The following is a 72,089-nucleotide window of genomic DNA, read 5'->3' on the forward strand; positions in this document are numbered from 1 at the left end:
GTGTTTATTCTTGAGAGACAGAGAGAGAGAAACAGAGCGTGAGCAGGGGAGGGGCAGAGAGACAGGGAGACACAGAATCCCAAGCAGGCTCCAGGCTCTGAGCTGTCAGCATAGAGCCCGATGCAGGCCTTGAACTCACGAACCATGAGAGATCATGACCTGAGCTGAAGCTGGATGCCTGACTGAGCCATCCAGATACCCCTATATTTTCTTTTTAAAAAATCAGCATAAAATTCATGTAAGATTAATCATTTTAAAGCGTACAATTCGGTGACATTTAGTACATTCACAGTGTTGTGCAACCATCACTTTTATCTAGTTCAAAAACATTTCCATCACCCCAAAAGGAGCCTCATATCCATTAAGCAGCCACTCTTCGTTTTCTCCTTCTTCCAGCCCCTTGCAACTGCTCATCTGCTTTCTCTCTGTGGACTTACCTACCCTTTTATTTTATATAAACTTTACTTATATATTGTATATAAATTAAATCTGTGTGATCTCTTGTGTCTGGCTTCTCTCACTTAGATTCAGTTCCATATTTTATGGTCATTTTCAACAGACCATCATCTCAAGTATTGATTTTGCATTAGCTATTACTTTTTGGAAGCAAGTAATGAAACACATTTGAACCCATCCCTAGATCAGCAGAACAAAGTCTCATTATGGTGGACTCAGAGTTCCGGGAGGAACACTCTTCAGATATTCCCATTATTTTGTACAACACGCTTTGTCTACAAAATGCTGATGCAACGTGCCATAGTGTTTCTTACGCCTCAGAGAACGTGAAGAGCTCCTTCAACTTTTGCTTGCAGACAGGCACACACCCTGTATTACTTGGTGTGTACAAACTGTTGCAATGTGAATGATGTCTTTCCACAAGATGTTCTCAATATTGCTTCGGTCTATTTCAAATGTGGTGGCTTGGGATTTCTAGATTTGCAATTTCCTATTTCACCCTTTCTAACACTCCTTGTCAATGGTGACCTAACGCAAGCCCACAAAACTAACCAAAGAAATGGTTCATTGTTAGCCTTTCCCTGAGTGTGTTTTTCAGAATGTTCTTCAGACACTAAGGGGAAAACCAGAGTACCACTGTTGATAATGCTGGCCTAAGTTAAAGGATGGTGTCTTTATTGCAGGTTTTCTCAGACTCCTTAATATAAGTATGCGTACTGTAATTCTCTAAGAATGAGTCAGAGTTTTGGGGAGACTTGGTGACTCAGTCAGTTGAGCGTCCGACATGACCTGATCGTGATCAGGTCATGATCTCAGGGTTCATGAGTTTGAGCCCTGCCTGCATCAGGCTCTGCTGTCAGCACAGAACCTACTTTTGGATCCTCTGTCCACACACCCCCGCCCCCCTGCCACCCCGCTCTCTCTGCCCCTCTTCTGCTTGTGTTCTCTCTCAAAAATAAATATTTTTTTTAAAAAGAACAAGTTAGAGTTTTAAGATTTTCTCAAATGTAACTGGCTGTAAAATCCTTTACTGACCAACTGCATCATAGCACCAACATCCCACAGAACATTTGGGGAAATACTTGTGCAATGTGGTGGATTGTCTGCTGTCAACTGAGGACCTTTTCCTTCAACTTTTTTTTTTTTTAACGTTTATTTATTTTTGAGACAGAGAGAGACAGAGCATGAACGGGGGAGGGTCAGAGAGAGGGAGACACAGAATCCGAAACAGGCTCCAGGCTCTGAGCCGTCAGCACAGAGCCCGACGTGGGGCTCGAACTCACGGACCGCGAGATCATGACCTGAGCCGAAGTCGGCCGCTTAACCGACTGAGCCACCCAGGCGCCCTTCCTTCAATTTTTTATGTTGTCAGCCAAAAGGTCTCTTTCAGCATGTTTTAGAAGCTTCCTTCTTATCGTTGATTCTAATATCCCCTAGCAGTTGGATGTGCCTTATTGATGGAGGAATCACCACTCTTCCTGCCAAATTTGGAAGCATATTCGTTACATTCCTGAAGATCTCTTTCTGGGGGCGGGGCGGGGGTAGATTTGGCCAATACAAGGCACTCGTAGGACACCTGAAGAACAGGTGAGGAAGCCGTTATTTACACCAGAAACTGGCACGTGGACTTGTGGGCAGATAGAAGGTTTGTAGTAGCTTCCAGGAGCCCTTTTGTGAATTTCCTGTGTCAGGACTATAGGTAGCTAACATTATCTATGGCAGCTTCCCGTGATTCTATGGTCTTTACTTTTCTGGAACCCTGACCTTTACTCCACCCAGATCTTCCTGTAATTTTTCAGGTATCTAAATACATGTATTAAATCCCTTCTTGTCAAATATCTGTTTTCTGATTTCCTGTCTGAATCCTAACTAATAACTAGTTTGATGTCGGTATTGGTTCCAAGAAACAGATCCTTAAGAATTGATCATATAGAATTAGTTTTCTTTCCTGATTATACATGTAATCAGGGATGACCTTCCTAGTAGAAATGACACTAGTAATCCATGGAATTCAGTGAGAAGTAACTATTAAAAATCATTACTGGGGCACCTGGGTGGCTCAGTCGGTTAAGTATCCAACCTCAGCTCAGGTCATGATCTCACGGTTCATGGGTTTGGGCCCTGCATTGGGCTCTGTACTAACAGCTCAGAGGCTGGAGCCTGCCTCAGATTCTCCCTCTCTCTCTCTGCCCCTCCACTACTCGTGTTTCCTCTCTCTCTCTCTCTCTCTCTCTCTCTCTCTCCCCCCCTCTCCCCTTCTCTCTCAAAAGTAAATAAACATTAAAAAAATCATCACTTATAGTTGAAACAACAGGACCTTCAGGTGGAAATGAGGACTGTAATAACTACAAGGGTGGGCTAGATGCTTCGGACTAAACATCCCACAGAAGCAAAAGGACAAGCTCACTTCTTTAAAATCTTGGGTCAAAGCACTCTTAGAGCACCAAAGAACATCCAAGAGCCCCTTGGAAAAGTCTCCTATCCCTTGTAGTCTTGGGGGTTGATATTTCCAAAAAAAAAAAAAAAAAAAAAAAACCCAAAACAAAACATAACCAGATTTAAATTGATACTTATTGCAAAATTACAATACAGACTGTGGTCACAGCCTTGTCAAGTCTCTTACATCAAATTTTGGGTGTTAATTGAAAAAAATGGGATCTTGAATGAAATGATGACATCTGTATGCACTTCAATGACTGAGACACTTGAATATCTGTATACTTCCCTTCCAGTAGAATTAGCCCGTTTTCCCGTCACAGGTTAGCCTCTCAGGCTTGAAGATCCCATAATTTTCTCACTTAAGGCAGATTCGGGCTCTCCTCAAATGCACCCCCGCCATCTCTCATTGCATTTAGACATATAATTAGAGTCAAAGCCCATCACAATCTAGGACAGAGGTTGGCTTTTTTTTTTTTCTTTTCTTAAAAAGCCACATTGTATTTTTTTAATTTTTTTAATGTTTATTTATTTTTGAGAGAGACAGAGCATGAGTGGGGGAGGGGGAGAGAAAGAGGGAGACACAGAATCTGAAGCAGGCTCCAGGTTCCGAGCTGTCAGCACAGAGCCTGTCGTGGGGCTCAAACCCACAAGCAGTGAGATCATGACCTGAGCTGAAATCTGATGCTCAAACAACTGAGCCACCCACGCACCCCTTAGAAAGTCACATTGTAAATATTTTAGGCTTGCAGGCCACATAGTCTGTGTCACCACTATTCAACATTGCTGTTGTAGGGCAAAAGCAGATATAAACAATATGTTAAAAAAAATGGGCATGGTTGTACTCTGATAAAACTTTATTTACAGTAACAAGTAATTCACAAAGCAGAATTTCCTAATTCCCCGTCCTACAGGGATATGTACAAGGATGGACCTGGGAAGAGAGAACTTCTACTTATTTGTAGGTTTTTACCTGTGCATATGCTATATGTTAATAACAGTTTACTTAAAACAATGATAAGTATGCTGGACTTTCAAGGAAGATGGCAGAGTAGGAAGACCCAAGGCTCACCTTGTCCCATGAGTACACCCAGATAACACCCACATCAGTGTAAATGACCCAGAAAACAACCCAAAGACTGGCAGAACAGACTCTCTGCAGCCAAATGTAGAGAAGAGACCACATCAAAGAAGGTAGGAAGGGCGGACACTTGCTCCAGAGCCAAACGAACCCATCGAACTGTCTGTAGGAGGGAGGGAAGCCAAGAGTATGGAAAGGGGAGAGGAACAGGCCCCCACCAGGTACCCCAGGCATGGGGGACCTACACTGGAAAGACAAATCCCCGTAGCATTTGGCTTTCCAAACCAGAGGGCCCTACCTTCGTGACTTCTTACAACTAATGGGGCTTAACACCTAGAACATTAAAAATCATCAAGCTTGGGTCTGGGAGAGCTGAGAGGGTGACAGGAAATGGAGTCCCTGACCCTAAAGAGACAGCACAACAAACAGCCCCACTGAGATACAGCATAGAAAGAGTAATTTGAAACATGCCTAGGGTTCATAGGAGGGGAATTTATTTGTTAATCTCAGAGCCTATGCAAGAGAGGCAGGATCTTTGGGAGACTTCTCCAAGAACAAAAGAGCTGGTGGGCACCATTTCCCTCCTCTGCCCTCCAGCCTAGATACATGGATACCTGTGGGAACCAGCTCAGAGTGAACATTCTCCACCCAACTTGCTAACAGTGCACCTGCACCCATGCTTTCCTGCAGACCCACCCCTCTCCATCCTGGCCTGGGCAGGAATTTCCCAAGGTGGCTGCAGTTTCCCACAGTAGACTGGCACACCACGCCCCAGCATTCTTTTACAGACACACCAGCTCCAACACATCCTTGGCAGGAGTCCACCCAAAGTGCTGCAACAAGCCTGCCAGCTTGCCAACAGCCCCGCCAGCGACCAGCACCATCCCAAAGTGACTCCTGCTCCAGAGAGGGCAAGATAACCACACACATCAGTCTGACTATGGTGCTAGCAATGGGCTAGGGGCAAATATCTGGTCCGACTGCAGCCCTCCCCACCTCCCGCCAACAAAAGCTTCTCAGGAGACAACACAGGGAAAGTGCCCTGTGGTTCAGTGCTACCATAGCTCTGGCAAATGCCTGGTCTGACTCAACTCAAGCCCAAGGTGGTCCCACGCTGGCCCACTAACACAGGGACCAGACCCTCCCCACAACAAAGAGAGCCACTGCAGCTGACTAGACTACAGGTAAAAGCAGCTCAGCCACAAGAGCAGTGCCCATGCAACACACATAGGAAATGCCTCTGAAGTGCCAGATTTGGGGAAAGGGGGTACTGCACTACAGGGCACTAGAGGACCTCTTCTTCATATGACCACCACTTTCAATGTTTTATTTATTTTTGAGACAGAGAGAGACACAGCATGAGGAGGGGAGGGGCAGAGAGAGAGGGAGACACAGAATCCGAAGCAGGCTCCAGGCTCTGAGATTCAGCACAGAGCCCGACGCGGGGCTTGAACTCACGGACCATGAGATCATGACCTGAGCCGAAGTCAGACGCTCAACCAACTGAGCCACCCAGGCGCCCCATAAGACCACCACTTTCAAGAGCAGAAGACGTTCATGAGTTTCATAACCCATAGAAACAGACACAGAGAGTTAGACAAAATGAGGGGACAAAAGAATATATCCCAAATGAAAGAACAGGTCAAAATCACAGCAAGAGATAAACAAATGGAGATAAGCAATATGCCTAATAGAGAATTTAAAGTAATGGTCACGGGAGCCTGGGTGGCTCAGTCGGATAAGGCCCAACTCTTGATTTCAGCCCAGGTCATGATCTCACAGTTCAGGGAATCAAGCCCCATGTACTAGCACAGAGCCTACTTGGGATTCTCTTCTCTCTCTCTGCCCACCCTCGTGCTCACACTCTCCCTCTCTCTCTCTAAATAAATAAACATTAAAAAAAAATTGAGTAATGGTCATAAAGATACTCATTGTGCTTGACGAAAGAGTGGAGGACCTCAGTGAGACCCTCAACAAAGATACAGAAAGTAAAGAAAAAAAAAAAATCACAGATGAAGAACTCAATAACTGAAATTAAAAATACACTAGATGGAGAGGTGCCTGGGTGGCTGAATCTGTTAAGCGTCTGACTTCAGCTCAGGTCATGATCTCACAGTCCGTGAGTTTGAGCCCCGTGTCAGGCTCTGTGCTGACAGTTCAGAGCCTGGAGCCTGCTTTGGATTCTGTGTTGCTCTCTCTCTCTCTCTCTCTGCCCCTTTCGCGCTCACATTCTGTCTCTGTCTCCCTCTCTCAAAAATAGATACACATTAAAAAAAATACACTAGATGGAATAAATAATAGACTAGAAGAAGCAGGAAAATGGGTCAGCAACCTCAAGGACACAGCAATGGAAAGCAATCAAGCTGAATGCGAGAGAGAAACAAGAACAACAACAACAACAAATAGACTTAGGGAACTCAGTGACACAATCAAACATAGTAACATTTGCAATATATTGCAAATCCTAGAAAGAGGGGAGAGAGAGAGAAAATGGGGGGTAGAAAATTTATTTGAACAAAAAATAGCTGAAAACTACCCAAACCTGGGAAAGGAAACAGAAATCCAGATCCAAGAGGCACAAAGAACTCCCAACAAAATCAAACCAAAGAGGTATACACCAATACACACAGCAAAAAGTAGTAGTAAAAAGAGAATTTTTAAGCAGCAAAGAGAAAACAGTTACATACAAGAGAAACCCCTTAGGGCTATCAGCTGATTTTTCATCAGAAACTATGCAAGCCGGAAGGGAGTTGCAAGATATATTCAAAGTGATGAATGAAAAGAAAAAAAAAAAAAAACTCCAACCAAGAGTACTCTATCTGGCAAGGCTACCATTCAGAATGGAAGGAGATAGAAAGTTTCCCAGACAAAAAGGTTGAAGGACTTCATCACCACTAAACCAGACTTCAGGATATGTTAAAGGGAACTCCTGGAGCTGAAAGGAAAGACTGTAAGTAAGGGTAAGTAAGGAAAACACAAAAGCAGTACAATTAAGTATATCTATAAAAAATCAGTCAAGGGATTAACAAAATAAAAGGATGTAAAGTATGACACCACATACCTAAAATGTGGGCAGGAGGGGGGAGGAGGAGTAAAAATGTAGTGCTTTTAGAATAGGTTCAAACTTAAGTGACCATCAACTTAATACAGACCGCTATATGCAGAGGTGTTAAATATAAACCTAACGGTAAGCACATATCAAAAACTGCTAACAGATACGCAAAAAAATAAAGAGAAAGGAATTCAAGTATTCCAAGAAAGCCAACTAACTGTGAGACAGAAAGGAAAAGAGAACTACAAAAACAACCATAAAATGAGTAGCAACATGGCAATAAGTACATACCTATCGATAATTACATTGAATGTATTCTGAATGAGTATTCAGAATATCCCAACCTAAAAGAGTAAAATTCACATTGTTTTTCAAGCATCCATGGAATATTCTCCAGAACAGATCACAAAACAAGTCTCGACAAATTCAAAAAAACTGAACTCATACTATGCATCTTCTCTGACCACAAGGCTATGAAACTAGAAATCAACCACAAGAAAAAATCTGGAATAACACAAATACATGGAGGTTAAATAACATGTTACTAAACAACAAATGGTCCAACCAAGAAATCAAAGAGGAACTTTAAAAAATACACGGAGGGGAGTCAATAAGGTAGAAAAATAGGGGGACCCAAAGTTCCTTCGTCCCTCAAACATAGCAGTATTAAGGCCAGAAGTTTTGGAATTCCAGGAATCAAGGCTACAGAGTGACAGAAACATCTCCAGGGGCCCAAGGGGATGACCTGGAGGGCCACAGGTGCATGCTTGCAAACTTGGAGAGATAAAACAGGTGGTGTAGGCACGGAGGGGAAGGATCCCTTTCTGTGGAGAGATAAAAGGAAGAGAAAGACAGGCTGTGGAAGTGTAGGGTTGTATCTGGACAAGAGGAAAACCTCCCCAGACCACGGACTGGACCAGGGAATGGAAAAAAATGGATAAAGAACCAATTTCTAACTTGCAAATACCCTTAAGAGTGAGGATCCAGGACTGTGGGTCTTCCTCCGGACTGGGGCCAGCTGCCCTGTGCACAAACCTAGAGGGGAAAGGAGCCATCCCAGGGTTCGGAAGTGAGCTCAGAGGCGCAGTTGGAGAGAGCAGTCCCCTCCCTTGAGTGCTAAGAAGGTATATATACCTGTTCCAAGGACAAAAGACCTTGCAGGCACCCGCCAGCCAGAGGCTCTTCGTCAGCTGGGTGGAGTGGCACTACTCCGGAATCAGGGCGCGTGGAGTGGGATCCTTTAAGACGCTGGGGTTTGAACCCCAGGCGAACACGTGGGAGGCACTGGAGACCGTGCAGCAGGAGAAACCAGCTCACTCATGCCCGTGCAGCTCTGTGAGGACAGCCTGAACAGAGTGGTCTGGGACACCCGGTCCGGGGAGGAAAGACTGGGGTGTCACCATTGGTCTCCCCATCACCAACGAGATGGGGCTTCGGGGAACAAGACATCAGGCCCACAGCGGAGGGGGGACCTGCTCACACCAAACCCCACCCCTCTGTGCTTGGTAACTGTGGATCTACTGGAGCAAGATTGACACTGATCAAACCAGACAGTCCCTCCTCCAGACCAGCACAGCCACCAGTTCCAAGGCACTGTCAGATATCGGTCCAGTGGCTTTGCATTTTTGGATCTGATTCTTGGTCAACTCTTGTTATATATATATATATATTCTTGGTCAATTATATATTGGCCAATTATATCTTGGTCAATTATATATATATATTCTTGGTCAATTCTTATATATATATATATTTCTTTCTTTTCCTCCTCTTATTTCTTCCCTTCTCTATTCTGGTTGTTGATTTGTTTAGGCAGACATTTTTAATCTATTCTTTTCACACCTCTTCTATATCTCCTTTATTTGCCTCTCTCTCTCTCTCTCTCTCTCTCACTCTCTCTCTGGATTAAGCCATATAGTTTCTCTGATTCTCTGCCTGGTCAATTTTTTTTTTCTTTTCTTTTTTCTCCACCCCTGTCATTTCTCTCTTTGTATGAGAGATAAGGCTTCTTCCACCACCACCCCTTTTTAAATTTTTTTCAGGGTTACTTCAATGAACAAATCAAAGCACGTCTGGTAGAAGGTCCAAACTACCACTACGAGTAGGGAGATAAAAGCAACCAGAGTCACAACAACAGACAGCAAGCAACACACTCCAAAAACACCTCCTGAAGGGCGAGGCCCTGGACAGTGTATGACCCCTTTTTAATATAGTAGTGCTCACAGGTGCAGGACACATAACAAGCTATTAAAACACATAAAGGACAGAAAAGTAGACAAAATGACAAAACGGAAGAATCTTCCTCAAAAGAAATTACAGGAAGAAATGAGAGCTAGAGAACTGCTCAAAACAGATATAAACAATGTATCTGATCAAGAATTTAGAATAATAATCATAAGATTAATGGCTGGGATTGAAAAAAGCATAGAAGACAGCAGAGAATCTATTGCTGCAGAGATCAAGGAACTAATAGCCATGACGAATTAAGAAATGCTGTAAATGGGGTGCAAAATAAAGCAGATATAGTGACAGCAAGGATGGAGGAAGCAGGCAGGAGATTAAATGAAATAGAAGATAAAATTATGGAAAATGATGAAGCTGAGAAAAAGAGAGAAAAGAAAATACTAGACATGAGGGGAGAATTAGAGAACTAGGTGATTCAATGAAACATAATAATATCCATATCATGGGCGTTCAAGAAGAAGAGAGACAGAAGGGGGCAGAAGGTTTACTTGAACAATTTATAGCTGAGGACTTCCCTAATCTGGGGAAGGAAGCCGACATCCAAATCCAAGAGGCACACAGAAATCCCTTCAGATTCAACAAGAATAGGCCTTCTACACAGCATATCATAGTGAAACTGGCAAAATACAAAGATAAAGAGAGAATTCTGAAAGCAGCTAGGGACAAATGGTCCTAAGCCTACAAGGGGAGACACATAAGGGCAGTAGCAGACCTGTCCACTGAAACTTGGCAGGCCAGAAGGGCCTTTAGTTTAAAATCTAGTTTGTCTGATATAAGCATTCAATGTGCTAAATAGGAAAAATATGCAGCCAAGAATCCAGCAAGGCTGTCATTCAGAATAGAAGGAGACATAAAGGCTTTCCCAGACAAACAAAAACTGAAGGAGTTCATGACCACCAAACCAGGCCTGCAAGAGATCCTAAGGGGGACTCTGTGAGTGGAATGCTGCAAAGACTACAAAGGACCAGAAACATCACCACAAGCATGAAACTTACAGATAACACAAGGACACTAAATCCTTATCTTTCAATAATAACTCTGAATGTAAATGGACTAAGTGCCCCAATCAAAAGACATGGAGAACCATCTATCATGCTACTGGAAGTCAAAAGAAAGCTGGGGTAGCCATACTTATATCAGACAAACTAGATTTTAAACTAAAGGCTGTAGGGGCGCCTCAGTGGCTCAGTTGGTTAAGCTTTCAACTTCGGCTCAGGTCATGATCTCACAGCTCATGGGTTCAAGCCCCGCATCAGGCTCTGTGCTGACAGCTCAGGGCCTGAGGTCTGCTTCAGATTCTGTCTGTCTGTCTGACTCTCTCTCTGTCCCTCCCCCACTCACGCTCTGTCTCTCTCAAAAATAAACATTAAAAAAGATGTTAAACTAAAGGCTGTAACAAGATGAAGAAGGGCATTATATCATAATTACGGGGTCTATCCATCAAGAAGAGCTAACAATTATAAATGTATATGCCCCCAACTTGAAGTACCCAAATAAATAAATCAATAAATCACAAACATAAGCAATCTTGCAGGGGACTTTAACTCCACTAACAACAATGGACAGATCATCTAGACAGAAAATCAATAAAGAAACAATGGCCTTGAATGATATACACTGGACCAGATGGATTTGACAGATATATTCAGAACTTTTCATCCAAAAGCAGAATACACATTCTTCTCGAGTGTACATGGAACATTCTCCAAGATAGATAACATACTGAGTCACCAAACAGCCCCCAATAAATATAAGAGAATTGACATCATAACATGCATATTTTCAGATCACAATGCTATGAAACTTGAAATCAACCATAAGGAAAAATTTGGAAAGCCTCCAGATGCATGGAGGTTAAAGAACATCCTACTAAAGAATAAGTTAACCAGGGGCGCCTGGGTGGCTTGGTCGGTTAAGCGTCCGACTTCGGCTCAGGTCATGATCTCACGGTCCGTGAGTTCGAGCCCCGCGTCAGGCTCTGTGCTGACAGCTCAGAGCCTGGAGCCTGCTTCCGATTCTGTGTCTCCCTCTCTCTCTGACCCTCCCCCATTCATGCTCTGTCTCTCTCTGTCTCAAAAATAAATAAATGTTAAAAAATTAAAAAAAAAAAAAAAAAGAATAAGTTAACCAGACAATTAAGAAAGAAATTAAAAATATATGGAAACAAATGAAAACACGACAGTCCAAACCCTTTGGGATGCAACAAAGCAGTCATAAGAGGAAAATACATTGCAATCCAGGCCTAGATCAAGAAACAAGAAAAATCCCGGATACAAAACCTAGCCACACACCTAAAGGAAGAACTAGACGCAGAACAGCAAAGAAACCTCAAGTCCAGCAGAAGAAAAATAATAAAGATTAGATCAGAAATAAACAATATAGAATTTTTAAAAAAGTAGAAAAGATCAATGAATCTAAGAGCAGGTATTTTGAAAAAATAGACAAAATTGATAAACCCCTAGCCAGACTTCTCAAAAAGAAATGAGGGAGGACCCAAAGATAAAATCACAAACAAAAGAGGAGAGATCACAACTAACACCACAGAAATATAATTATTAGAGAATACTATGAAAAGTTGTATGTCAACAAACTGGACAATCTGGAAGAAATGGACAAATTTCTACACATTCACACACTACCAAAACTCAAATGAGAATAGAAAATTTGAGCAGACCCATAACCAGCAAAGAAACTGAATCAGTTATCAAAAATCTCCCAACAAGCAAGAGTCCCGGGCCACATGGCTTCCCAGGGGAATTCTACCAAACATTTTAAGCACAGTCAATACCTATGCTTCTCAAGATGTTCCAAAAAATAGAAACAGAAGGAAAGCTTCCAGACTCATTCTATGAAGCTAGCATTACCTTGATTCCCAAACCATACAGAGACCTCACTAAAAAAGCGTTATAGGCCAATATCCCTCATGAACACAGATACAAAAATTCTCAAAAGATACTTGCAAATAGAACTCAACAGTGTATTAAAAGAATTATTCATCATGATCAAGTGAGATTCATTCCTGGACTGCAGGGCTGGTTCAACATTTGCAAATCAGTCAGTGTGATACACCACATTAATAGGAGAAAGGGTAAGAACAATATAATCCTGTCAATAGATGTGTGGGGAAATAGGTACTGCTTACATAAATGGGTTAGAAAAAGCTTAGGGCGGAAAGCCACCACCACGGGGAGAAAGCATCCGATATTAGCTAGTGAGATGTTGTAAGGGGATCATTAGTAACTTGTTATATCACCTGCAGGAAATTACTTTCCATCTAACACCAATATACTATCGTACTTTGATCACAAACTCCACTTGCCCCCCAGACCCTTTGCTTCATACACACATAAGTTAATGATTACTATCTAATTGCTTTCTTCATGTTCAACCCGTGTATAAGATCTTGTTTTCTTCATGTTCACACATGTATAAGAGCTTGAGTGCTCAATAAATGTGGAGACAAAAGCCCTGCTCGGGGCTCTTGTCTCCTTCCAGACATTAACCTCCCTTGTATTCAATTCTGGGTCCGCTCTCTTGTTGGACAAGAGACTCCTAGTCTGGGACATAGATGCAGAAAAAGCATTTGACAAACTACAGCACCGATTCTTAATAAAAACCCTCAAGAAAGTTGGGATGGAAGGAACACACCTTACCATCATAAAAACCACATATGAAAAGCCCACAGCTAATATCATCTTCAATGGGGAAAAACTGAGAGCTTTCCCCCTGAGATCAGGAACACGACAGGGATGTCCACTCTCACCACTGTTGTTTAACATAATATTGGAAGTCCTAGTCTCAGCAATCAGACAACAAAAGGAAATCAAAGGCATCAAAATTGGCAAAGAAGTCAAACCTTCACTTCTCACAGATGACATGGTACTCTATATGGAAAACCATAAAGACTCCACCAAAAAGCTACGAGAACTGATACATGAATTCAGCAAAGTTGCAGGATACACAATCAATGTACAGAAATCGGTTGCATTTCTATACACCAATAATGAAACAACAGAAAGAGAAATCAAGAAATCCATCCCATTTACAATCGCACCAAGAACCATAAAATACATAGGAATAAACCTAACCAAAGATGTAAAATATCTGTATGCTGAAAACTATAGAAAACTTATGAAAGAAATTGAAGAAGACACAAAGAAATGTTAAAACATTCCATGCTCATGGACTGGAAGAATAAATATTGCTAAAATGTTAATACTACCCAAAGCAATCTACACATTCAATGCAATCTCAATCAAAATTGCACTGGCATTCTTCTCAGAGCTAGAACAAACAATCCTAAAATTTGTATGGAACCACAAAAAACTCCGAATAGCCAATGTAATGTTGAAAAAGAGAACCAAACCGGGAGGCACCACAATCCCAGACTTTAGCCTCCACTACAAAGGTGTAACCATCAAGACAGTGTGGTATTGGCACAAAAACAGACACTCAGATCAAAGGAATAGAGAACCCAGAATCGGACCCACAAATGTATGGCCAACTAATCTTTGACAAATCAGGAAAGAGTATCCAATGGAAAAAAGACAGCCTCTTTAGCAAATGGGGCTGGGAAAACCGGACAGCAAAATGCAGAAGAATGAAACTGGACCACTTTCTTACATCGAATACAAAAATAAACTCAAAATGGATGAAAGACCCAATGTGAGACAGGAAACCATCAAAACTCTAGAGGAGAAAACAAGCAACAAGCTCTTTGACTTGGGCCACAGCAACTTCTTACTTGACACATCTCCGAAGGCAAGGGAAATAAAAGCAAAAATGAACTACTGGGACCTCATCAAGATAAAAAGCTTCTGCACTGTAAAGGATAACATCAACAAAACTAAAAGACAACCGACGGGATGGGAGAAGATATTTGCAAATGACATACCAGATAAAGGGTTAGTATCCAAAATCTATAAAGAACTTACCAAACTCAACACCCCAAAAACAAATAATCCAGTGAAGAAATGGGCAGAAAACGTGAATAGACACTTTTCCTAAGAAGACATCCAGATGGCCAAAAGACACATCAAAAGATGCTCAACATCACTTATCATCAGGGGAATATAAATCAAAACCACATTGAGATACCACTTCACACCTGGTAGGATAGCTAGTATAAAAAAGACAAGAAATAACAAGTGTCAGCAAGAATGTGAAGAAAAGAGAATACACCAATAATAAAGCAACAGAAAGAGAAATCAAGGAATCAATTCCATTTACAATTGCACCAAAATCCATAAAATACCTAGGAATAAACCTAACGAGAGAGATGAAAAATGTATACAATGAAAACTATAGAGAGTTTATGAAAGAAATTGAAGACGACACACACAAAAATAGAAAAATATTCCATGCTCATGGATTGGAAGAACAAATATTGTTAAAATGTCAATACTACCCAAAGCAATCTACATATTCAATGCAATCCATGTCAAATAACACCAGCATTCTTCACAGAACTAGAACAAACATTCCTAAAATTTGTATGGAACCAGAAAAGACCCCAAACAGCCAAAGCAATCCTGAAAAAGAAAACCAAAGCAGGAGGCATCACAATCCCAGACTTCAAGATGTATGACAAAGCTGTAACCATCAGGACCGTATGGTATTGGCACAAAAACAGACACTCAGATCAATGGAACAGAATAGAGAACCCAGAAATGAACCAACAAACATATGGTCAACTAATCTTTGACAAAGCAGGAAAGAATATCCAATGGAATAAAAACAGTCTCTTCAGCAAACGGTGCTAGGAAAACTGGACAGCAACATGCAGAAGAATGAACCTGGACCACTTTCTTACACCATACACAAAAAATAAACTCAAAATGGATGAAAGACCCAAACATAAGACAGGAAGCCATCAAAAATCCTAGAGGAGAAAGCAGGCAAAAACCTCTCTAACCTTGGCCACAGCAACTTCTTACTTGACACGTCTCCGAAGGCAAGGGAAACAAAAGCAAAAATGAACTATTGAGACCTCAACAAGATAAAAAGCTTCTGCACAGCGAAGGAAACAATCAGCAAAACTAAAAGGCAACCAATGGGATGGGAGAAGATATTTGCAAATGACATACCAGGTAAAGGGCTAGTATCCAAAATCTATAAAGAACTTACCAAACTCACCCCAAAAACAAATAATCCAGTGAAGAAATGGGCAGAAGACATGAATAGACACTTCTCCAAAGAAGACGTCCAGATGGCCAACAGATACCTGAAAAGATACTCAATGTCACTCATCATCAGGGAAACACAAATCAAAACCATATTGAGATACCACCTCACACCAATCAGAGTGGCTAAAATTAACAACTAAGGAAACAACAGATGTTGGTGAGGATGTGGAAAAACAGAACCCTCTTGCACTGTTGGATGGGAATGCAAACTGGTACAGCCATTCTAGAAAACAGTGTGGAGGCTCCTTAAAAAATTAAAAATAGAATTACCCTATGACCCAGCAATAACACTATTACGAATTTATCCAAAGGATACAGGAGCGCTGATTCATAGGGGCATATGTACCCCAAAGTTTATAGCAGCTCTTTCACCAATAGCCAAATTACGGAAAGAGTCCAAATGTCCATCAACTGATGAATGAATAAAGAAGATGTGGTTTATATATACAATGGAATACTACTTGACAATGAGAAGGAATGAAATCTTGTCACTTCCAACAACTGGAGGGCATTATGCTAAGTGAAATAAGTCAGTCAGAGAAAGAAAGGTGTCATATGTTTTCACTCATGAGTGGAATTTGAGAAACTTAACAGAAGACCATGGGGGAAGGGAAGGGGGAAAAATAGTTTCAAACATAGAGGGAGGCAAACCACAAGAGACTCTTAAACACAGAGAACAAACTGAGGGTTGATGGAGGGGGCAGGAGGAGAGGGGAAAATGGGTGATGGGCATTGAGGAGGGCATTTGTTGGGATGAGCACTGAGTGCTGTATGTAAGCGATGAATCATGGGAATCTACTCCCGAAGCCAAGAGCACACTGTACACACTGTATGTTAGCTAACTGGACAACAAATTATATTTAAAACAATAATAATACACGGAGATAAATGAAAATGAAAACATAATGGCCCCAAATCTTTGGTATGCAGCAAAAGCTATTCTAAGAGGGAAGTTTTAGCAATACAGGCCTACTTCAAGAAGCAAAAAAAGGGGCGCCTGGGTGGCTCAGTTGGTTAAGGGTCCAACTTCAGCTCAGGTCACGATGTCGCGGTCCGTGAGTTCGAGCCCCGCGTCGGGCTCTGGGCTGATGGCTCAGAGCCTGGAGCCTGCTTCCGATTCTGTGTCTCCCTCTCTCTCTGCCCCTCCCCTGTTCATGCTCTGTCTCTCTCTGTCTCAAAAATAAATAAATGTTAAAAAAAAAATTTTAAAAAGAAGCAAAAAAAACCAAAACCTCAAACAACCCAAACTTATACCTAAAGGAGTTAGAAAAAGAAGAATAAACAAGCCCCAAACCAGTAGAAGGAAATATTGAGATTAGAGCAGAAATAAACAAAATATAAACTAAAAAAATATAGAATAAATCAATGAAGCCATAGATGGTTCTTTGAAAAGGTCAACAAAATTGATAAACCTCTAGTCAGTCTCATCAAAAAAAGAAAAAGAAAGAGGACCTACATAAACAAAATCAGAAATGAAAGAAGAAAATCACAACATCACAGAAATACAAAGAAACATAAGAGAGTACTGTATTATGAACAATTACATGCCAACAAATTGAACAACCTAAAAGAAATGGATTTCCCGACACACACAACCTCCCAAACTGAATCAGTAAGAAAGAGAAAATTTGAACAGATCAATTACTAGCAATGAAATTGATTCAGTAATCAAAACACTCCTAACAAACAAAAGTCCAGGACCAGATGGCTTCATAGGTGAATTCTAGCAAACATTTAAAGAAGAGTTAATACCTATTCTCCTCTAATTACTCCAAAAAATAGAAAAGGAAGGAAACCTTCCAAATTCATCTTATGAGGCCAGTTATTACCCTGATACCAAAGCCAGAGAAAGACACTACAAAAAAAAAAAAAAGAGAACTACAGGCCAATATCTCTGATGAACATAGATGCAAAATCCACAGCCAAATACTAACAAACCAAATCCAACAACACATTAAAAAAAATCACTCACCATAATCAAGTGGGACTTATTCCAGGGATGCAAGGATGGATCAATATTTACATATCAATCAACATGATACATCACATTAACAAGAAAAAGGATAAAAACCATACGATCATTTCAGTAGGTGCAGCAATGCATCAGAAGTACAGCATCCATTCCTGGTTAAAAAAAACAAAACAAAACAAAAAAACTTAACAAAGTAGGTTTAGAGGGAACATACCTCAACATCATAAAGGCCATATATGAAAAACTCACAGCTAACATCATACTCAATTGGGGAAAGCTGAGAGCTTTCCCCTCAAGGTCAGGAACAAGACAAGGATGTCCACTCCTTACTACTTCTAGTCGACATAGTACCGGAAGTCCAAGTCACAGCAATTAGACAACATAAAGAAAGAAAAGTCATCCAAATTTGTAAGGAAAAAAGTAAACGTTTCACTCTTTGCAGATGACATGATACCATATGTAGAAAATTCTGAAGACTCCACCAAAAAAACTACTAACACTGATCAATGAATTCAGTATGTTTGCAGGATACAAATCAATATACAGAAATATGTTGCATTTCTATACATTAATGATGACGTAGAAGAAGAAAACAACCCCATTCACAACTGCACCAAAAATAGTAAAATAGCTAGAATTAAACTTAAACAAGAAGGTGAAAGACCTGTACTATGAAAACTATAAAACACTGATCAAAGAAATTGAACATGACACAAATAAACGGTAAGATATTACATGGTCATGGATTGGGAGAATATTGTTAAAATGTCCATACTACCCAAAGCAATCTATAGGCTTAATGCAATCCTTATCAAAATACTTAACATCATTTTTTACAGAATTACAATAAATAATCCTAAAATTTGTACAGAAGCACAAAAGACCCCGAAATAGCCAAAGCAATCTTGAAAAAGAAGAACAAAACTGAAGTTATCACAATCCCAGATTTCAAGATATAATCCAAAATTGTAGTAACCAAAACAGTATAGTACTGACAGAAAAACAGACATATAAATTAAAAGAATAGAGAACCCATAACTATATAGTCAATTAATCTTTGACAAAGGAGGCAAGAATGCACAATGGGAAAAACATGATCTCAACATTGTTGGCAAAACTGGACAGCTACACGCAAAGAATGAAACCGGACCACTTTCTCACACCAAACACAAAAATAAACTCAAGATGGGGCGCCTGGGTGGCTCAGTCAGTTAAGCGTCCGACTTTGGCTCAGGTCATGATCTCACGGTTTGTGAGTTTGAGCCCCGCGTTGGGCTCTGTGCTGACAGCTCAGAGCCTGGAGCCTGCTTCAGATTCTGTGTGTGTGTGTGTCTCTCTCTGCCCCTCCCCTGCTCGCACTCTGTCTCTATCTTTCAATAATAAATAAACGTTATAAAATTTAAAAAAATAAAGATGGATTAAAGACCTAAACATGAGGTCTGAAACCATAAAAAGCCTGGGAGAGAACACAGGCAGTAATTTCTCTGACAGTGGCCGCAGCAACTTCTTTCTAGATATATCTCTTGAGGCAAGGGAAATAAAAGCAGAAATAAAGTACTGGGGCTACATCAAAATAAAAAGCTTCTGAGCAGCAAAGGAAACAATCAAAAAACCAAAAAGACAACCTACTAATGGCAGAAGATATTTGCCAACGACATAGCTAGCTGATAAAGGGTCAGTATTCAAAATATACAAAGAACTGATACAACCCAACACTAAAAAATGATCTAGTTAAAAAACAAGAAGATATGAACAGACACTTCTCCAAAGAAGACATCCAGATGGCCAGCAGACACATGAGAAGATGCTCGACATCCCTCATCATCAGGGAAATACAAATCAGAAATACAACGAGGTGTCGCCTCACACCTGTCAGAATGGTTAAAATCAAAAACATAAGAAACAACAAGGATTGGCAAGGATGTAGAAAAAAGGGAACCCCCGTGTATTATTGGTGGGAATGCAAAATGGTGCAGCCACTGTTGGGAGACCGTACGGAGGAGGTTCCTCAAAAAAATGAAAAATAGAATTACCATACGATCCAGTAATTCCACTACTGGGTATTTACCCAAAGAATATGAATACACCAAATCAAAAAGACATAGGCGTACCTATGTTTACTGCATTATTTACTACAGGCAAACTATAGAAGCAGCCCAGGTATCCACTGATAGAGGAGTGGATACAGAAGATGTGGTACACATAGACACTCAGACACACACACAGACACACACACACACACGACTATTATTCAGCCATAAAACGAAGAATGAAATCTTGTCACTTGCAACAACATGGATGGATGTAGAGGGCATAATGCTAAGTGCAGTAAGTCAGAGAGAGACAAACGCCACATAATTTCACTCATATGTGAAATTTAACAAAACAACAAACAAACTAAAAAAGAGACAAACCAAAAAACAGTGTCTTAACTATAGAGAACAAACAGATGGTTACCAGAAGGAAGGTGCATGGGGGCATGGGTGAAATAGGAAAAGTGGATTAGGAGTACACTCACATTGATGAGCATGGAGTAATGTTTAGAATTGTTGTTTTTTTGTTTTCTTTTAAATTTTTTAAATGTTTATTTATTTTTGAGAGAGACAGAGTGCGAGCGGGGGAGGGGCAGAGAGAGGCAGACACAGAATCTGCAGCAGGCTCCAGTGCTGTCGGGCTCTGTGCTGACACAGGTGGGGCCTGAACCCACAAACCGGGAGATCATGACCTGAGCAGAAGTTGGACACTTAACCAAATGAGTCACCCAGGTGCCCCTACATACACCTGAAACCAGCATAACATTGTATGTTAATTATACCGGTATTTTTTTTAAAAAGGTCAGCAGCCTTAAAAAAAAAACAAAAAAAAAAAAAAAAACGAGAAGTGTTTAACTAAGGTATATACAATACCTATGATGTGTTGTGAGGAACAGAGGAGGCAGTGACCTAGAAGATAGTTGTTATGAGTTGGGTTGAAGTCCACAAAAAGTAACGTTGGAGTCCTAGCTCCCAGTGTTTCCGGAGGTGATCTTATTTGGAAATAGAATCGTTACAGAAAGAATCAGTTAATGAAAATGAGGTCCTACTGGAGTAGTGCGAACGCTTAATAACTGATGTCCTTACTAAGAAATACGGAAATTTGGATATACATACAGGGAGAACACCATGTAACTGACAGAGGCAGAGGTTGAGGTGAGGTCACTGCAAGCCAAGGAACTGAGGAAAGAACCTCAAATCAGGAAGAGGCAAGGAAGGATTCTTTCGTAAATTTTTCAGAGACAGCATGTCCCTGCTGGCACCTTGACTTTGGACTTTCAGCCTCCAGAGCCGTCAGACAATAAATTTCTGTTGTTTTAAGCCACCCAGATTGTGGCATTTTGTTACGGAAGCCCTAGAATGTAATAGGTACAGTACACGTTCGTGTCCTGTGTGTTACAGGGGAGGAATGAATCCCCAAAGTCACCAACTTTGTGTGTAACAATGCTGGCATTGGACGCAAGCCTTCAAATTTATTGTTCTTGTCACTAACCTAGAGACCAGACTAAATTTGCTCTGGCATTCAAGGTCCATTGGGGATAAGTAAAGCAGTAAGTAGATTAAAAATATTTGAAAAAGTCCAGCTCTCTGTCATTGGATTAGCCATTTCCACGTTCTTTCCTTTACCCAAATTTTATAAAGCAAAGAAATCTGGAAATAGTTTTCTCAGCATATAAGGTGACAGTAAATAAAACGCTAGCCTTTTCAAAAGACGGTTTTCATTCTGTTTCTGATTATTTGGTGACCTAGGTATCTGGATAAACTTCTTCACTAAAAAATTTCCACCCCTGGCTCCAGAGGACTACAGAAGCAAATAAATAAATTCAAATGTTGGTGCTGAGCAAAGGGAGGAAATCACAGACAAGAACTTAGAACTGAGGGGCGTCTGGCTGGTTCAGCTGGTGGAGCATGGGACTCTTGATCTCAAGGTTGTAGGTTTGAGCCCCACGTTGGAGGTACACATTACTTAAAAATAAAATCTTAACAAAACAACAAAACTTTAGAACTGAAAGCCAGCCCACAGGCCAAATTCTTATTGTCTTGGTAGTATTAAAAACCTCAAAGTGAGAATTTTAGAGTGATCTTGGATTAGTGGACTCCCAGGAAACCCAGCAGATGCAAATTAAACTCGCCCATGGAGAAATTCATCCCAAGCTTCAAAGGATGCCAACAAATAGAACCCAATCATCGGTCCATCCTTCTAGGTCTCATTTATGTAGAGGCCACTTTTAGGCAAGCAGGCTTGAGCGAAAGAATGTAGAAAGGGCCCGCAGCAACCACCAGGCTGGGTACAGACAGGCCCATCAGGCGACTCACCTCAAAATATCCATAGGCCCTAACTGACCCATGGGATACTTACAACCAGGCATAGTTACCAAAAAGGGAGAATTCCATACTTCACCGTACCTCCTCACCTTCCTTCCTTAAAAACAACCTCCTCCCACTACCTTGTTTCAGATAGCCTCTCTGCTGTCCTGCCCCCCAGGACATATTCAATAAACTTTTCAATAAACTTTTATTGCCTTTGTTCTGCCCCAGGCGAATCCTTTCACCTCTTGCACCACCTGCTTCCACCTGATCATTGCCCCACATTTGGGGCCCCATCTGATTGAGAGACACTCCATTTAGACAACACAGTTCATAAGACAATTCTCGACTTGAGTGTTTTTTAAATGTTTATTTATTTATTTTGAGAGAGAGACGGAGCGGGAGAGAGGGAATCCCAAGCAGGCTCTGTGCTGACAGCACAGCGGGCTCAATCCCAAGAACCGTGAAATCATGACCTGAGCCAAAATCAAGGGCCAGAGGCTCAAATGACTGAGCCACCCAGGCACCCCTCAACTTGAGCTTTATAGTGCCATGTTCACATTCCAGAACATGCTGTGGTCTTTTATGCTGTCACCCACAGCACAAACAATTCCCTTCCCCTTCTCATCCTACGTCTCACCTGACACTGGTGAACTCCCATTTCTCCTTCAAGTCTTAGCTTGACCTGTGAAGCTGCATGGAGTTCCTTAGAGAAAGTCAAAACCATCTCTGTGCACTCTTCTATTCCAGAACATACTTTTTATTTATAACTCAAGTTTCCTCAGGCACCACGAGCCCACGGTTAGGAATGACAACACCTCAACGTTAACAGTTCAAATGTCACAGGGCTGCTCCTTTACCCACTGTCTCTTCCTTTGTTATTTCTGGAAACTTATGGGTGTGCGTCATGGGTGCCTGTGAATGATCCTATGTTCTTCTCTGCTATGGAGTCCATCTAAGGGAGTGCTAAAAAGAAACAACAGGCCCAAAGTGGAGTGTCACTTTTGTGAAGCCCCACCAAGACTTCATACCCAACTGAACTGCAGTCTCGGCCTCCCCCAGGAGTGAAATTTTAAACCAATCAGCCTGGGACTTCCTGGTCAGCATCAGTGAGGTCATCTGTGAGGAAGTCAAGCAATGGAGGATAGTACTGCCTGAGAAACAGGAAACAAATGAATGAGCCCAGTGACCGACCCAGTTTTCTGACCTAAGAGAGTTTCTAGGCTGTGGGACAGGGACAGAACCATAGTGGGGTCCAGTGGACTGCCTGAGCTGAAGAGACAGAGTGAGGAGTGTGGAGAGGTTGTGTGCCCTTGGCCAAGTTATTTAAATTCTCTGTGCTTTAAGGGCACCTGGGTGGCTCAGCCGGTTAAGCCGTCGGCTTGAATCAGGTCATCTCACAGTTCATGGGTTCGAGCCCCAGGTCGGGCTCTATGCTGATAGCTCAGAGCCTGGAGCCTGCTTCAGATTCTGTCTGTCTCTCTCTCTGCCCCTCCCCTGGTCATGCTCTGTCTCTCTCTCTCTCTCTCTCTCTCTCTCTCTCTCAAAAATAAATGAAAGTTAAAAAAAATTTTTTTTTTTAATTCTCTGTGCTTTCAATTTCTTGGTCTATAAATTGTTCAAAAAAAAATGCATTTACCTCAAAGGGTCGGTGTCAGCATTTTAACAAGATAATACAAATAAAGGACTAAAATTGGTGCTTGACACTTGTTAAAGTGTTAGTTTTTATTATTATCCAACATATTTGGAATTGGTTGGTTAATTGAAAAAGCTTACTGAAGTGTGGAATCATAAAAAAGAAAGATAAATACACTGGAATAGGTTGCTTGTTTCTCAGTTATCTGCTTTCCCTTCTCTCAGAGTAATTAATGACAGCATCTGAAATACAACCTATGAGTCCCTGCCTCCCGGTATTCGTGTTGTGAAATCCACTCCCTTGAATGTGGACTGGGCCTATGACTTGCTTCTAACAAAAGAATATGGCAAAAGTGATCGAATATCACTTCTGAGATTAAGTTACAAAAAGATTCTGGCTTCCATCTTGCTCATTCTCTTGCTTTCTCCCCTTCCTCCTCTGTTCCAGCTTGCATGTGATGAGCTGCCCTCTGAAGAAGCCCACAGGACAAGCAATCAATTCCTCTGGCAACAGCCAACAAGGACTTGATGGCTGCCAATGGCCTTGTGAGTAAGCTCGGAAGTGGATCTTCTGAGGCTGCTGACAGCCAACAGAGTGAGCCCAGAAGCACTCCTCTCCAAATAGAGCCTTGGCCAACACCTAGACTAAGCTGCATCCAGATTCCTGCTCCACAGAAACTGTGAAGTAAATGTTTCTCGCTTTAAGCCGTTACATTTTGGGGCGATTTGTTACAAAGCAATAGTTAACTGTTACAGTTACAGAAACTCTGATTTTAGCTGAACAAACAGACTTCCAGCCGATTTCTACCAGGCTGTTTCTCAGCCTCCCTAACAGTTAGATGTGGCCAGGTAACAGAGTTATAGCCAACAGAATGTGAGAGATGATGTATGGAATTTTCAGACCAAGGCTTTTAAAATGTGGCTATGCAGGTTCCATTGCCTTGCCCATTCCTCTAGATAAGACACAGAAAGTTCTGAAAATAGCAGAACTACAAGATGGAAAAACGTGGATCCCTGAATCACCCTGTAGAGGAGGGCTACCCAGTGACCAGGATCATCCATTTGAACTATCTGTGAGTGATAAATAAATTTCTATTGTGTCGGAGTCATTATAATTTGGGGGTTTGTGGCCGCAGACAGCCATGCTAATTAACACTTTTATGTGAAAGAAAAGAAAAACTTTTCTCTGGAGTAAATCACTATTACTTTGGGTGTCTGTCACATGAAGTCTAACCTGTATCCTTATCAATATATATGCCTTAAGAATATTATTTTTTGGGAATGCAAGCTGGTGCAGCCACTCTGGAACACAGTATGGAGGTTCCTCAAAAAACTAAAAATAGAACTACGACCCAGCAATTGCACTAGTAGGCATTTATCCACGGGACACAGGTGTGCTGTTTCGAAGGGACACAGGCACTCCCACATTTATAGAAACACTATCAACAATAGCCAAAGTATGGAAAGAACCCAAATGTCCATCCATGGATGAATGGATAAAGAAGATGTGGTGTATATATAAATACACACACACACACACACACACACACACACACACACACACAAAATGGAGTATTACTCGGCAATCAAAAAGAAGGAAATCTTGCCATTTGCAACTACGTGGATGGAACTGGAGGGTATTATGCTAAGTGAAAGTATCAGTCAGAGAAAGACAAAAATCATATGACTTCACTCATATGAGGACTTTAAGAGACAAAACAGATGAACATAAGGGAAGGGAAACAAAAATATAAAAACAGGGAGGGGGACGAAACAGAAGAGACTCTTAAATATGGAGAACAAACTGAGGGTTACGGGAGGGATTGTGGGAGGGGAGATGGGCTAAATGGGTAAGGGGCTCTAAGGAATCTACTCCTGAAATCATTGCTGCACTATATGCTAACTAATTTGGATGTAAATTTAAAAAATAAAATTAAAGAAAAAAAACGAAACCTTGGAATTCTAACTTAGAAAAAAAAAAGAATATTATTTTTACCTAGATACGTATTCCCTTGTCATTCTCCAAGGCCTTTCTCTTGAGTATGGTCCGTCTGATTGGAGTTCTTGCACAAACTATATGCCTAGTGCTTTGCATTTGACTTTGTTTCATTTTGTTCAAAGTAGAGACAAGTCAAAGACTTGCAAATCAAATCAAATGCAGAATCCTACCAGACCTGGGGCTTTAAAAAGTCTTTCTAGGGGGCTTGTTGATGGCTCAGTCAGTTGAGCACCTGACTCTTGGTTTCAGCTCAGGTCATGATCTCACAGTTTGTGAGTTTGAGCCACACATCGGGGCCTACTTGGGATTCTCTCTCTCTCCTTCCCTCTCTGCCCCTCCCCACCATGGTTTCACTCTCTCTCAAAATAAGTGAAAAAACTTAGGAAAAAATAAAGTCTTTCTAGTCGCTCATAACTGCTTTGCCTACACCCAATTCAATAGTTTTGTTTTTTTTTTTAAGTTTTAAGCAATTTATTTAAACATTTGTTAATGATGAGAGGGAGAAGAAATGATCGTTGTGGACAAGATATAAAAACAGACATTTATACAATTAGTGTCTTTACATCTTAATTGCACAGTATTAAATTTTGAACATCTTTTCTTTGCCTTTTGATGGAACTATCTTTGCAGTTAAAATGACCCATGTTGAAAAAATACAATCTAAAGCCTTACACAACACAAAAAGTGGAAAATAACATGAATAGCTATTTTTTATTAGCATTCATCTTTATCCCGTCTTTCCAAAGCATTCTTGGTTTTCTTTTTTACATTTTATTTATTTTTGATAGACAGAGACAGAGCACAAGTGGGGGAGGGGCAGAGAGAGCCGGAGACACAGAATCCGAAGCAGGCTCCAGGCTCCCGACACGGGGCTCAAACTCACAAACCGAGAGATCATGACCTGAGCTGAAGTCCGACGCTTAACCGACTGAGCCACCCAGGCACCCCGACCTTCTTGGTTTTCTTAGAAACAGTTTTTTCTTTGCAGACTCAAATTTTATCAATTTGTGTAATTTAGCTACATAATTATGAGTATGATGGAACTAGATTGGTAACACACATAACCAACTCTTGCTAAGCATTCTTCTCAACTGGTGGAAGCAGATACACCGGAGTGAACCAAAGTGAAGGCTACTAGCTGTGTAGTACTTTCTTTAGTACTCCCTGAAAGGGCGGGCCTACACCGGCCAACTCCATCTTGTTCTGTGTCCTCCACCTTGAGTGACTATGTCCCCGACATGACCCCTTTTCCGTGAAAATCACAGAAACCTCCCACCGTGCCTCCTCCCCTTGAGTAACCTCCCGCTCACCCGTTCAAACTTCCTGATCAAAACACGCCCAGCGACCTGCGTAACAGGACTCCGACCCTTCCCCAGCCAATCGGCCGAGGCCACGACCCTTCCCCAGCCAATCGGCCGAGGCCACAGCCATTACCTCACCAACTGCCCCTAGACCCCTATAAAACCTTTGTGCTTTTGAAACTCGCGCTCTCTCCCTGGTATCTCACCGCTGCGTCGGTGCAGGTAGGGGATTGAGCTCGAGCTAGCTCGAATAAAGGCTCTTTTGCTTTTGCATCGGACTCGGCTCCCTAGTGGTCTTTGGGGATCACGAATTCTGGGCATAACACTCCCCAGGGATCAGCTGCATATTTCAGAAAGAATATTAAAAACGTTAAGTGGACAGTGTTTAGGAAGAGCTTCTACTATATACAATGTGTACTTTTAGGGGAACAGAGACCATAGATTTCACCTACTTTTCAGAGAGAGCTCTGATCTCTAAAATATTAAGTACTATACTAAAAGTTAAAACCTAATCCATGGCACCAAGCTGAGGCCTAAACATCTTCTCTTCCTATATCTGATTTTGGACACTTGTGCATCTACCTTTTTCTTGAATACTCCTTTTCCTCTAAAAACTAAATACATACAGGGGCACCTGGGTGGCTCAGTTGGTTAAGCATCCAACTCTTGGTTTCAGCTCAGGTCATGATCTCATGGTTCGTGAGGGCTCCGTGCTAACAGTGTGGAGCCTGCTTGGGATTCTCTCTCTCCCTTCTCTCTCTGCTCCTCCCTTGCTCGCTCTGTCTCTCTCAAAAAAAAAATTTTCTTTTTTTAAACTAAATGCATACAAATAGATGTTTGAGAGCCGGTGACCCTAACTGTTCACCAACAGCATTCAGACCCTAGGGGAGCCTGGGTGGCTCAGTCGGTTAAGCATTCTACCTCTGATCTCGGATCAAGTCATGATCTCACAGTTCATGAGTTCAAGCCCTGCACGAGGCTCTGCACTGACAATGTGGAGCCTGCTTCGGGTTCTCTAGCTCTCCTCTCTCTCTGCCCCACCCCACTTGCATGCTCTTGCTCTCTCTCTCTCTCAAAATAACTTAAAAAAAAAAAAAAAAAAAAAAAAAAAGCCTTTCAGACTCTGAATCTCCGTTCAGAATCTTCCAACTAAATGGGGCCCCCTAACTCTGCTGTGGTCAAATGTTCCCCACACAGAGAGACTCTGACCATGCTGTCTAAAGGAATAGCCCTCATCAATTTTGATCCTTTCACCCTTTTGTTTTCTTCGTAGCACTTATGACTGTCTGTTTTACTATCCAGTACATATTCAATGAAAAAATTCAAACTATTCAGGATATTATTTTTGACATTTGTTTATAATTTCAATATCAGATTTCCCAGTCTTTCACGATAGTCTGTCATTTTTTTTTTTTTTTAATGTGAAATTACTTAAGTGAAGGAGAAAAATACACTGGACTAAACAAACCACACAAGGCGCCTACAGCAGCTGCAAATTTGGAAACTTTGTGCTAGGTCGATGCCTTTTAAATCTGTATCAATACAAGGAAATCTCACTAAAATGAAGCTGAGAGGTCAGCAGCCGGTGCTTACACACCCTAGCACTCCTAGTCCATTGCGGACACAACAGGAAGAGCCTACCTTGCAAGTCCATTTACTTTTGCTATTACTTGACTACCCCAGTAGGAGAAAGGTTTTCCTCTGCCCGGGCAACAGCTCAGCCAATGAAAACCACCATGCTTCCAACTCCCAGTGCATTCCGATGGACTTCCAATTTATAAAAGCCGTCCCACGTTCCCCTTTTCCTCTATAAACTGGCAATCCTTTCTTTTGCTCTGTGGATTTGCCTGCGATTTTCCCATTGCTTGCTTGTCCCCACGTGTAATTCTCTGCTATTCTCAAACAACCCCCCCCTTTTTTTTTGTTTGCTGGCAAAATAACTAGCTGTATATTTTTAAGGTTAACAAGCTGCATGTTTATGTTCTCCAGAAACAAAACCAAAAAAATCTTAACTTCAAAAATTAAAAGATGAAATGAGAACAATAACAAAAGAAACAAAGGGGAAGGTACGCGATTTAGAAAGTAGGAGGCGGGGCGCCCAGGTGGCTCAATTGGTTGGTTAAGCATTTGCCTTGGGCTCAGGTCATGATCCCCAGGTGTGTGAGTTGGAGCCCCACATCCGGGTCTCTGCTGTCAGCGCAGAGCCTGCTTTGGATCCTCTGTGCCCCTCTCTGCCCCTGCCCCACTCTCTCTTAATAAATAAACTAAAAAAAAAACCAAAACAAAACAAAAGTAGCAGGCAATTGCACAAACCATTATGTTATCATACTGTTATCAAGGCATTATGTTGCACACCTGCAACTAATATACTGTTACAGCTAAAAAAAGAAAATAGGAGACAAGCCACAGATATTGAAAGCAGTAGTCACATAACAGGTGTTTATGATCGATGTTTAATAATTTCTCCCCTTACATTGTTGCACTTCTGACGGTCCTATAAGGAAACAGAAATGATTTCCCAAACTTTGTCATCTCCTACTTTCCAGCATTTTTTTTTTTTTTTTTCTATGTATCCCCCTGGCGGGAACAAAACTGAAGGCCAGATTTTCTTCTGATTGGTCAAACTCATTAGAGCAGTGGTTCTCTACCAAACATTAGACTCGCTTACGGTTTATTAAGACAGATTCCTGCCCGCCCTCCCCCCGCCCCGGGGGAGATTCTGATCCAGTAAGTCTGAAATTTGTATTTCCCCCACATTTGTATTTCCAAGAAACTCCGTGATGATGCTGACACTGCTGGTTGGACTGTGGGAAGCACTACACTGAGGCTCGCAGGAAATTTACAAGGGTGACCACCGCAATTTACGTCTAGAAAAGCAAACTTCGCAAAAAAAAAAAAAAAATTTTTAAAAAAAGTCAATCCAACAAACAAAAACCCCGACACACTCCCAGACAACAGCAAAGCTCTAGGAAGCCACACATATTCCCGTTCAGTCTGCACAGATTTGCTTTATCGGTTCTATGAAAAGCTTCGTGTCAGTTAAAACACCTACCTAAACTGGTTCAGCCAAACTCCCGCCATTCAATGCTATATAAAAGGGCAGGCTCCCGGCTAAGAAATATCAGCAATCCTCTTACGGATAATCGAGCCTCCTTCACCTGGGTCGAAAAATGCACCGCCTCCCCCCCCTCCCCGACCCGACATTCACCTCAAAGGAAATATCTATTTCCCTCAACGTACAGCATCGGTTTTAGGGATGTTTCCATTAATACAGGAAACCTGATTCGGGCAGGATCTGAGCTACCCACGTCAGTGACAGTGAAAAAAAGACAAAAACAAAACCTGAAACTCCACCCGCCGCCGCTACGGTACCTGAACCAGGGTCCCGCCCTCTCTTCCACTGGGAGGACGAAGGGGGCAGGGCCGAGTGCGCGGCGCCCACGTGACCGCCAAGCGCCGCGCGCAGCCAAGTCGCGCGATCTGCCGTCATATCAGCTTATGCCGCCGGCCCCTGATTGGCTGGCGGCTCCAGCCGCTAGGAGCGTGGTCTGGCTACGCCCCTCGCTGCCCGGCCCGCTGGCTGAAGGCCGCTGGGCTCACTTTAGCCCAAGGCAACCTGCGAAGTCGGCGGCGGTGGAACTCGGAAGGTAGGGATGTCCCGAGGGAAGGCGGCGGCGGCGGCGGCGGAATACCTCCGGAGAGGGTTGGGCGAGGAGAGGAAGGGAAGTGGAGGGAGAGAAATCCGCAGGATGGGTCCCAGGTGGGGAAGTTGGGAGCGCGCCAGACGCTTTCTTTCACGACCGGCTGCGGGGTGTCAGGCTCCGGGCGGGCGCCGGGGCTCCAGCGGTGACCCACGGCAGGGATTGGCAGGCAGCCGGGCATCCTGACAGCGTGCGCAGGCCGTGATGCGTCGAGTGCGGGCGCAGGGGGCGCTCGCTGGCGCTCGCTGGCGGGGATGCGGAGAGGGGCGACCGGAGACCTGCGGTGTCTGGGGGCTGTAGCCCGGCCCGAGGACGTTTCGGGGCGCCGAGGAGGCCCGCACATGAAAGCAACACACACGGCGACGGACGTGAGGAAAACGACAAGTTGGCTACTGCGGATCGCTCATCCCAGGGAAGTCTGTCCAGTGAACGCTAATGCTTTGCTTTGAGACAGACTTCCCTATGTTTTGGAGGGATTTTTCCCTTTTTTGTTTTTTAAAGGGGCAAAGAAATTAGGCTGTGACCTCCTGACAATTGCAGTGCAAACCCCAGTTACTGCAGCGTAATTAGGATGGAGGGACAACAGTCCGCGGTTTGTAAAGACTAAAAGGGAAGGGAAATAATGTATCGAGTTAGCGTCGCAAAAGGAAGAAATCCTGTCTCTTGGCATCCCAGTGTTATAGCAGAATAAATGTGGAGGTGGTGTAGATAGAAAAAGTTCCAAATGTCAGTACGTAAAGTTTCCAAACTGGAAAGCTTGCGGTAGGCAGATATTTTTTAACCAAAACCTTCCAGCAGGTTACCTGTCTTTATCACCGTTGGTGCGTGCGTGTGTATTTAGGTTTCTAATGATAAGCATCTAAAAAATAATAAGTACATGATCCTTGATCACTTACAGAATGCTTTCCCATTCATTATGTAATGTAATTAGCATGGAATACTCAGAATGCCGCATCCGTATGCGTATAACTTGAGAGATAATATAATGTAGAAGCTGGGAGAACAGACTCTAGACTATACATCCCAGTTGTTACTTGTTGCTTAAGTTATTTAAACACTCCTGCCCTCAGTTTCCCTTTCTCTAAAGTGAAGGTTACAGAATTACCTACCTCCTAGGATTGTGATAATTAAGCCAAGTGATACAGAAAAAATGTTTTTAAATAATACCTGATTCTCAACAAATGTTAGCCGTTACTGTCTATACTTTTAAAATAAAGCAAAAGTAAGAGTAGACTCAGATATTCTAAGCCTAATTGTGTTTTATTAAAAAACTGTGTTTTATTTTTATAAAGTTTCTTTGTTTCTGTAAATGTAAAATAGTACCAGCTTTGTTTCAGTCATGGGTAGTTAACTTAGGGTCTGTGAAGACCCTGACTTCAGTGGGGTATAAACCCCTTAAAATCATATGCAAAATTATGTGAATTTGTAGTCACTGAGAATTGTAAACATTAAGGAGCTGAAGAGTTGAGACAGTGATGAAGAGGCAGTGGAACTTGGTGCAAGTTTAAGAAGTTTGACTTTGTGGGGTGCCTGGGTGGCCCAGTCAGTTGAGCGTCCAACTCTTGACTTGGGCTCAGATCATGATCTCACAGTTCGTGGGTTTGAGCCCTGTATCAGGTTCTGCACTGCCATTGCGGAGCCTGCTTGGGATTCTCTCTGCTCCTCCCCTACTCCCGCTTGCTCTTTCTCTCTAAACAACTAAACGTTAAAAAAAAAAAAAAAAAAAAAAAGAAAAAAAATAGAACTTGGACTTTGCAGCCAGACTGCATGTGTTTGAGTTCCAGCTCCAGCATTTGTTACTTGATGATCCCAAGCAGATTAACTAGTATTTCCTGTGCCCAGCTTCTTGATCCATAAGATAATACCAGTATCTAACTCATGGGGTTTCTTGAAAGGGTTAAATGAGCTAGTATTTACAGTGCCTAGTGTACAGTAAATATTGATACTAGATATTATCAGTTATTTTTCATTTCAAACCAAATGACCTCTTTCTCCCTTAGGTTAAAGTAATTTTGACTCAGCTTTGGCTCCCGTAACAGCAGTAATAATAGCTCCTGTTTCTTGAATAACTTCTCTGTGTCAGATAGTGCCAAGAGACTGGAAACTTAGTCCTTAAACCTTAAGAACAATTCTATAATGAAGATACGTTATCTCATTTTATAGATGTGGGTTTCAATGTAAACTTCCAAGTAGAATTGCAATTTTGAGATTATATTGTTACTGATTTCGAAAGATTTCTTTGTTAGACGTCAGAAAGTATGGCAACGTATTTAGGAATACTTAATTTCTACATTCAACAAATAAAATTAATTGAAGCCAAAATTCTAAAAACACTTAAAATAGGTTTCATTTCACAGTATCTAAACCGCCTCCCTTTCCGGCACTGGTTTGTCGTTGCAGCAATTATGCACAGGGAATGTACAGATGAACACAACTAGCATGGTCCTCAGATAAAAGCAAAACTGAAGTTAGGGACTGAGATCTTGTGAAAGTTATTACTCACGTCTGATATTGAAGGTTGATTAAAGTAGATTTTTGGTTACCGTTTGAATTGTTTTTGGCTGCACTGTACTTACTGTATTGTCTTAGGGCTATGGGACTCTATAGGTAACATGTAAACTCTTGTTTGGAAACTTAACCAACCTTTAGTGGTGTCACAATATCTAGTTGCTGGGTTGTTTTTAAATGTTTATGTTTCCTGGTATGACTTAGTGTACTTCCTTTGCTACATTGTTTCCCTTAGCAGTCTCTACTCCTTATGGCTTCAGCTTCAACCAGTACAAGCTCACTGTTGAACTTCCGATTCATATTTGCATGTAATCTGCTTTATGTCTAAGAGTAAGCATAGAGTTAAAGCTTATTAGTCTATGCTAATTAGATTTAAGACCCAAACTGACTCCATCATTCCTTACACGCCCTGCGTGTCCCAAATATATATATTTGTCCCTGCGGCACCAAATATAACAGCTCTCCCAGAATTCCCTCTTTTGATTATGATGACATCATCATCCACATGAGCCAGCTTAAATCTCATAGTCATCCTGCATTTCTCCCTCTTTCATATTCCAGTATTTAATTGGTTGTCACGCCCTGTGGGTTTTATGGGTTTTTTTGTTTTTTGTTTGTTTAAGCAGGCTCCACCCCCCAGTGCTGAGGCCAACATGGGGCTTGAACTCATGACCCTGGGATCAAGACCTGAGCTGAGATCAAGAGTCAGATGCTTAACCAGCTGAGCCACCCAGGCATCCCAAGCCCTGTGGGTTTTTTACTTGCTGAATCTCTGATGAATATGTGTGTTCTTAGAGCTGGGCCAGTCTATCACAGGAGCAACCAAATTAGTCTATCTCTGGCTCTGGCTCTTGCTCTATATTTTTCTCATCAATACTCATATTCCTAATGGAGTGGTTTCTATGAAGCACGGGTCTAATTATAATCTCTTCCCTGCTCAGAGACCTTTTGGTATCTCCCCGTCGTGTATGAGGGAAAGTTCGATTCCCTAGCAGGGCAGCAGAGCCCTTCACAGTCTGACACCACTTTCCTTTTATAAGGTTTATCCTCAAACATTTTTTTCCCCTCTGTTTCACCCGTCACGCTGTTTGGCACCCACCAGTGACACCCATTGAGTCACGAATGTAGCATGACTTTTTTCCATGCCTTTGCAAGTTGTTACTTTTATTTGAAATGCCTCTCTCTAAACTTTTCTTTCTGACAATGTCCTTTAACGCCTGAATCAGATGTGTGTATACCTTTGTTATAGCACTTGCATTGATGTAATTATTTCTAAAATTGCCTTATCTTAAAGATGGATTTTGACTGTATCTTTTCGATCTTTATAGGCTCATTATCTAGTGTAGAGCTTGATGCTTAATTGTTATTTGAATGAATTAACAGTGTATGATGAAGGATGTATGTCAATATCTGGCATTTGGCATTAGTTAACTAAAACTAAGCACCGGGGTGGCTTGGTCAGTTAAGCATCCGACTCTTGATTTCAGCTCAGGTCACGATCTCACAGTTCGTGAGTTCGAGCCCCGCATCAGGCTCTGTGCCAACAATGCGGAACCTGCTCAGGATTCTCTCTCTCCCTCTCTCTCTGACCTTCCCCTGCTTGCTCTCTGTATCTCTCTCAAAATAAATAAAAATAAACTTAAAAAAAAAACTTTCCATGCCAAAGTGAGAAAAAAATGTTTGCAACGCCTATCACAGAAAAGGAGCTAAACGCTCTTAATAAATAAGGACTTCTAGAATTTGATTTTAAGAAACTGACAACTCAGTGGGAAAATGGGCAAGGGATAAAGACATAACTTCACAGAAAAAAATATAAATTATTCTAAATATGTGGAGTCATGCTCAACCTCACTCATAATAAGAAAAAGGTAAATATACACCGAGATATCATTTTTGTTGCTATCAGATTAGCAAACATCTTAAAGTTCGATGATACTGTCTGTTAAGGTTTAGAGAAATAGGCACTGTGGCCTTGCAAAGTGGTACAGTTCCTGTGCAGAGCAATTGGGCAGTGTCTACCAGAGTGACCAATGCAGTTCATCTCTGTCCTAGCTTTTCTGCTTGTAGAAATTTACACAAAGTAGGGTTAATCGTTGTAGCATTGTTTTAAATCGCCTAAGATTAGAATCTATCCAAATCCTTGTACGTGAGTTAGATAAACAGCAGCGAAGTCACACAAAGGAAACATATGTCCATAGTCCCTTAGCCACACTTTCAAAGTCCGAAAAGCCCTGAAAAACCAGAAGTTTTTTTGTTTTTTAAAGGTGGGCACTCAAACTCATTTGGTGGCAAGGGTTTACTCCCAACTGACTGAGGTGCCCATTTTGTGTTGGTGCACCTGTCAGGTACCCCCACCCCTTGCAATTTGCCGGGACTGTTTTTGTTACTTTGGGTTTAATTGCATATGGCAACATTAAAAAAAAAAAAGAGGTAATGAAAGCCCATATGAATAACAGAATGAATGGAAGCACCTGTCATTGGTAATAGCACAGAACATGGAGTTATATATGGCAGGAACTTGTGCGTCGTGTGTCTGTGAGGCCTCCTGCTGAAGAAGACGGTGTGGGCACTACCACCATGGGACTTAAAGACTAGAAGAACAGATTGCCAAAGTTTTACACTGGTGGTGAGGACCAAGAGAGAACTAACGAAAACCAGGAAACCACCGCCCAGGACAGAAAACAAAGATCCTAACCTAATGTTCCGATTAAGTGGATGTGCCAACAAGAACACAAATAAATGCCACCGATTGCTTCGTGGATCTTGAAACAAGCTGGAATATATCAGGAAGAACTACTACTGAAGAAGAAGGTTAGTATTAAGAAGAGAGGAATCAAGTTTAGGGAGCAGGGTACTGAAAAATATCTGAAAGTATGGTGAAAATTACTCTGCCGGTCAGGAAACAGCTACACCTAACCCTGGTGAATTGGCTAAGGTAATACCCAATGGAAACGTGAGTGCTGAATACATTTGCAGTGGTGGTGGAATATTGTGGCAACATATTGTTAAATTGCTCTGCACAGGAACTGTATCACTTTGCAAGGCCATAGCAATGTAGGGTAGTGCCTGTTGCCCTACAACCTTACCGGCAGAGAATGTCCTCAAACGTCAGGACATTCGTTAAGCAGGAACTTCATATATAGTTTTTCTAAAAATGTTTCGCATTAAAAAATATCAACATGGGTAAATAATTGTTGCACGTGCTTATCCTTCAGGGACTAAGATGGATCTTGTACTCAGTGCTGCAGATTATTATTTTTTTACGCCGTACATCTACCCAGCCTCGTGGCCCGAGGACGACATCTTCCGACAAACTATTAGTCTCCTAATTGTAACAAATCTTGGCGCTTATATCCTTTATTTCTTCTTTGCAACACTGAGCTATTATTTTGTCTTTGATCATTCATTAATGAAGCATCCACAGTTTTTAAAGGTAAGTGATTTTCTTACCTACTTTTTAACTGTTTTTACCGTAAAAATAATACGTATTTGTGTGTGAGATTTTCAGGTTAAACTGGTTATAACCATTAAGAAGAATTTCTGCAACCAGCATTAGATGGGTTAGATAGTTTTGGTAGGGCTAATCCCCTCTCTTAATGGAAACAAATAAATGAACCCAACTTCTTTTTTTTTTCTTTTTTAATTATAAGCCTGGTGTCTTGCTAGATATATAGAATTTCTTTGCTAACAGTGATGAATAAGTAAATGCACACATTTGTGTATTTGCTTTAATGTTTGACTTTCGCAAACTGAAGTATGTTTTCACTATGTGTGTGTGTGTATATATATATATATGTATATATATCTTTTGACACGATAGGAGATTGTAAATTTATTTACAATCATTTTCTATTTCAGTTATTTATATTTATCAGTTCCTCCAAGGACTAAAAAAAAAAATCAAGAGAGGTTTGGGGATGGAAGTTATTTATGAAAGAAAGGCTCATTTTATAAATAGACGTGTAGAATGCGGATTTTGTGAGAAAAAGAGTAAGATCAAGAATTCAAGGTACTTAGCGTATTTGCTTTTTAAAAAAGAAGTGTCTTTCTTATACATGCATTCCCACGTATTAACATTTTAACGGAAACAGTTTAGCAGTAAGCTCCTTCACATAAAAGAGGTTGAAAAATCCATTCCAAGACAATTTCATCAATTTCATGCTGGTTTTGTTTAACATAGACTTTGTGGTTTTTAAGTATTGGAAATTTCGTTTTCAGAATCAAGTCTATAGAGAGATTACGTTTACTGTGCAGTCATTGCCGTGGATTAGTATTCCCACTGTTGCATTGTTCCTGCTAGAGTTGAGAGGTTACAGCAAATTATATGATGACATAGGAGAGTTTCCAAGTGGTAAGTAAATAATATGAACATGAGGCACAGAGTGGTTTCTCTCAAGAACCAAATCTGCCTCTTTTTCTTCTTTTAAAATAATTACAGATTGTTTGTGGGGGTTTTTTTTTTTTTTCAGTTAAAAATTTTTGATGTTGGTTAAATTTTTTTTAATGTTTATTTATTTTGAGAAAAAGAGACAGAGTGCAAGCAGGGGAGGGGCAGAGAGAGGGGGAGACACAGAATCCGAAGCAGGCTCCAGGCTCTGAGCTGTCAGCGCAGAGCCCGATGTGGGCTCAATCCCATGACCCCGGGATGATGATCTGAGCCAAAATCAAGAGCTGGACGCTCAACCACCTGAGCCCCCCAGGCTCCCCATTTAATTGTTTTTTTTTTAATGCTTTGTTTTTATGCATTCATGTCTTGCCACATAATGCACATTTCCTAATCTATCAATTTTAATCTATCAATTAATCAATTAATCAATTTCCTAATCTATCAATTTTGTGGATGGAATTATGCTTAGGGGAAGATGGATAGATCAGAGATAGAACTTTGCATTCATTTACTATTCTCATTATTGAATTCAGACTCCCTCAAAAGCTCAAATAGTACATAATTATAGAAAATCAGAAAATACAGATTTTAAATCCATTGTCCTGCTACCTAGAAACTACCTCTTTTGACATACATCCTCCAGTTTTCTATGCATGTATACTTCATCATTTATGCTACAAAAATGAAAGCCTACTACACATACTGGTTTGGACTTTGCTTTTTTTTCTTAGTAGTGTATATATATATGGCCATCTTTTCACTCAGTAAATATTGACCTTATATAGTGTATGAATTACAGTATCACATTATGTAGATATCCATAGTTTATTTAAATGATCCCCAATTTTTAGGCCTTTAGATTATTCCTTTTTTTCTCTTGTAGCCAGTCCTGCAATGACTAAATTTTTGTGAAATTCTGAAATTACTTAATGAAGAGACATTTCTGGTGTCTAGTATTAGAAAGCGAGAATAGCAGTTAACATTTATCGAGTGTTAATATGTACCAGCTACTTCTAAGCTTTCAACACGTATCAATCCATTTTATTCTGTATCAGTTCTATGACATAGGTCCTGTTATCACGTTCCTCTTATGGGTGAGTAAATTAATGTACAGAGAGTGTCAGTAACTTGCCCATTCAGCAAATAAGTGGTCTATCTGGGACTGGCCCTCAGGCTCGCTTGCACCCGCACAGCTGCTGTCCAAGTAAGAGGTTAGATATTTAAAAGAAGGAACAAGAACTATACAGTAGGGCGATGAATTGACTAGGCCTTGAAAAGTGGATAGGACTCTGAGTAAATATAAAAGGAGAAAGTGCATTCTAGGTACATGGGACAGAATGAGTCAAGGTTCAGAGGTGAGACTTTCAAGATGTTGGAAGGACACTGAGTAAACCAGCCCGGTCAGTACAGGAATGGATCAGGCAGGAAAGATCAGAAAAAGTTGGGTTGTGGAGGAAATGCTAGGTTTTAGGTATTTAGCGGGAAATGAAGTTCTAAGCAGGAAAATAGTATGTAAAGATATGTTTTATGAGGATTAAGATGGAGGAAAAATAAACAGTGTTATTTATGCCCAGAGATTTAAATAAGAAAGATGCCTTAAGCATATGTTTTTTTCTGTCTCATAAATGTCTTCATAGTTTAATATTTGAGGTGGGGGCACTTTAAGGTTTTATGCGAGGCAAATGAGGAAATGAGCAGATACCAGAGAGATTAGGAAGATTAATTTATAATGTATTGAATTAGCCAAGACAGTTGATAGTGTTAGGTCTAGGATCATATTTGGTCCACTGGGATGGACAAGTACAAAGTAAATTCTGATCCTGGAAGCCGGATCTTGGTTCTGATCTATCGCGTTGTCTCTTCTAGGCTGGTTTCGGCTCATCGTTAGTATACTGTCCTTCCTCTTTTTCACTGACATGCTGATCTACTGGATTCACAGAGGCCTTCACCATAGACTTGTGTATAAGGTAGAGTGATATTCAGGGGAAAGAGAAAAACCACATCCATTTCAGCAGTGTATGGTTACGAATTCTGTTTTCTGTTTCCCAGAATTTCCTGTAACTTACTAAATACCTAAGTAGCCACAGCATGACAGATACCAGGTTCATTTTGCTTGTGTTCTTTATGGGTCTGGAGGGGCTATGTTAAAATGTTACTGTTTGAGGTAAAGGAGGGCATTTTATAACATGAGTGATTTTGCTGAATTTATAGAGATTTTTTAGTTAGGTCGTTGGAAATGACATGCTCATGACATGGGCGTGGAAAGCTCGGGTGAAAAGTGACGGTGGTTATTAACTGTGTTCTTTCCTTCTGTAGCGCATACACAAACCTCATCATCTCTGGAAGATTCCTACTCCATTTGCAAGTCATGCTTTTCACCCTGTGGATGGCTTCCTTCAGAGTCTACCTTACCATATATACCCTTTTATCTTTCCACTACACAAGGTGGTTTACTTAGGCTTGTACATCCTGGTCAATATCTGGACGATTTCCATTCATGATGGTGATTTCCGTGTGCCCCACATTTTAAGGCCATTTATTAATGGCTCAGCCCATCATACAGACCACCACATGTTCTTTGACTATAACTATGGACAGTATTTCACCTTGTGGGATAGAATTGGAGGCTCATTCAAAAATCCTTCCTCCTTTGAAGGGAAGGGACCACTTAGTTACGTGAAGAAGATGACAGAAGAAAAGTGGAACAGCCACGCAGAAAACGGTTGTAAAAATGAAAAATTATTCAGCGGAGAGCTTACAAAGACTGAGTAGTAGATTTTTGCCCTGTTACTGAATACGACAAAATATTTTTAGTTAAGGAAAAATAATCTACATACATACAACCAAGAGACATAGCAAGTAAATGGTATTTGAAAGTCCACGTTGTGGGTTCTGCTCATCATGATGGTAGGTCAAGGAAAGATGCTGTCTGTGAACACCAAGATTTTCAACCTCGTGCTTACAATACTAAGTGTTGGTCTAAAGGGCAAGTTATGTCTTTCTAGCCAGCATATCTATAATTTGTATAGCCTCAATGGTTTTTGTAAGGATAGAGAATAAATTATCGAGGGGACTAGGTTATGTCCTTCTGCCTTAATCCACCCATACTGATTAAGAAAAATATGTTATGCTTGATAATACCAACACTAAGCATCATAACAAAGAAATACTAATAGGAATAGGGTTCCTTATTTCAGGAATGGTTAAGTCTTCGGCGTTGGTATGGTAATGACTACCCATAGTGTTTGTTCAAGTGGACACATCAGTGTGAAAAAAAACCCTGATAAAACATTAGCAGCCAAGTAAATGACCTAATTAATAGCAGGTATAAGAAGATTATCATCTTCCTACATGTAGGAAGCTTCTCTGTAGACATTGTCAAATAATGGCATTTTACTGATGAAAACATAAACTAGAATTTTTAAGAAAATATTCATGCTACCATGATTTAATCCAAACCTGGGACTATTTTAAGATTTTGATGGTTATTGTTTTAAACCGTTGTTTAATAAGTATTATGTGAACCTGAGTATATTTAGAAAGGGAAATTTGATGCCCGAGTAATATATTTGACATTACTGCTTTTTTAATTAAAAGGATGCACTGCACTTTTGATATGTTTCAAAGTTACAATCCTGTAATTTCCTATGAAAGGAAGTAATTGCCAAAAATGTAGGCCTATCACTGAAGATTAGCTTTGAAATCTTATTTCCTCTCCTCTCCCTTCACTTTCCCCCACATTCTGTGCAAGAAGATTTAACAAATACTTTCGTAAAGAAATGTTATGTGTTGTAACAAATATGTTGGAAAACATGATTTGGAAAGGCATTCTATAAGCTATTTATGTAAAATCAATAAAAGTTGATTATCACTATTATTAAACTGTATCAGTTAAATATTGTAACCGCACAAAGTATTCTTTGTACAAATTTTGTGTCAACTTGAAACCACAGACTTGATGTGGATTGTTGAAACTTTTAAATGTTCCCAAATGCTCCACGTCAAGAGAGAAAGAAGGGGGTAGCACATTCTTTTTATATTCACATTCTTACTAGACGTGAGTGTTTTAGCAAGAGACCCGTCGTAAAACTTCATGCTTGGTGTCCTGAAGAAAGTATTTTTTTCTGAGTTACTGTTGACAGCGTCCTACTACTTAAACACACTAGCGTGCCAGCCGGTGTTCTGTAACTGACAAATGCAGATAAGTGATGTTCACTAACCCCCCCTGGCTCCAGTGCTCCACTTGGACCCCCCAGAATTAGGAAATTAAGTAAACTTTGTTTCCTCTGATAATGACGGCTAATATTCAAGTTTTCTATTTCTGTTTCAGTTTTGGTAGTTTATCTGTCTCTAGGAATTTACCCGTTTCTTCCAGGTTGTCCAATTTGTTGGCATATCGTTTTTCATAATATTTTCTTGTAATAGTTTGTATTTCTGTGGTGTTGGTTGTTAGTTCTCTTCTCTCATTGGTGATTTTATTGATTTGGGTCCTCCCTCTTTTCTTTTGGGTAAGTCTGGCTAGACGTTTATCAATTTTACTAACTTTTTTCTCAGAACGTGCCCCTGGTTTCATTGATCTGTTCTATTGTTTTTTTTAGTTTCTATATCATTTATTTCTGCTCTAATCTTTATTATTTCCTTCATTCTGCTGGTGTTAGACTTTGTTGTTCTTTTTCTAGCTTCTTTACGTGTAAGGGTAGGTGGTTTATTTGAGATTTTTTTTTTTGCTTCTGAGGGTAGGCCTGTATCGCTGTATAGTTCCCTCTTAGGATCGCTTTTGCTGCATCCCAAAAGTTTTGGACTCTTGTGGATGACAGCTAGCGTTTATTGAGTTTCACTTCTGATCAGGCACTATTACAAGTCCTTGACATGAGGAAATTGGAATGCAGTTGTATGACTTTTCCAAGGTTATTTCTCTCATGTAAAGCCCAGTGTGGATGTTTCTGGTCAGTGGGCAGCTCTCCCCAGTCATTCTGAGACCCAGGCTCCTTCCATCTTGGGGCTACCTATCTCTAGTTTACAGTCTTGCTTGTTGAAGAAGCCCACAGAGGAAGTGGGAAAGGTACCCATGGAAAATGTTTGTGGGCCAGGCCTAAAAGTCATGCATATCCCTTGCCATGTTCCTTTGGACAGAACTTAGTTGTATGGCCAATCACACTGAAAGATATTCTGGAAAATGTGTCCAATTGTGCCTGGAAGGATGGGGCAACTGCTTTCTGGAACAGCTAGCCAGTTTGCCATGCGCACATAATTTATTCTTTTCGGGGGTCCCAGTAAAAGGCATTGAAGTGATGAATGAGCCCCCAGAGTATTTCAAGTTATCCATCCACTGGATGTCTTTATGCCCTTAATTAACTGTGTGTTAGTTTCCTCTAGGTTCTTACTACTGTGTCGCTAATAGAAAAGAAAGGACAGAATTTGTAGGGAGAGGAAATCTTCCCAAAAACGTTAGTAATAATCAAGCTGGTCTGTACTCTCCCATCTTTTTTTTTTCTTTTTTTCCACCTTTTTAAAAAAATTCTAATCTTATTAAGCAGTATGATGTTTAGTAGTCTGCCATTACTTTCTACACTACTACTGCATTGGCCAGTCTCCTTTAGAGGAATTCAGACAATATTCGTGGAAGTGAGGATCTAAATTCCCTCTCACAGGAACATCAAGTGAAAGGTTTTCCCCCTTGACTTTGAAACCTTTTGTAGTTAAAGAGCCGAAAGGGACAGTCAACATTTTCCACTTTTATGATAGAAATTGGGAAATGGATGGAGGTGGTACAAGAACACATTTCAAAAACCCAGAGACTTTTATTAGGTGCTGTCCCTGTTCTTTGGTGTCTCTGTTTCTTTGTCTCTCTGTCTCTCTGTGCTGTGAATTTCCTACTTCTCATTTCTCTGTCCCATGTTTCTTTCTCTTCCCATCTTAAAAGAAGTCAGGGACAGATCTGGCAAAGAATTATGAGTTCAGGTTTTGATACATGGGGTCTGCAGTGCTAGCAGATTATTTAAATAGGGATGATGTCTGGGAGGAAGAAGGAAAGTAGGAAGACCAATCAGAACAAAGATTTGAGATTAATTCAGAGAAGAAAAAGTTTAAGGCCATGGGATTGCCAAGAGAGCATGAAAAAAGCTACCCAAAGAAACAAACCAACTTAAGGGATAAAGAACTTCCTTTCCTTGTCTTCCCAACTTCTTCAGTGTCAAAAACCTTGACTGGCAGTCTTCTATCAACAGTTACTGCTTTCTGTCCTGTATCGTTGTTAAGTGCACCCAATTTATTCCAGATCCCGGAATCCTTCAAAGTAGAGACTGGGTGTGAATCATTACTGTATTAAACTATGTTTCCTTGAAAGACATGGTTGAGGTTAGGGGCACCTGGGTGGCTCAGTCAAACATCTGACTTCGGCTCCGGTCATGATCTCACGGTCTGTGAATTTGAGCCCCGTGTCAGGCTTTGTGCCAACAGCCCCCGTCTCCCCCTCCAAAATATGGTTGAGGTTTGATAAATACTTTGCTGAATGAATTAATGAAGTGGTGGAAATGCCCTTCCCTTCAATAAACATTTAAGGAACCCCTACCAGGGGTCACACACTGCACCAGATGCTGCAAATATTTATGCTGTAGATTCTTTTTTTTTTTTTTTAGCGTTTATTTTTGAGACCGAGAGAGACAGAGCATGAACAGGGGAGGGTCAGAGAGAGGGAGACACAGAACCGGAAACAGGCTCCAGGCTCTGAGCTGTCAGCACAGAGCCCAACGCGGGGCTCGAACTCACCGCAAAATCGTGACCTGAGCCGAAGTTGGCCGCTTAACCCACTGAGCCACCCAGGCGCCCGAATGCTGTAGATTCTTAAGCACTGTCTTTTTAGCCAACAATTCAGGTCTGATTCATAAGCTGACCTTTGCTGGGTGCCTGGGAGGAGCCAAAGGGAAAGTAAAGAGGATTCAGATGGGTCCTAATCAAGGACGGACTGTCCTTTTTTTTTTTTTTTTTTTTCTTTCCACTCAAAGTTCCCTAGGAATGAAGGAACAAAACTTGCCAGTACCCTGGATTCTGACCATATAGGAATCAGTAGTAAGAGAACCGATCAGGGAGTTGAATGCGTCCGCAAGGAGTTACTACATAACAGTGTTCTGGATACAAAAAAAAAAAAAAAAAGATCTTCAAAATTATTGGTTGATTACACCAAGAAATGACGAACCTGGGAGGACAATCTATAACTTCAGCTGGAGTATAATTCACCTCAGAGGAATTACAGACACTAATTGCTTTAGAGTTAAATAGTTTTGAGTCCTGGCTCTGCCCCTTGCAAATTGCATGACCTTGGTTTCTCTATCTGCAAACTGATGAAAATACTGCCTACCTAATAAGATTAAACGGGTTAGAAACACTCAATTAAATGTCAACAGAGGCTATAATTCATGTAAATTGTGAGCCTCTGCTTTCTAGGTTCAATGATTATTGTCATTACACCTAGGATAGCCCCTCAATGGAAATCAACTACTGGGAGAAAAAAAACGCCCCTGGGTGCTTTGGCCTTAACATGGGAGGGTGAAAGACACGGGGTGAACAAGAAATAGGGAGCACAGAGGAAAATCGTAAGAAAAGCCAAAGTTAACACATATACTGTAAATTTTCTTTGTAACAATTGTAAGATATCTAAATTATTTGTTGCTAAATAATTTTATTTTAAAAATGCATTGCTGGGGCACCTGGGTGACTCAGTCGGTTAAGCGTCTGACTCTTGGTTTCAGCTCAGGTCATGATCTCACCGTTCGTGGGGTCAGGCTCTGAGCTTACAGTACAGAGCCTACTTGGAATTCTATGTCTCTGTCTCTCTGCCCTTCCCCCCGCCACTAAAATAAATAAATAAATAAATAAATAAACTTCAAAAAAATAAAATATTTGTACTATAGACTTTCATCCACTCCTTATATCATTTTATCTATTTTAAAATTATAATTTTACACACTAAGCCATTTCCTTGTATGAAAATGTGGCCTCCTGACATGTTCTACCAAACAAACAAATAGGAACCTGGACACTTAGCACACATTCCGATATTTGAGAGCACTTGCTGTGGTGAGTTTTGTCCGGTGCTTCATCAAGATTTTTTTCTTTTAATTAACTTAATGGAGGTATCATTTAAATACAGTAAAAAGTACTCATTGTATGGTTCAATGAGCTTTTACAAATACGTACACCATCCAAGCAGCACCCAGTTAAGATCTAGAACATTTTCAGGGTGCCTGGGTGGTGTAGTCAGTTAAGCGTCCCACTCTTGATCTCAGCTCAAGTCATGATCTCACGGGTTCGTGAGTTCAAGCCCTGCATCAGGCTGTGCGCTGATGCCGTGGACCCTGTCTCTCTTTCTCTCTGCCCCTCCCCCACTTGTTCTCTTTCTCTCTCTCTCAAATAAACTTTTAAAATATTAAAATTAAAAAAAAAAAGATACAGAACATTTTCTTTACCAGAAAAAAATTGATCTTCCTTCACAATCTCTCCACATCCCTTAGGTAACCACCAATCCACTTTCTGTTACTGGAGATGAATTTTGCTTGTTCTAGAATTTCTTACAGATTGAATCAGTATGTACTCTTGTGTCTAGTTTTTTTAGCTTACATGTTTTGAAATTCAGGCTATTGCATAGTCTGTAGTTTGTTCCTTTTTATCTCTGTTCCATTGCGGTATATTACAATTTGTTTATCTGTGTGTCTACTGATGGATTTCTGGTCTATTTCTAGGTGAGGTTATTATGAATAAAGCCGCTACAAACAAATGTACAAGTCTTTGTATGGATCTATGTTTCTGTTTCTTTCTGGTAAATACGTGTTCATATAATGCCTCAGTACCAGGGTAGATATGTGTTTAATTTTACAAGAAACGATCAAACTCTTCTCCAAAGTGATTGTACCATTTTACATTCCGACTACAAATGATGAGAATTCCATTTCCTCCACATCCTCACAAACAGTATTGTCAGTCCTTATTTTTAGCCATGCTAGTGGTGTGGAGTAGTGTCTCATTGTACTTGATTTGTATTTTCCTATGACTAATTATGTTAAACACTTTTTTTTCTCATGCTTTTTGGCTGTTTTACACTTCTGAAGTATCTGTTCAAGTCGTTTGGCCACATTTTAGATCAAGTTGTTTTTCTATTATTGATTTATAATAATTTTTATGTATTGGCACAAATCCTTTGTCAGATATATGTGTTACAAATGTTTACTCCCATCTGTAGCTTGCCTTTTCATTTCCTTAATTGTATTTTTAAAGTCAAAAACAGGAAAGTTATTTAATTTTGATTAAGACCAATTTATCAATTTACATCTTTGATAATTATTGCATCTTATGTCCCATTTAAGAAGTCTTTGCCTATCTCAAAGCAAGCTCGGACTTCTTTTTGTGGGAAGATTTTTGATAATGCATTCAGATTCGTAATAGATAGAAGACTTTTCATATTTTTATTTCTCCATTTGTCAGTTTTGATACACTGGTTTTTAAGAAATTTGTTTATTTCGTTTTAAGTTTTCAGACTTTTTGCCATAAAGTTGTAACATTCCCCTATTACACTTTTATTTTTTTTAATGTTTATTTATTTTTGAGCAGGGGGCGGGGCAGAGAGTGGAAGACTTAGGATCTGAAGCAGGCTACACAAGGACAGTAGAGAGCCCGATTCGGGGCTTGAACTCATGACCCAAGAGATCGTGGCCTGAGCCACCCAAGCGCCCCTCCCTCTTACACATTCAACGCTTACAGGATCTGTAGTGATGTTTCCTTTTTTTTTTTTTTTTTTTGAGTTTAGAAGATCTTTTTTTTGATGTTCCTTTTTAAAATTCCTGATACTGATCATTTGTTTTCTTCCTTTTCTTGATCAGTAGAGCTGAGCGAATATACATTTAGTTGATCTTTTTTAAAAATCTACTTTTCGCCCTGTTGATTTTTCTCCATTGCTTGTCTTCGGTTTTGTTACTTTCTGCCTCTTTTTCCTTTTATTTTTTTGGGGTTACATTGATCTCTCTGTCTCTCTCCCTTTCTCCCTTTCTATGTCTTCTCTTTAACTTCTCAAGACAGAAGCTCAGATCAGTGATTTTTTTTTTTTCCTTTATAAATATAAGCATTTAAAGCCACCGAATTTCCTGTAAGGTCTGCGGTGACTGCATGCCACACATTGTGATATGCTGTGTCTTCATTGCTATTGAGTTGCAAGTATTTTCTATTTTTCAGAGCGATCTCTTCTGTGACCAGTGGTACGATGGCCTCGTACTGGGTCAGCTTAGCCGAGCCAGAATGGTGTTTCCCGAAATTACTCTCCTACACGGTTGTGGGTTAGCACGGCTGCCCAAGTCGTTTTGTGTCAGATTTAGAAGGTGGAAATGGAGCGGCAACCACGTTACTTTTCACGCTTGGAAAGATGAGGCGGTCTGGGAATCACTGTTGCCGATTCAGTCATGTTGTAACTTCGCAGATGGCTCGCCTGGTCGGCCTGACGCAGCATCTGGGCCTGCAGCAGCCGTGACTCCGCTCTGCTCCCCTTCGGCTTCTCCCAGTTCTGGGCCTGATGTGTGTTTAAGCCTCTGCCGCCCTCCATCTCAAAGGGGTGGTGAGGGGTTGACAAAGGCACCGGTCCACCGTCCTGAGTTGCACAGTCTCCCAAGTGCTTGTCCGTCCTCGTCGCCCCCTCGTGCCCACCTCACATTTGCCTTTCCTTCCTGACTTCCTCCTCCACAGACTTCAGATCCCAACACCAGCCAGAAACGATCACCTCCTATGAACTGTAAGCAGCCTTCACAGTTAGCTGTGGTCAAATCCTCGCTTCTCTGATGGAACGCTGATAAAGAACCTGCCACTGAAAGTGATCCCAGGGGTCAGAATCTTAAGAATCAGACCTCTGTTGGGGCACCTGGGGGGGCTCAGTCGGTTGAGCATCCGACTTCAGTTCAGGTCATGATCTCACAGTTCATGGGTTGGAGCCCTGAGTCAGGCTCTGTGCTGACAGCTCGGAGCCTGGAGCCTGTCTCAGATTCTGTGTCTCCCTCTCTCTCTGCCCCTCCCCCGCTAACACTCTGTGTCTCTCTCTCTCTCAAAAATAAATAAACATTGGGGCACCTGGGTGGCTCAGTCAGTTGGGCGTCCGACTTCGGCTCAGGTCATGATCTCGCGGTCCGTGAGTTCGAGCCGCGCGTCGGGCTCTGGGCTGATGGCTCAGAGCCTGGAGCCTGCTTCGGATTCTGTGTCTTCCTCTCTCTCTACCCCTCCCCCATTCATGCTCTGTCTCTCTCTGTCCCAAAAAATAAATAAACGTTAAAAAAAAAAAATTTTTTTTAATAAATAAATAAATAAACATTAAACACAATTTTTTTTAAAGAATCAGATCTCTGCAGACTTTTCAAGTCACTATGTTTGGATACCTGAAACTAGCATAACATTGTGTATTTCAATTAAAAAATTTAAAAAACAATCAGTTCTCTGAACTGGTCTTGTGTTATCTGCAAGCGGTTCTCTGATTCAGTTAAGCTTTAAAGTCATTAGTGACCCTGTTTCCAAAATTAAAGGGGACGTTGGAAGTCCGTGATCTTGCAATAGCAAAACAGTTACTTAAATAATCACTTGGAGACACCCGTAATCAAGTGCGTGTGGAAGACAAGGCGTGGGAGGAACAAGTGTTTGAGGTGTAGAACATTCTAGTGGAAACGGAGTGTAAGGAGCTTATGCAGAGCTTCTAAGTGTGCTGAGAAACTTAGACAAAGGTGATGAGTTTATGACTTTAAATTCCCAGTTCAGCACCCAACTAAGGAGCCCAAATGCCCTAAATGAGAATTGCCCTAAATGAGAATATGATTGCTCTAAAATAAACTCTTACCTCTGCAGTTGTAGAGCCAAATTTCTGAAAGCCACGTCAAAGTTTCATTGTGCTGGCAGCAAATTAAATTCCTGATCTTATTGACTTTTATATGTTAAAGGTATGGCATTGATGGGGAACGAATAGGACTCTGAAAATGAGATAAAGGTATTAAAGGAATTCTGCACCCCAACTCCAGTGTGTGTGTGTGTGTGTGTGTGTTGGGGAGGGAGGGATTCATACCACCAAGCAATTCTCTGACCCCAGCTGGGTGAACTGCCTTTCAACTCCACTCTGACTCTACTCAGAGATCCCATCAGATTTCACAGGGTGAGGGCTCAGTCCCACAAGACTGGCCACTTCAGAGGCCAGTTGTTACCTGTACTTGCTTCTGACCCACAGGCTATAACCCAGAGGTTTTCACAACTGCCTCCTTGAGTTTGAATAATTTGCTGGAGTGGCTCACAGAACTCAGGGAACCTGTTTACTCGCTAGATTACTGGCTTATTACAGAGGATATTAAAGGATACGAATCAGCAGCCGGGTGGAGACTGACATAGGGTGGGGTCCTGAACAAAGGAGCTTCCCTCCTTGTGGAGTCCAGGGCTTGGCCTGGTGCCACGCAGAAAGGTTCCAGTTCCCAAACCTATACACTCTGAAACCCTCCCCCCCCCCCTTTTTTTTTATGGAGGCTTCATTACAGAGGCATGATTGATGAAGTCATTGGCCATTCGTGATTGATTCAACCTCCAGTCCCTCACCCCTCCCAGGAAATAAGAGGACTGAAAATTCTATCCCTCATGGTTGTCTCTCCTGGCAATCAGTCCCCATCCTTCAGTGTGGTCCAAAAGTTAGCCCATTAACATAACAAATGACACTTTTATTACTCTCCTCACTTAAGAAATTCCAAGAGTTTTAGGAGCTGTGTGTGCCAGAAACTGGATGAAGACCAAATATATATATTTTTATTATAAATCACAATATCACAGGTAGATAGGCAGATTTGATGCAACTAGGGACCTTGAGCCCATAAATTCTACTGAGCCTCCTCAGGCAGTAGAAGAGAAAATTGTGTAGTAGGCAAAGTATTGTGACAGCACTATTTAGCAGAAAGATATATGGCATAAAGGTAATATGCATTCAGATACTGGTTCTGAGCTTATATAGTTTCTTCTATTGATAGGGAAAAATCTGTTATAAGATGGCTGACAGGACTGATGGGGGATTCCGGTCCCTGCCCGAAGACCCCCCTTCCGGGTTTTTCTTCCTACCCAAAAGACTTGCCACACTCCAAAAGACTATAAATTGTCCCCACTGCTGACGCTCTGGGCTCAGACCTCTGGAGAATGATCTCCTCTGCACCCACCTGTGTAAAATAAATCTCTTGCCTTCCAAGATCTCCCAGTGGAGAGCCACCCAGGCGCCCCAAATAATATTTTGTGTAATACCTTGTGCAGAGCCCATTACATGCATTATCTTATTTAATCTTTCCCAAAAACCTATGAGGCACATTCTATACTTTACATATGAAGAAATTTGAGACTGGGAAGGTGAATCTGTGCAAAATCACAGAGCAAACTTATGGGGAAGTCAGGATTTGAACTCAGGATTTAAACGTAGGTCTGTTTAGGGGCACCTGGGTGACTCAGTCAGTTGAGCGTCCAACTTCGGCTCAGGTCATGATCTCGCAGTTCGTGAGTTCAAGCCCCACATCAGGCTCTGTGCTGACAGCTCAGAGCCTGGAGCCTGCTTCAGATTCTGTGTCTCCCTCTCTCTCTGCCCCTTCCCCGCTCATACTCTGTCTCTCTCTGTCTCTAAAAAAATGAATAAACGTTAAAAACAATTTCAAACATAGTTCTGTTTCGATTCACAACCTTTGGTTATGCACTAGGATAACACTGCTGTAATGTAAAGATAAACTGACTTAACCCTTACAGAGTACCTAGATCAAAGGGCCTCATGGTTAGCACTCAGTAATTGTTATTATTCATTCTACACCAGCTAACCAAAGCCCTTTTACTTCCCTTCAACTCTCGCTCCTATCACCGTCTTTCTCTAGGTTAAAGCCCTGTGATTAATTCATTCACAGGGGTGAATGATTAACATCGTAACCCTTCTTCTAGAACCTTTTATGCAATTGCAAAATGTCAGACCTGTGGAGGACACTAAGGATCATGAGTTCAACCCTTTATTTATAGAAGGAACAAGTCCAAAGAGATACGCGGAATTAGTCAGCGTCACATTGTGAGTTTGTAGGCCGGATGGTAACTCTTGTGGAGAAGGTTAAGAGAAAAACAAACTAAAGCAGGTGTTCAAATTCCCTCTAAAGCAACTATGCTAATGATATCACGTAGGGCAGCTCCCACTGTAAACTTTTTTGAGGGCCGGCGTTGCAGAAAAAGTAGTCTCTCTCGATGAGCGTGAAATCACTTAGTGGGTAGTTGTGGGTAATCCTTGCAGATCCTACTGTTCGAAGTACCACCCTGTAGGAAATTGAGGAATCTGTTTATCAGACTTTTGGATTAAGAGCTGGCGTGGGACGTTCCCACTCCCTTTGAGAAGCCAAGCTTCCAGCTCCTTGAGTAGTCATTAGAAATTCGGTGCCTATGGACAGAGAAAGGCTTATGTTAGACTCAATCTTAGACTTTAGTTAGCACCCAGAACGAGGGCTCAAAGTGATAGGGAAATGTTTCCTCGCTTCCTCTTCCTCCTTCTGTTCAGTAATTCACACCTGAAGCCACTAGGTGGCTGTCAAACAAGGACGACTCCCTCTCAGTGACAGTCTGGCGCAGGAGCTGGACCCCTCGCAGGCTGAGGGAGGCTTTGGGCTTCATGCGACGTTCGGTATATGCACTACCCTTGAGAATAAATAAAAGTTTTAAAGTACATTTAATTAATGTTTTTTAAAAAATGAAGGGGGGGGGGCGCCTGGGTGGTTCAGTCGGTCAAGTGTCCAACTTCGACTCAGGTCCCGATCTCACGGTCCGTGGGTTCAAGCCCCATGTCAGGCTCAGTGCTGACAGCTCAGAGCCTGGAGCCTGCTTGGGATTCTGTGTCTCCCTCTCTCTCTCTCTCTCTCTCTGCCCCTCCCCTGCTCACTCTCTGTCTCTCTCTCAAAAATAAATAAACGTTAGGAAAAATTTTAAAAAAATGAACTCCCACGGTGCTGCTTCATAAGCAGAGCAGAGACCCGCCCGCATGAAAAGAGAGCGAGCCGCGTGGGCATCTGTGAAAGAAGCATTCAGGGCAGGTCTTTGGGGTGTTTGAGAAAGAACAATGAGGCTGCTGTGACCTGGGCCTGGTAAGATCTGGAAAGTTACGGAACTATGAGGAAGTCTAGAAGTTACACACAGAGGTAAGGAGAGTGGGAAGGCCAGAAGGTGCGCCCAGGTTGCCTGGAGTCTAGAGGAGTGAGTACCAGGACCTGTGAGTCGAAGGAGAAAGGGTTTGAGGTATAACGTTTAATCAAAGTGCTGCAATGTTGCGTCAGTCTCAAAAGTGCGGAAATAAATCTGCACGACCTGACTTTTTGGCAGACGCTTGGGTCTTGACTTGGGGCAGCTGACTTACCCCTCCAGGCTTCTGTTCCCCCCCCTCGTCAAAGAAAGAGCCAAATTTCCTATCTCTTCCTTCTCCCGTGCCACCGTCTTACATATTAGACGTTTAAATATACGAATGAAGACTGATAAGGGGACAACACACAGGCGTTAAAATTACAATCGCTTTGAAAGGCTAAAGTAAAAGCACATGTAATGGGCGGGGGGGGGGGGTGTTCTTTGTTATAGACTGACATTACATTCTTTCCAGGGGTTTTTTTTTTCCTCTCCCCAATTTTGTTTGTTTTGTTCTGTTTTTCCCTGCTGAGGCTGAGTAGTTTCCAGAATCAGACTGTAGGTGGAGCAGTTACACTTTTCCCCACGTGCTAGCAATAAAAGCCAGCGCATCCACACTTCTTGTCTAGACAGAGGACGTGCACAGAATCATAAAACCTGCAGACCGGAGGGCTCTGGAAAGGTCATCTGCTCCCTCCCTTGTCTTTAGAAAATCTCGCCCCTCAACCAGCCTGGCGCTGATGCATCCATTCTCCCTGCTAGGTTCCTTTTGGCTGAGTTTAAATCTCCACCGTTCCGGGCCTGGCCGTTTATTTTAGGCGCAACAACAACAAAATACGCAAACCAAATAAAATCCTGTATGTGCCTGTGCCCACATCCCCTCCCCGTGGGGCAGCATAGCGCTCTTGGTGCGGCAGGCTATCGGAGTGATTTTCCACATTCTGATGGTTTAGTAAATGTCATCTGCGGGCTCTCACAAAGCATCGTGGTTGTCTTAGGTTACTTCCCGGTATTTTGGGTCCTGATAGAGAGAGAAAAAACACCAGGAAATATATCTACACAATGGCAGGACTAAAAATCAGCAGGGCAAGATTTAGACAGATGAACATGCCCACTGGCCCCGGGAAGATGCTTATGTCAATAATGTGTGTCTCGCCCAGAAGGAGGTGTATGAAAAGATTTTTTTTTTTTTTTCAATTTTATGCAACTAGTATGCTCCTGAAATTTTTTCTGTGAAGCTCTACTGTCTGCATATTTAATCCTGTTTTTCCATTAGAAATCACAGCGTTAGGGCACCAAGGTGACTCAGTTGGTTAAGAGTCCGACTCGATTTCGGCTCAGGTCATGATCTCATGGTTCGTGGGTTCCAGCCCCTCGTCGGGCTCTGTGCTGACAACACAGAGCCTGCTTGGGATTCTCTCTGCCTCTCTCTCTGGTCTCCCCCACAAAATAAATAAATAAACGGAAGGAAGGAAGGAAGGAAGGAAGGAAGGAAGGAAGAAAGAAAGAAAGAAATCACAGTGTTTCCCCCTTCTTTGGAAAAACCTAGGCCTAAGAGTTAATAAAGCCACATTTAGGGGTATAGTAATTTTTAACTGTTTAAAGGACAATGTTTTCATGGTCAACCACTAATCATACTACTCAAAGCAGGTTGCAGAGTATGTGTGCAAATTAGCGAGCAAGCCTAAAGGGAATAAAAGCCGTGAGTTATTTAAATCAGATGTTAGACGCCTTTTCAGTTAAACTCGCGCCCAGTTTTCTACAACAGGAGAGGACACGGCTGTCTTTTCGTGTTGCAACCTTTTCCTCCACAAGTTTATAAAAGAGCCTAGTTATTTTCAAATGAGCAGGTTGGTTTGGAATTAGCAGTTGATTAGCAAATGGAAAAATGCACAGGGACCACCTTCTGGAAGGAATGGGAAAATCCTCGCATATGAATGTTCAGATAACGTTGTTATTATCATTTAGATAAATTTGTTCATTCAACTAGCAGTTGTGAGAATCTAGTGTATATTGGACATTAGATAGGAGGTGGGATAGAGCTGTGAACAGTTAAATGGGAAATATCAATAAATAAAAAATAGTGAATATTTTCATAGGAAAGATACAGAAGTGTTATGGGGTCCCAAGGCAGTAGGACCTAACTCAGCCTGGGGTTGGAGGTGGGGGGGAAGGAAAGGTCTCCAAAAATGATAGACCGTTAATCACAGATCTGAAGGTGACACGTGGAAGGGCCAGTAGAAGAAGAAGGTTCCAGGTAGAAAGAACTGGATGGAAGGAAGTCGAGAGTTGGAAGAACATGGGCCATCAAAGACCAGGAAGGAGGTCTAGCACAGTGGGAATATGGAATCCTAGGAAGACTGGTATGCAAGGTGAGGATGTTCGGTTTTATCCCAAGAGCGACGGGAAGATACTGAAGAATGTATTCAGGGAAGTAACAGGTTGAGACCTGTGTCTGAGGAATACCACACTGCCTGCTGTGTGAATGGATGGGTGGCAGGGGATATAGATTTGGAAGTTAGCATCTAACATTAAGTTAGATGTTAATAAGAGCCCTGAGAGAGGTGGCCCAGGGAGTATGTGTTGAGTGAAAAAAGGGCCAAGGACAGAAACCCAAATAATATTGGAAGGTCAAGCAGAAGAAGAGAAACCAGTAAAGAAACTTGGAAGGAGCCCACGCAATGAGGTTAACCAGGAGAATGTTGCTTTGCAGGAACCAAGATAAGAGACTGCTTCAAAATGGAAGCAACTATCAGCGGTAACACATGTGGCCAAGTAGCCAAGCAAACTCAGGACTGAGGAGCTTCTAGTGTATTTAACGCAGGGAGGTCTAGGGTGAGCTTGGCTCAAGCCATGTCAGTAGGGTGAGAGGAGCAGAGCTAGCCTGGGGCGGGTGTGCAGTGACTGGTTAGTGAAGACATGAAGATAGATGGCTCTTCAAGAAGTCCAGCAGCAAATGCAGAGCAAAGATGGAGCCAGGGGTGGATGGTGGGGCATTAGGTCAAGGTGGGAGATGTTTTATAAATACGAGAAAATTGGAGGATATTTAAGTACTGAAGGAAGTGACAGATTGAGCGGAGGGAGTTGAAGAAAGTCTGTGAGGAAGTCACTGGAGGCTGGAGAGGCTGAGATTCAGGATACAGGAAGAGCAGCGACTTTGGAAAGAAGGAGGAATGTGCTTCTGCTGTCAAGGGAAGGAAGGAAGAGAAATTGGGTGTGGAGATTGAGACATCTGTGAGTTTAGTGGCAAATATTTGAGATTGTTCCTGTCCGGTGACTCTCATTTTCTCTGTGAGGGAGAAAGGGTCTAAGGGGGACCTTTTTCAACATGCCCATTAAGAAGTTTTAAAATTCTTGTTGATCATTAGAGAACAGAATAGAGAACCCAGAAATGGACCCACAAATGTATGGCCAGCTAATCTTTGACAAAGCAGGAAAGAATATCCAATGGAATAAAGACAGTCTTTTCAGCAAGTGGTGCTGGGAAAACTGGACAGCGACATGCAGAAGAATGAACCTGGACCACTTTCTTACACCATACACAAAAAGAAACTCAAAGTGGATGAAAGACCTAAACATAAGACAGGAAGCATTCAACATCCTAGAGGAGAAAGCAGGCAAAAACCTCTTTGACCTTGGCCACAGCAACTTCCTATTCAACACGTCTCTGGAGACAAGGGAAACAAAAGCAAAAATGAACTATTGGGACCTTATCAAGATAAAAAGCTTCTGCACAGAAAAGGAAACCATCAGCAAAACTAAAAGGCGACCGACGGAATGGGAGCAGATATTTGCCAATGACATATCAGATAAAGGGTTAGTATCCAAAATCTATGAAGAACTTAATCAAACCCAACACCCAAAAAACAAATAATCCAGTGGAGACATGAATAGATTCTATTCCAAAGAAGACATCCAGATGGCTAACAGACACATGAAAAAAATGCTCCACATCACTCATCATCAGGGAAATACAAATCAAAACCACAGTGAGATACCACCAGTCAGAATGGCTAACATGAACAACTCAGGCAACAATAGCTGTTGGCGAGGATGTGGAGAAAGAGGATCCCTTTGGCATTGCTGGTGGGAATGCAAGCTGGTGCAGTCACTTTGGAAAACAGTATGGAGGTTCCTCAAAAAGTTAAAAATAGAACTACCCTACGCCCCAGCAATTTCACTACTAGGTATTTATCCAAGGGATACAGGTGTGCTGTTTCAAAGGGGCACATGCACCCCAATGTTTATAGCAGCACTATCAACAATAGCCAAAGCATGGAAAGAGCCCAAATGTCCATTGACAAATGAGTGGATAAAGAAGATGCAGTATATATATACAACGGAGTATTACTCGGCAAACAAAAAGAATGAAATCTTGCCATTTGCAACTACATGGATGGAACTAGAGGGTATTATGCTAAGCGAAACTAGTCAGTCAGAGAAAGACAAATATCATATGACTTAATTCATATATGGAATTTAAGATACAAAACAGAGGAACATAAGGGAAGGGGAGCAAAAATAATATAATAACAAAGAGGGGGAAAACATAAGAGACTGTTAAATACAGAGAACAAACTGAGGGTCGCTGGAGGGGTTTTGGGTGGGGGAATGGGCTAAATGGGTGAGGAGCATTAAGGAGGACACTTGTTGGGATGAGCACTGGGTGTTATACATAAAGGATGAATCATTGGAATCTACTCCTGAAATCATTGTTGAACTACATGCTAACTAACTTGGATGTACATTAAAAAATAAACAAATAAATAAAATAAAATCCTCATTAAGAGGAAGTGTCTAAAAAGCTTTCGTGAACTTGACGTGAAGAGAAAATTCTTAAAATGTTGTATTTTTAAAAACAGATTTCTATAGGGGCGCCTGGGTGGCTCAGTCGGTTAAGCGTCTGACTTTGGCTCAGGTCATGATCTCATGGTTTGTGGCTTCCCTGCATCAGGCCCTGTGCTGACAGCTTGGAACCTGGACCCTGCTTTGGATTCTGTGTCTCCCCCTCTCTCTGCCCTTCCCCCCCGCTTGCACTCTGTCTCTCTCTCTCTCTCAAAAATAAATAAACATTTTTAAAAATTAAAAAAAAAACAGATTTAGATAAATGTAATTCACGGTCAAGACAGAGCATGAAGATAAGAGACTCTTGAAAATTCTGTCCTTAAGCAGTTGATGGTGGGCTCACTAAAGATATTAATTCAAACTCAAGTTGTACATCTTACCCTAACAAACATTTTATGAACAAATCTAATGGTTAGCTGAATTAAAACAATTTACCTTACACATCCTGATTTAATGTTTTTTTTTTTTCTCCTCTGAACAGTTGGATGAATACATAATCACTAATTGCAGTGGAATTATATTAAACTTTATGGAACGGGATGATAATTAACCCGGTAACCTGAACTTGATTAGATGCTTGTGTTAAATGCTGGCAATAAGCAAGTGCTTTCTTTGATATCCACCTCAAGTGCATACTAAATATCACAGCATGGTCCAATAAGGATATACACAAACAGAGTCAATGAAGTTTGAAGAAATTAGACAGAATAAATGAATCACACTTTTATTCACATGGAGCCCACCCTGGGGGAGGGAGGGAAGGAGAGCACAGGGAGGTAGCACAAACTGGTTGTTTCCTTGTCTTAAGATCATGCAGAATCCAATGTTCCAAGCCATAAAGAGTTAATCCTCCTAGCTGAAGCTGAGATCTTTTCCATGGTATCATTTTTTGAGAGGAGGAAGCACCTGTCTTCTAGAAAGGACCCATAAAGCGTCAGGAGGACTACTCAGCAACAGGGACCAAAGTTCCCTTTGTTAGAACTCAAGCTACAATTTTCCCTATTTTCAAGCCAGGTCCGTAGGCGGGAACGTTCTCCGAGTAATCATTATGATAGTCCTTCAGATCTTAGCTCTTTGGAAGTCTGCTCTGCACAAAGTCCCTCATATTAATTGTTCTCTACAGCAAGCTTGGAAGATTAACGTGGAAGCCACAGTTAACCCACAAGGGCACAGAAGCTCCTTCACCTCATTCTAAATATAAACTCTAATGACTTTGGCTTTGGTGGCACAGTCCTGGAAGCCATACTCACATGGGTCCTACTCTAATGAAAATGTCAGCCACCACTGACATCCGCCCCGTGTCCCTTTGTCACATTGGAGCAACTCATTCACGACAGCAAAGAAGAAAGAAGACTTACTCTTTTCCTGATGGTCATTACCCTGCTTCCCCAAGAATCTCGCAGCCAGTGTTGGCTATACTAAGACATGCAATACCCTGATCATCCTTCTCATCCTTCCTGGCTCTATTTCAGGCCATGACCAAAAGGCCGTACAGCTAATGGTGTTGGAGGGGCCAAAAGTGACCACCACAGAAGCCACCCTCCTCTTGCTTCCTTCCTCCGTCCCTCTTTCTCCTCTCGTTAAAATCTAGTGAACTACATTCACCTTTTGAAAGCCTTCCCAATCAGCCTACCTACCCCTCGTATCTCATTTTCTTGTCCTTCATACATTTATTTACTCAGAAACGTCAGGCTTGCCTTTGCCGGGTGCATTTTGGGGATGTTTTGTATATGTTGTGATGATATAATCCAAGGAAAGGTAACGTAGACAGCTTTCTTTTTCTTCAGCTTGTGTCCTAGGATGCTTGTTGCTGCTTCTGTGTGATGCAGACTGAGATACCTGGGCAAAGCTGGACTGTTTATTTGTTAGAGGGCTAAGCATATGAGTTTTGGCATCGGACAGACCTGGCTTCGGATCTTGCCCCTTGCCACTTGCTAAGTTTGGAGACTGGGGAAGGTTACTGAATTTCTAATTGGCCTCATTTTCATCATGAGTAAAATGAGAATTGGTATGCCAAGGACTCTGCAGCATTATTCCAGTACCTGACACACAGTGGATTCTCAATCCAACTGCTATTAAGAGTCTGAGATGTGATCTTTACCTTTCACAGTTTTATAAGGAAAGGAAAGGGACAAGTTTTTGTGCCCATGTTGTGTAAGATATTGGCTCTGTATATATGAAGGGCCCAAAGTGAGGGCATCCTCGTTTCTTTTAAATGGTAAGAAAACACTGTCTCAATGACTCAAATGGAGATGAGCCTTAAATCAAACTGTATTTAGTAAGACCTTTTTAGTGAATTATAATTGCTTTGAATACAATATTATATTAGGAGTGGCTTGATATTTTTATACATAATGTCCAACATGATTGGTCTAGTTACGATCTGTCACCATACAAAGTTATTACAATATTAGTGCCTATATTCATTACGCTGTACATTACATCCCTGAGACTTATTTTATAACTGGAGTTTTTTACCTCTTAATCCCCTTCACCTATTTTAGCCATCCTTCTACTCGCTTCCCCTCTGACAACCACCAGTTTGTCTCTGTATCTACGAGTGTGTTTCTGTTCATTTTTTTTTTTTAGATTACACATATAAATGAAATCATGCAGTATGTGTCTTTCTCTGGTCTGACTTAATTCACTTAGCATAATATACTCTAGGTCCACCGATATTATCACAAATGGCAAGGTTTCTTTTTTAATGGCTGAGTAATATTCCCATGTGTGTGTGTGTGTGTGTGTGTGTGTGTGTGTGTATACACAAAGATACCACATCTTCTTTATCCATTCATCTATCAGTGGACAGTTCGGTTGCTTCCATATCTTGGCTATTATGAACAGCGCTGCAATAAACATAAGGGTGCATATATCTTTTCAAATTAGTGTTTTCATTTTCTTTGGATAAATACCCAGAAGTGGAATTGCTGGATCATGGGTAGTTCTATTTTTAATTTTTTGAGGCACCTCCATCCTGTTTTCCACAGTGGATGCACCAATTTGCATTCCCGTCAACAGTACATGAAGGCTCCTTTTTTTCCCACATCTTCACCAACACTTGTTATTTCTTGTCTTTTTGATATTAATCATTCTGACAGATGTGGGTGGTATCTCATTGTGGGTTTTGATTTGCATTTCCCTGATGATGAACGATGGTGAGCATTTTTTCATGTGCCTGTTGGCCATCTGTATGTCTTCTTAGGAAGAATGTCTATTCAGATCCCCTGCCCATTTTTTTAGTTAAGTCATTTTAATTAGGATTTTTTTTTGTTATTAAGTTGGATGAGTTCTTTATGTTTTAGGTATCAACCCCTCATTGGATATATTGTTTGCAAGTATCTTCACCCATTCTGTAGGTTGCCTTTCACTGATGGTTTTCTTCACTGTGCAAAATGTTTTTAGTTTGATGCAGTCCTATTTGTTTATTTTTGCTTCTGTTGCAAATATATATATATATATATATATATATATATATTTATATATATATATATATATGACTGATGTCATTGAGTAATACATTTTGCTTCTGTTGCAAATATATATGTATATATGCATGATGATATATATTTTTTATATGATGTCATTGAGTAATATATTTTTGCTTCTGTTGCAAAGATATATATGTGTGTGTGTGTGTGTGTGTGTGTGTGTGTGTATGACTCATGTCATTGAGCAATACATTTTGACAATCTTATTCTGGGCCTTAAATAACCCAAGGTCAAATGCTACCCATCTTCAGCTAAATAAGTTGCATGAATTTCCTACAGAGATCTAAGAACAGAGCCAAGAAAGGGCTCATGCTTTAGTATATTTTCTATAAGTAGGTGATAAATTAAAAGCAAATATTGAACTTTTATTTCTCTCATTTAACCAGTATTTATTGGGCTTCCGCTAGATCACAGCCTCTGTGCTAGATGCTAAAGCTGTAATGAGAAATGAAGCGGGTGTGGATCCTGTCCATCTGCCCTCACGGACCTTAGAGTCTAGTAGGGAGAGCCCATTGACAAGGAAACAAACAAATGAAATACACTGATGTGTGCTATGAAACATCACCAGCACACTGCAAGCTGGAGTCATGGCGGGGGGGATCCGCTTTAGATGGCATAGTCATTAAAGGTCTCTTAAGGGATGATATTTAATCCTGAACTTAATGGATAAGAAACCAACAGCCAAGAGAATGGGAGAAGAAGACATTGTCACAAGAAGAGGAAACTTCAAGAAGGAGGGGCTGAGTTGAGAAGGTCCTGGGTGTGGCTGTAGGAGCTGGGTTGGGAGCTGGGCGGTGAGTGCGAGTAGCACTTTCTAATAAACATGATCCTGTTCCTCCTGTTGTCTCCCTGAGTGTTCCAGAAACCCATTCAAACATGCTCTCAGAAAACAGCTACTTTCATACTTCAGTCTAAAAGTTGACACGTTATTAAAGCAAATTGGGAGTTTCAGTAGAGCATAACAATTCATAGAGGGACATTTCAGGCTCGGTAACCTGAACTGGTAACTGGAATTGCATTATTATTTTCAAATGGCCCATCTCCACCTTTTAGTGTAGAAAACGATTATGCCTAAGATCTCAATGTGTCAGAAACCATCTGGATGGTGCAGCCACAGGCACCTTTAATATGTAGCAGGCTTTCTCTTTTGTGATGAATTTTAATACATTTGTAGTCGCCAAAATTTTCTCTTGCTCTGTCTTCTTTAATGTTTTTGAAAATCATCATTGTAATTAAAAAAAATTTTTTTTACAATTAAAAAAACTGTGGGCTAAATTAAAATGTTTGCGGAGCACTTCGACAACATTATTAATGCCATTGTTAGGCTCAAATCAAACTTCTTATTTGGCTAGGTCAGGGTGACCTGCTGTGGCTTTTTTGCACCTTAAAATCCTACACCTCTCCTTCCAGGTCACTTGCACTTCTGGAGAGATGTGTACTCACAACCCACAGAAATTGAGCGACACTGCCCCCAAAGGTCTATGGATCCCCCTTGTCACTCCCCTTCCACTCAGTGCACGACTGTCCTGGGGAGGGTCAGCTTGCTGCTTCAGGCTGGAGAAATGAACAGTGCCCAGCCTTGTTTACGTGGTAAGGACTGGCTCCCACCCTCGGGGTGATGGGCCAGCTTCTCCTACACACTGCTGCTTTAACCCGTTTCTCTTTGAGCCCATTTCACCCCTTCTCTTGAGCAGAATAAACATCAACCACTCACACTGACCTTATAGAAGCACCTCATTGACTTCAACAGATCCTTTGAGGGCAGAGAACTCAATCACTTTTATTCACAGGGCTTTAAAACATGATCACCGTAATGATGATGAAAACACCAAGCTCTCTTGCCATTTCCTACGAAATGAATTAGTATCGGTAAACTTCGTCTTGAGGCCTGACCTATATTAAATGTTAGCTACCGTTAAAATCATCATTATCATCTACTAAGCACAGGCTAAGTTTCAGGGCACTATGCTGAACCCTTTCCATACATAATCTCATTTAATCAGTCCAAGAACTCCATAGGGTAGCAGATAATTTACACCCATTTTACAGATGAGGAAATGAAGAGTGTAAGAAGCCGAGAGCCCCAAGTCCCACAGCTATACATTTTGGAGCTGGGATTCAAATACAGTCTCCCCAGCCTTCGTCGTCAGTCCTCTAAATCAACTGTATTTATGTTCAAATGGGAATGCTTTAGGGATAGTCTTTTGCAAATGTTTGGGGGATCACCAAGCTGGAAGATTCTCTCGCACTTGAAATTTCTCTAATGAAGGTTTGGATGGTTTCTTAAACATGAAATGCATTTAGGTGGGCTAAGGGAGAGAAATAGAAGAAAGGAAGAAGAGAAGCATTTACTGAGCATATACACTTATTATTTATATGCACACATAAGCTTATAAAGTCGTCCGGACTTTACAAGAATCCCACTTTTGGAGGTTAACTTGCCCAAGGTCATCCAGTTCACTAGCGGTCGATTCAAAATTCAAGCCCACGTTGGTCTGGCCTCAGAGCCCAGCCTCCCACCCAGGGCTCCAGCCTGTACCTTTGTCCTCCTATGCCTTAACTCTATGCATTGCAAGTGCTTCAATGATAATTTCATATTTTCCGCTAAGGTACTAAAACATCTTATCCAAGGAGGTCAGGGAAATAGCTTCCTTAGAGAACAGTCAGAGAAAAGACTGGACAGTTGCCTTTGGGGGATGGTTTTCCGATACAGAACTGCCCACAGGTGTGAAAATAGATGAGCTGACCTCTTAGGTCCCTCCCAGGCCCAGGGCTCCAGGGTTTATTTGCCAATGAAAATGTCAGGCTTTTTCTTCCATAAAATGATGTATGATGGTCTGAGTACATTCTCCACTCCCACCCCCACCTCCTTTCATCTGATTAAAAAGCAAGGATTAAATCAGCAGAAGCTGCAGAAAGGAAGAATTTCTCCAGGAATGATGAGGTTTTCCTGAGACAAGGCAACGAACGGGACAGGTAGAGGGAGGCAGAGGGAAACCCAGTGGTCTGGCAGGGACAACTGAGCCAGGCAGAGTGGGTGGATGGGACAAAGGACAGATGCGGCTGAGCTATGAGGCCTGTCACCCCGCATTAGTCAACAGGCATGAGGTGTAGACCAGTCTCTACTTCTGAAAAGCATAGACTCTAATTACACAAACCGAATTAATGGATGGGAAACAATTGGAGAACCATCCATTTTTAACCAGGAGATAAGAGGTCAGACTTGAATCAGAAATCATTCATTCAACTCAATATTCATTGAGTACCCTCTCTGTGCCCGACGCCGTTCTGGGTGTGAGGGATGCGGAAATGAACCAGACGGTTCTAAATTGTGCCCTGCTGGGGGAGGCAGAGAATAAACAGGGTAAGAAAGTGAAACGTGTAGTATTCTGGTCAGCGTTGAGTGCTAAGTAGAGAAATAAAGCAGGAGACGGATGCCACTGTCAGGGGCAGGGGTCGGAAGCTATAATGTCTGATGGGGGCGGTGGGGGGTGGGTGAGGTGGGCGTGGCACAGGGGTTATGCCTCACTGAGAAGGACGTGCCTGAGTCAGAAGAGCTGAGGGAGCAAAGGAGAGAGAGAGATAATGAAATCTGGAGGAGGAGAATTCCAGGCAAGGGAAGGTCAATGCAAGGTCCTGAGGCAAGAGGGGCCTTGGTGTCTTAAAAAATAGTGAGGGCATCAATGTGGCTGAGTAGAAGGCGGAGTCGAGGGCCAGATCGTGTAGAGCATTTGAAAGGATTTTGGCTTTCACCAGCACGCGGCAGCAGCCATTGGGGCCATTGAGTCACTGAAGGACTTCATCTGACCTACATTGTGATTGGATGTCTCTGGTGTGGTGTGGGGAACGTTCTGTCCCCTGGGAAGGATAAAGCAGAGGGACCAGCTAGGAAGCGGTTGCAACAATCCAGGCCAGAGATGGGCTAGTAGCCGTAGTATGGGTGGGGAAAAGTAGTCAGTTTCTGGATATACGCAAACACTAGAACTTCAGATGTGAAAAGGAAGACAAGTCTTAGGGGAAGGAAGGAAAACTTTACTAATGATCTGTCCCTCAATCCTTCTGCCACAGCTTGTCTTCTCAGCAAAAGAACAGTGAGGCTGTGTCGAGGCTGATTGTGTGATGGTCCAGCTTCCGCTCTTTGTTGGTTTCCACGGAGAGTCGTGCCACAGGGTCACGTTTTCCATATTTGCAGGTGACTGACCCAAGCACCGTGCTCGGCACTTGGTCTGGAGACGTAAAGACACATAGGGCAGAGTTCCCGGTCTCCAAGAGCTCTTAGTCTAGTGAGAGAGACAGGTGTATAGGCCACAAATTCAATGTGATGGAGTAAGGGAAGAGCCCAGGGTACGATGAAGAGCGCCTAGTAGTGTCTTGGGTCAGTCTCTGGAAAGAAAGGCATTTGGGGGGGCTGTGAAAGACGTCGGAATTAGCCAGGAGGTAACCATGGGGTGAATCCTGTAGGCAGAAGAAAAGCGGGTACGGTAGCACAGAGCTGTGAACTGGCCGGCGTGTACATGCACCAATGTGGGCTGGGTGGGCCGAATAGCCAGGTAAAGCCAAGACTCACCTTGATGTAAACATCACATCAGTGAGCCTTTTGGAGGCACCCCACTCAGGGTCACGAGCAGAGAAGGAAAGATTCATCCTCATTCTTAGAAAAATTAACCCAACGTGTCTATGTTTACTCCTGACTCGAGTCCTCCATGTTTTTAAATATCAGATCGTATGCGTATGAAGCCTGGAGACCAAAAATATACTTTGAAGCCTGCCTTTGCTGCTTGTCTGACCTTGAGTAAGTCACTCCTTCTGCGAGTCTCGCTTTGTGTCTGCAGAACAGGAACGTAATAACAGATGCCTCGTAGCGCTGCTATGAAAACCAAATGAAATATGTCTGCAAAAACATTCCCCCAAATGTAAAGAGCCGTTCAAACATTAGTTACTGGTTTAGAACCTTGTAACTGAACGAAACCACCACCTACTGATGACCTCTTCTGTTTACATTGTTTTCGCATGCCCTCAGTGCCACCTCTCGAGTTTCATAGACCACTGAGTTCCTCCCTCTTGCCATTTCCACGCGGTGTGCGGGGAAGCTCCTGGCTCCTCTGACCAGGCTGGCTCCAGCCTAGATCCCCGGGTCCTCGGTTAGAGTCCCCTCTCCCATTCTGCCTGGTGTTCAGGACAAGCCTCCAATCTTTTCTCAAGTCCCAAGGCCATGTCAGCACGTGGCCTTGCCTCCTATTTCACCAAAAACACTGAGGCCACTGGCCTGAACTTCTACTGCTGTCCTTTTCTCCAGCCGTCACCAAAAACTACTTCAACAAGGAGACAATGCCTGTCCCATTTGCAAACACCCTTCCTTGTTCTTCAGGGTCTCTGGGAAGAAGGCATCTCCTCTTCAAGATAACTTCTTCTCTTCAAGGGGCCACCCCCTCCTCCCTGCCCCTCACCCTCTACCCCCTCCCCCCATGTCAGCTTTTAATTCATTATCTCCTGTCCTCTTTGGGACCTTGCTCGGTCCATAATCCCCTTTCTTCTATAAATTCCCTTTCTTGCCCTCTGCCCTCCCTCAAGATTCACTTTCAGAGGAGAAAGTCTCTCTTGACGTCCCCTTGGCTTCTCAGCCGAGCGTCTTAAAAACAGCCCCTCTGAATGGGGTCTTCACTCCTCACTGTACCTGGCGTCTGACCATACCGCTCAATCCAAACCGCTTCCAAAGGCATCGCCTCCACATTGCCACTGGACATCCCCAGTCTTAGTCTAACTGGGCCTCTCTGCTGTGTTCGACGCAATTTCTCCTTCGGTTCTTTCTGAAATTCTCCACTTGTTTGACATCTCTCATGATTCTCCCCCTGCGTGTCTGATCATTTCTTTCTGTCCTATTTCATGGGGTCTTCCTCCTCTGTCAACTTCCTAAATGTCTGCGTTCCCCAAAGGGCTCCCTTCTGGCCCCATGTTCTATTTTCCCACACTATCCCACGCAACCATGATTATAATGCTCCCTTGGAAGCTGATGGCTTCCATATTTAAATCTTCCATAGTGACGTACATCACTGCTGGACTTGAGACCCTTCCTGACCGTAGGCTTCAAGACATCTCACCTGGAGATCCCAAACATAAAAATCAGCATGGCCCAAACTACACGCATCATTGCCTCACTTCCCCCTGAGCAGATTGTTTTCCTGTTTCCTTTCTTGGTAACTGACATTATACATTTTTTTAACGTTTATTTATTCTTGAGAGAGAGGGAGAGATAGAGTGTGAACGTAGAAGGGGCAGAGAGAGAGGGAGACACAGAATGGGAAGCAGGCTCCAGGCTCTGAGCTGTCAGCACAGAGCCCAGTAGGGGGCTCGAACTCACAAACCATGAGATCACGACCCGAGCTGAAGTCAGACGCTTAACCGACTGAGCCACCCAGGCGCCCTGGTAACTGACATTATAATCCACTCAGTTACCGAAGTCAGGAAACGGGGACTGATCCCAGACTCTTCTAATGCATTCCACCACACATGGCCGATACTCAAATGTCACCCATATGGTCTCCTAGCATCTACTGGATCATGCTCTCCTCTGTGCTTTGTCCCCTGAGGCAGCTCAGGCCTCGCCTTCCTCAACACATACTGCTGCAGTCACTTACAGATTGGCCTCCCTGCCTTTGATTTTGTTTCTGTAATTCCCCCCAACATCCATGTTCTACACTGTTGCCAGAGCGAACAACTGTAGAATGTAGTTCTGAGAGGGGTACTACCCACCTTAAAACCAATCAGAGGGATCCAACCCATGGCCTTGGAGACAAAGGACCTGGCTCTTCCAAATCTGTTGAAACTCATCTGCTGCCCTTCACACTACTAGACACCTTACATCCCCATTGTGTGTGTTCTAGAAGGCCCATCTAGCACCTCTCTTCCCTGCTGGAGTTCTGAATCAATTAAGTATATGAGAGGAGATCGCATGCGAAAGACCAACATACATACCCCTTTATTACGGATAAAATCCACACTGAAGAAAGTGACTCTAATTTGCAGTGGAGGGGGCTTCCTCCTTGTAGACCCCAGAAGGAGACAAACGTGAGCTCCCTGTAAATGGCTCACTCCCACTGGGAAAACAAGGGAGCTGAATCGGGCGCGTGGAAATTATTCTTCTCAGATTCACTAATCAGAAGCCACTCTGATTAGTCAAGGGAGAGAGAGGGTGGGAATTGATAATGGAGCTTCCTCTTCATGGAGATAAGCCACCGGCACGCAGAAGGTGCATCTCCTCTCTGTCACCTCACATCGTGTGCCCTTTCTCATGCTGCTTTGACTCCCTAGCGTGTCCTCCCCAGATTTTCCACCTGCCTAACTTCTACTCCTCCTCCAGGACTCAGGTCAGATCGGACCTCCTTCAGAAGCTCTCCATGATTTGCCAGGCTGTGCCCCTCCTCTGTGCCCCTACGTCTCTCCCAGAGCATTCACCTTCGTGCCGTTAATGTCTATTAACTGGCATGTTTCCCTTAAGGGAAATATCATGCCATTCAGTCGTGTGGTCCCAGTGCCCGGCTGGTACATAGTAGGCACTTAACAAAAGCTTGATGGACTGGGCTGAGGTCATCTAAACAAGCCTCTTCGTTTGCTAAACGACCTTTAAAATCCCCATTTCGTTAGGCGCCTGGGTGGCTCCGTCGGTTGAGCGTCCAACTTCAGCTCGGGTCATGATCTCACAGTTCGTGGGTTCAAGACCCGCACTGGGCTCTGCGCTGACAGTGCGGAGCCTGCCTGAGATTCTCTCTCTCTTCCTGTCTCTCTGTTCCTCCCCCACTTGTGTTCTCTCTCTCTCTCTCACAAGAGATAACTAAAATCTTAATAAAAATTTATTTAAATAAAAGTAAAAAATTAGTTTGTAAAGCCTTGATTGTTCAGATACTTAGCTGTGTATGGTCCTTTCAAAGGAAGGGGGGGGGGTGGGTGTGCAAAGCACACACACAAGAAGATCCCATGGTTCTGGGGTGCTCTCCTCTCTCTGTGGTCAGTGGTAGGCAGGGGCAGGGCTGGTGGGTAGCACTTTCTCTGTGGCTTCCCCTCACCCCTGCCCCAGAGGCATCCATTCATGCAGGGGCACCCCCAGACCAGGCGTCGATGGCTCCTCTGCCAGCCACAGGACAGCCTGAGAAATGTTCCTCTCCCTCTCTTTTGGACTGATGCCTGGAGCAGTGACCAGCTCCTTTGGAGGGCGGGGAAGGAGGCGTGAGCGATGGGAGCTGAGGACACGGGGCTGTTTGTCAGAATCAGGCTTCCCATCAGAAACGGAGGAGACTGGGGGCGCCTGGGTGGCTCAGCCGGTTAAGTGGTTAAGCGTCCGACTTCGGCTCAGGTCATCATCTAGCAGTTCATGGGTTTGAGCCCCGTGTCGGTCTCTGTGCTGACAGCTCAGAGCCTGGAGCCTGCTTGGGATTCTGTGTCTCCCCTGTCCCTCCCGTGCTTGTGCATGCGTGCTCTCTCTCTAAGATGAATAAATAAACATTTAAAAGAAAGCCCCATTTTCTATATTGAAGGTATTTGTAGCAAAAACAGAGTAAGACTTGGAGTCAGGCAGATTTGGCTTCTGAACCATGTGACTTTACTCAAATTACTTGTCTTTTGCTAAATCCCAGCTTCCTCATCTGCAAAATGAGGCTAATATTACCTTTCTCCCCAGTATGGTATGGTAATTAAATAAGATAAAATAAATAAATCACACTGAATAAATGAGATCATTTTATTGCTATTCTTATTAACAAATTATATTTTACTTGAAGAATATTTAATTGAATAAACTCAGCAATAAGTAAAGGTATAATTCCCCCTTCAAGGAACTTTGAGTCCCGAGAAGGAGCTCAACATGGGGATTCTGGATTTCCAGGATTCTACAGAGGATTGTGTATTTCGAGATTTACTAGTCAGGGTTCTTCAGAGAAACAGAATATATATTTATACAAATATATATATTAATATAGATTATTAATATATATAGTATATATATTATATATACTATATATATTATATATAGTATATATATTATAATATAATAATACTATAATATATATTATATAATAATATATAATATATATTATATTATTATATTATAATATATATAATAATATAATATATATAAATAATAATAATATATTATATATACATATATTATATGTGTAATATATATTATATCTATATTAATATATATTTACATATATATTAATATAGATATAATATATATTAATATATATGTAAATATATATTATATAAATATAAATATTGAGATTTATTTAAAAAAATTTTTAACGTTTATTTTTGAGGGAAAGAGAGAGAGACAAAGCATGAGTGGTGGAGGGGGCAGAGAGAGAGGAGGAGACACAGAATCTGAAGCAAGCTCTAGGCTCTGAGCTGTCAGCACAGAGCCCAACGCGGTGGTCGACCGCATGAGCTGTGAGACCACGAGTCAAAGTCGGAAGCTTAACCGCCTAAGCCACCCAGGCGCCCCTATATTGAGATTTATTATGAGGGTTTGGCCCACATAATTATGGAAGCTGAGAAGTCTCATGATCCACCGTCTGCAAGGTGGGTACCAATGGAGACAGAGAGAAACATAAATGCATGTTACTAAGTGAAAGAAGCCAACCTGAAAAGGCTCCATCCTGTATGATTCCCAGCTTATTACATTCTGGCAAAGACAAAACTATGGAGGCAGTAAAAGGATCAGTGGTTGCCAGGGATGAGAGGGGAGGACGGGGTGAACAGACAGAGCACAGAGGATCGTAAGGACAGTGACACTATTATTATGACACCACAATGGTGAATACGTGCCATTATACATTCATCCAAACCCATAGAATGTGCAACAGCAAGAGTGAACTGTAATGTAAATTATGGAGCTTGGATGACAACGATGTTGTCGATGTAGATTCATGGGTTGTAACAAATGTTGGGAAGTCCATGCATGTATAGGGGCAGGGGGTGTATGGGAACTTCCTGTACTCTTGGCTCAATTTTGCCCTGAGCTTAAAATTGCTCTAAAAAAATAGATTGCTCTAAAAAATTGCTCTAAAAATTTTTTTATTTTTTTAAAAAAGATAAAAGGATAACCAGTTTGCTCTGGAATTGCACTCTTTCACTCTGCCACAAGCGGAAATGCAGATATACTTATGGCCCTCTTTTGATCGCACAATGACATCATCTCATTAGGTGGCAGATCAAGAACATTCTGGAAACTGGCTTCCCAAAGGAGCTCCTGGGGCAGAATCCCCTGCTCACCTGCCATCCTGCACCACTCAGGTCAGGGGATGTATATAAGAAAGAAAGGGGCTACACCTTTGTCACAGCAGCTTACCCTTTACCTAACGCATAGAATAAATAAATGAACAGATGAATAGATACTGCGCTTTGGCATCAAGGTGGATTACAATCATTTGTGAGGTGAACAAGGATACAAAACCACACAAAGACAGACCAAGTAAATAAGACGTTGTGTACCAGGCGCAAGGGTGGTATGCAAGGGGTCCAGGATCAAATAGTCACAGCATTTAAGCAGTGTTTGATGAGTTTAATTCACAAATTCCTGGAAGTTAGGGAGAAACACACGTTCTAAACCGTGTCTGATGAAAAGAGTTACAAGTTTCCCTCTATATTTGATCCCAGAAAATTCTGAGATTCTGTATTTCCAGGGACTGTGGATTTATCACCACAGGATCCTACAATTACTGGGGGTGAGGGGTGGGGAGGAAGGTAGGAAGTAGGAAATTTTCAAGCAGTAAAAGAAATATTGGGCAGATTATAAGCACCTCAAACATAGAGGCTATAGTTTTTCCCTTTTCTGGATGCCCCTTCCTGCCCTCTCCTATCTCCCCTGCCCCCACCTCCCCTCCTGTGCTCTGCTTAGCACCTGTCTCTCCGTATAAAATGCAACTCTGTGGTTCCTCCCTGGGGACCGGGCTCAGCCTGCTGTCCCCTGGAGAGGAGAGATGGTAATGAGGGCAGCACTTTGGGGAATGAGAACTGACGCCTGTAAATCTGTGAGGAAATTCTGTTAATCATTGAATTATAACTTCTCAGTACAGAAAGTCACTTGATCTTTTCAGCCAACCCTGGGAAAAGCAACACATCTATTTAATGCTGACCTTAGATCACCTCTTCATTCAGTAAGATCATTCCTCACCTTCCCAAAGAGATCGGCTGGCTTGGGGAAAACCTCTAAGATTGTTTAGGAACTTTGTGGGTTTTTCTGTATCCTCTCCACTCTGGTTCTTCAAGTAAAAAATAAAAATTACAACTCTGGGGGA

The 72,089-nt window shown here is 41.9% G+C and overlaps 1 protein-coding gene across 2 annotated transcripts; it reads left to right on the forward strand.

Annotated features, from left to right (window-relative positions):
- The first annotated feature begins 30,239 nt into the window (after positions 1-30,239).
- SC5D (sterol-C5-desaturase) lies at positions 30,240-41,515 on the forward strand. 2 transcript variants are annotated; one of them, XM_042906043.1, is made up of 5 exons: positions 30,240-30,348; positions 36,126-36,343; positions 37,129-37,261; positions 39,164-39,264; positions 39,614-41,514. In XM_042906043.1, exons 2-5 carry the CDS (start codon positions 36,134-36,136, stop codon positions 40,067-40,069), a joined length of 900 nt encoding a protein of 299 aa, XP_042761977.1. In that variant the 5' UTR covers positions 30,240-30,348; positions 36,126-36,133; the 3' UTR covers positions 40,070-41,514. The 2 variants fall into 2 exon arrangements, with proteins under 2 accessions (XP_042761977.1, XP_042761978.1); XM_042906044.1 differs by lacking the exon at positions 30,240-30,348 and adding an exon at positions 34,858-35,721 and having other exon boundaries at positions 39,614-41,515.
- The last annotated feature ends 30,574 nt before the right edge of the window (positions 41,516-72,089 follow it).

Source organism: Panthera leo, chromosome D1 (genome assembly GCF_018350215.1).
Source record: "Panthera leo isolate Ple1 chromosome D1, P.leo_Ple1_pat1.1, whole genome shotgun sequence".
Lineage (NCBI taxonomy): Eukaryota > Metazoa > Chordata > Mammalia > Carnivora > Felidae > Panthera > Panthera leo.

Bases quoted from the DNA above. Each gene is read 5' to 3' on its own strand.
- SC5D (XM_042906043.1), top strand. From the start codon at position 36,134: ATGGATCTTGTACTCAGTGCTGCAGATTATTATTTTTTTACGCCGTAC. The intron at 36,344-37,128 runs GTAAGTGATTTT...TTTCGTTTTCAG, and splicing joins AGCATCCACAGTTTTTAAAG to AATCAAGTCTATAGAGAGAT. The intron at 39,265-39,613 runs GTAGAGTGATAT...TTCCTTCTGTAG, and splicing joins ACCATAGACTTGTGTATAAG to CGCATACACAAACCTCATCA.